This window comes from Bombina bombina, chromosome 6, assembly GCF_027579735.1.
Source record: "Bombina bombina isolate aBomBom1 chromosome 6, aBomBom1.pri, whole genome shotgun sequence".
Classification (NCBI taxonomy): domain Eukaryota; kingdom Metazoa; phylum Chordata; class Amphibia; order Anura; family Bombinatoridae; genus Bombina; species Bombina bombina.
The window spans coordinates 811,249,894-811,313,070 of NC_069504.1; the positions used below are offsets into that span (position 1 = coordinate 811,249,894).

Below are 63,177 nucleotides of genomic sequence, written 5' to 3' on the forward strand. Positions count from 1 at the left end.
TAATGCAGGTGTCGATGATGTCAGGGGTGACAGATTAGGGGTTAATAAGTGTAAGGTTAGGGGTGGTTAGACTCGGGGTTCATGTTAGGGTGTTAGGTGTAAACATAAATTTTGTTTCCCAATAGGAATCAATGGGGCTGCGTTACTGAGCTTTATGCTGCTTTATTGCAGGTGTTAGACTTTTTCTCAGCCGGCTCTCCCCATTGATGTCTATGGGGAAATCGTACACGAGAACGTACAACCAGCTCACCGCTGACTTATGCAGCGCTGGTATTGGAGTGCGGTATGGAGCACAATTTTGATCTACGCTCACTTCCTGCCTTTTAACGCCGAATTTGTAAAAACCTGTAATTCCAGCGCTGGATGAAAGTGAGCAGTGAGAATAACGTGCAAGTTAGCAATGCACCCCTTATAACGCAAAACTCGTAATCTAGCCATATGTCTCTTGTACTATGTCACAATCTCTGTTTTAACATGCATAGTCTAAAAGTGTTTCTCTCTCTGTAAGTCAGGAGCCTCAACCATCTAGAATGAGGCATTGCATTTTAGTGATGTCACAATTTTTACTGAAGTGCAATTTTTACAGCAAGGTTCTTTTATCTTCTTCACAGAGTTCTCAGCTGAGCAGGACACCGTCCTTAGGACCAGACCCTGCAAAATCGAATAGAATTAAACTGTGAAAAAATATAATGGTAAGATTTTGATTGAAAATATGAATACAGAACCAATACATACAGCCCTTTTCATGAAATATGTCATTATTATCATTAGAGCATCCAAGTTTATATGAACTGTGTGTGTATAGTTATTTTATGCATAATGTTTATCAAAGTATATGGCCTAAGCATCATATTATAATTATTTTGTAGTATTATTATAATATTGGTTGCATAGTATTTGTAGGCATTTTAAATGGAGGGGGTGGGGTAACAAGAGAGGCACCGGGTCCACCTGCATAATGCCTAATGGAAAAGATTTGACGGAGGAATTAAAAAAACTAAATTTATGCTTACCTGATAAATTATTTTCTTTCCTAGCATAAAGAGTCCACGAATCCATTCTAATTATTAGTGGGAATTCAACCCCTGGCCACCAAGAGGAGGCAAAGAACACCCCAGCAAAGCTTTAAGTATCCCTCCTACTTCCTACAATCCCCCAGTCATTCAGCCGAAGGAATATGGAAAGAGAAGAGGACACAAAGGGTATAGAGGTGCCTGAAGTTTTAGATAAAAACAAAATAATAATAAGAAGCCGTCTTGAATTTAGACAAGGAGGGCCATGTACTCTCCATGCCAGGAAAGAAAATAATTTATCAGGTAAGCATACATTTTGTTTTCTTTCCAATGGCATGGAGAGTCGACAAATCCATTCTAAATACTAGTGGGAACCAATAACCAAGCTAGAGGACATAGAATGGAAAGGGAGGACCTAACCTGAAGGTACCACCGCTTGAAGAACCTTTCTCCCAAAGGAAGCCTTAGCTGAGGCAAAAACATAATTTGTAAAATTTAGAGAATGTATGTAACGAGGACCAAGTGGCCGCCTAGCAAATTTGCTCAATAGAAGCCTCTTTTTTAAGGCCCAGAAAGAAAAAACAGCCCTAGATGAATGAGCCATAATCCTCTCAGGAGGTTGTTGACCAGCTGTCACATAAGCCAATCGAATGACACTCCTCAACCAATAAGAAACACTGAGACTCGCACCAATAAAGGTATGTGTGCCAAACCTTGTGATATATCTTGCGAGTTACCGGCTTACGTGCCTGGATCAAGGTGTGAATAACCTTATCAGAAATCCCTTGTCTAGACAAGACTAGGTGTTCAATATCCATGCAGTCAGCTTCAGAGAAGCTATATTTGGATGAAGAAAAGGACCCTGAAGTAGAAGGTTCTTCCTCGGTAGTAACTTCCCTGGTGGGGACGATGACATCTTCACCAGGTCCGCAAACTAAATTCTGCGAGGCCAAGCTGGAGCAATTTGAATCACCAAAGCCTGCTCCTGTTTGATATGGGTTATCACCCAAGGAAAGAGGGCAAACGGGGGAAATAGATAAATCAGACCAAAATCCCATGGAACCGCTAGAGGGTCCACCAGAACTGTTTGCGGATGATGGATCTCTTGATCTGGAGCCGTATCTTGGAAGATTGGTATTTAGATGAGACGCCATCAGGTCCAACTCCAGAACTCCCCACCTAAGGGTTATCACTGAGAATACCTCCTGATGAAGAGCCCACTCCCCTGGGTAAAACATCTATCTGCTCAGGTAATCTGCTTCCCAGTTATCCACACCTGAGATGTGAATGGCAGAAATTAGACAGTTGTGAGACTCCACCCACTGAAGGAAGTGAGACACCTCCTTCATCACTCCTCGTTCCTCCCAGATCGTTGACATAAGCCACTGAAGTAATGTTGTTTGATTGAAATCTAATAAACCGGACTGAACTCAGTTGAGGCCAAGCTATCAGAGCATTGAAGATTGCTCTCAATTCTAAGATATTTATAGGAAGGACTGACTCCTCCAGAGCCCAGATTCTTTGAGCCCTTAAGGGATCCCAAACTGCTCCCCAGACTGAAAGGCTGGCATCTGTGGTCACAGACTCCCAGGACGGTCTTAAGAAGCATGTTCCTTGGGACAGATGGTCCTGAGAGAGCCACCAGTTGTCTAGGACTATCCTCTAAAGAGGTCTGAGTGGTTTCTGTTCTATTGTCTGAGCATGCATAACTGTACATGTCTCAGATGAAATCGAACAAAAGGAATAATATCCATGTAAGCTACCATGAGACCTATTACTTCCATACACTGAGCCACCGAAGGATGGACAGAAGACTGAAGAGAAAGACAGGAAGAAAGAAGTTAGGATTTTCTGACTTCCGTTAGGAAAATATTCATCGAGATCGAGTCTATGATCGTCTCCAAAAAACTTACCCTGGTAGATGGTACCAAGGAACTCTTTTCCAGATTCAATTCCACCCATGGGAGCGGAGAATCAACAACAGAGAATCCATATGGGATTTTGCTAAATGAAAAGATGGTGCCTGAACCAAGATATCGTCCAGGTATGGTGCCACTGCAATTCCTCTGACCACAGCCAAAAGAACCCCTAGAACCTTCGTAAAGATTTGGGGCGCTGTGGCAAGGCAGAAAGGTAAGGCTACAAATTGGAAGTGTTTGTCTAGGAAGGCAAACCAGAAAATTGAAAATGATCCTTGTGGATAGGAACGTGAAAGTAAGCGTCCTTCAGGTCGATGGTAGTTATGAACTGACCCTCTTGAACTAAAGGGAGAATGGAACATTTTGAAGGACGGAACCCTGAGAGATTTGTTGAGGCTCTTCAGGTCTAGAATAGGTCAAAAAGGTCCCTCATTTTTGGGAACCACACACAGATTGGAATAGATTCCTGACGCAGTTTAAGAATGCCTCTCTTTTTTCCTAGTTTGCTGATAATCTTGACAGGAGAAATCTGCCTCTCAGAGGGCAAGATTTGAAACCTATCTTGTATCCTTGAGAGACCACTTCCACAGCCCAAGGATCTGGAACATCGTGAATCCAAGCCTCTTGAAAAAGAGATAGTCTGCCCCCAACTTGATCCAATCTTGGATCGGGGCGAACCCTTCATGCAGACTTGTTCTCAGAGGAAGGCTTCTTAGACTGCTTGCCCTTTTTCCAAGGCTGATTGGATCTCCAGGAGGGCTTGGTCTGTTCAGGCTTGGAAGAAGAAGAGGATTTCTGTCCTTTGAAATTGCGAAAGGAAAGAAAATTAGAAGTCTGGTGACCCTTGGGTCTATTCTTCTTATCCTGAGGCAGAAAAGCTCCTTTTCCACCAGTGGCAGTGGAAATGATCTCAGCCAGACCAGGGACAAACAAGGTCTTCCCCTTAAAAGGAAGAGATAGAAGCCTAGCATTGGAAACCATATCTGCCGACCAAGACTTTAGCCACAAGGCTCTGCGAAATAAAACGGCAAGACTAGAAGTATTTGCACTCAGACGGATGACTAACATACTGGCATCACAAATGAAGGTATTGGCCAACTTTAAAGCTTTGATCCTGTCTTGGATCTCCTCCACTGTAGTTTCCTCCAAAATTAGGTACAATAAGAAGTTGCACCAGTAAGAGACCGCACCTGTGACTTCCGCCATACTAGCAACTGGCTGCAATAGCAGTCCTTGGTGAAGAAAAATCTTTCTTAAGTACCCTTCAAGCTTCCTGTCCATAGGGTCTTTGAAGGAAGTACTATCTTCTAGAGGAATAGTAGTTCTCTAGGCTAATGTGGATATAGCTTCATCCACTTTAGGTACAGTATGCCAAAGTTCCTGCACAGAGTCTGCAATAGGAAAAAAACAAACAGGAGAAGGGGTAAAAGGAACACCCGGTTTTTCCCATTCCTGCAAAATAATGTCCGACATACGGTCAGGGACAGAAAATACTTCCACAGACCTGGGCTTGACATCAAAAACTCTGTTTAGTTTATTGACCTTAGAAGACACCGCAACTGTAGGCTCTGAATCCTCCAGAGTAGCTAAAACCTCCTTGAGTAGTAAACGGAGGTGCTCAAGCTTAAATCTAAAACTAACCTCCTCTAATTCCACGGTACCAACCACATTAGAATCAGAATCTGAGTTTTCCCCTTCAGAGGCTGCAGAAGAGTGGTCACCCTCAGATATTTGGGATAAACTGACCAAGGTAGCCACAGCATTAGAAGATATTCCTGACTTAGAGGAAATATTCTTAGATTTTCTTTTTCTCTTACCTAAAATAGGCAAGGCACTCAGGGCCACAGAAATTGCAGAAGTAAACTGCGCCTCAAAATTACCTGGAAAAATACACCCCCAGATGTAGACTGAGTGGATCTGCAGGGCACTGCTTGTGTAACAGCTAGGGACTGGGACTGAGGAGAAAGCTGAGGCATATCAATAGAAACATCCTGAGAGGCAGCAGGCTCTAAAGGGTTAAGTTTTGGAAGCATAGTAACATCTTTATTTTTAGACTATAACATATTTGCTAAGCATGTGGAGCAAAGTTGCACAGGGGGTATCACCTGGGCTTCTAGACAATACAGACATTTATCAAGATTGACAGAAAAAACTTGATGCCCTTCCATTCCTAGGGAAAAATTTTAGCAATCACCCAAGATCAGAGGAAGATTAACAAATGGCCCCAAACAGACTGAGAAGCACTATGTATATAAGCACTACTTAGGGAAAAATAACGATATACACAATCAAAAATAACCAGCACCTCTATACTCTGAGCATATGCTGGAGTAAAACTCACCACCTTCGGTACAAGCACAAATACTATGAAGGGGATCTCCTCAATAGGAAATATGGAGCAAACCGCTGCGCAGACACGCTGGAGAGGAAGAGAGAAGCGCGGTTGTCATGTGACCGCATCCGGATAACTGTGCCAGAGACTGAAGCGCGCAAAAATTACGGCCGCATAGTATGCTCTATGTATGCAAAACACATTCGCTCAAGGAATAACTGCTTTCTGTACGGATCCCCAGTAATAAAAATACCCACATAAACTTTCCTGTACTGTCACCACTGCGATTACACATTCCCCTAACAGCCTCTAAGTAAAGCCTCATGTAAGAACTCCTGACAGCCTCAGACCTCAAAAACGTTAACACAAATCAAAAGTGCTTATGTAAACTCCCTATACACAAGTGCCCTGCAGTGCTGCCCTGATAAATCACAAATATGAAGAGATTTTACATTCCATCTTTAAAATTTGTCCCATAACTCCTTTTGTGTAGAGGATTACCCCCAGTGCTTAAGCCTTCTAAACCTAAGAAGGAAGAAAGCACTTACCTTGGAGATAAATCTGTGGGGCAGCCACAGAATCCCAGGTCTGCCAGATTCAGACAACTTTTTACAGGGACCTGTAGAAAAAAGAAAAGCATATAACACACCCAGGTTTTATTTAGGGGTTAGCATAAATTGTTGGACTACCCTGCCGACCTCCAACAGCTAATAGCCACCATAGCTCTTACTAAAGAGGATTACATGGACCGAGGATTGCCCGAATCCTTGCTTGCAGGGAAACTACCCATTAAAAGATTACATTTCTTCAGACACCATCTTCACACACCTCCATAATGTACAAAGGCAAAGAATAACTGGGGGGTTGTGGGAAGTAGGAGGGATACTTAACTTAAAGCTTTGCTGGGGTATTCTTTGCTTCCTCCTGATGGTAAAGGGGTTGAATTCTCCCTAGAAATTAGAATGGATTTGTGGACTCTCCATGCCCTTGGAAAGAAATCTGATCTTGCAATGTCACAAAGATGGAAAAGTATACAGGAATATCAGTGACCAACTAAGATTCAGATGAACCACAGTTACAGCAGTAATCAGGAGATATAGAATGAGCCATATATCACTAATCAGAGTGAACATTCTCCTAAAATGATGCCACAAACAGTGCGTTGCTTGCACAATCTAGCTCGGGAAAACAGACGGGCAAGTTCTTCAGACTTAGCTCCGGGCTTATCAATGGAAATTGGAGTTTCTGTGATAGCTCAGACAGTGCGAAGGACATTGCTTAATGTCAACCTCTATGGATGGCGCCTGAGAAAAAATCCTTTGCTTGCTCTTCTGCACAAAACTGCAAGATTAAACTTTAAAAGAACATGAAATTAAGCTTAATGAATATTGGTAGCAGATTCTTTGGTCAAGTGAGACCAAGATAAATTTGTTCGGCTCAGATGGGGTCCTGCATGTTTGGTATCAACCTGGCCAGGACTACCACAATGAATATATAGATGCCCATTTATCAAGCTCCGTACGGAGCTTGAGGGCCTGTGTTTCTGGCGAGTCTTCAGACTCGCCAGAAACACAAGTTATGGAGCAGCGGTCTAAAGACCGCTGCTCCATAACCCTGTCCGCCTGCTCTGATGAGGCGGACAGGAATCGCCACAATTGACACCTCCTACCCCGACAATTGACATTTGATAATTCGTCCTCATAGTCCCAACAGTGAAGTACAGAGGCGGGGTGCATGTGATGATATGGGGCTACATGAGTGAAAAAGGTGTTGGGGAGATGACATTTATATATGGCACCATGAATGCCTGTAGATGTACCAAAATACTGGCTGACAAGATTACTCCCAGTCTCCAGAAGCTTGACAGAAGAGGAATATTCCAGCATGATAACTATCCAAAACACACTGCCAAAATCACAAGTTTCTAAAGAATAAGAAAGTGAAAACTATGTTCTGGCCAACTATGTGCTAGTTTCCATTGAAATAGTAAAAATGGAGCTGTAAGCTACCAAAGTAGCCAACAGCTAAAACATAATTTATGTAAGAACTTACCTGATAAATTCATTTCTTTCATATTAGCAAGAGTCCATGAGCTAGTGACGTATGGGATATACATTCCTACCAGGAGGGGCAAAGTTTCCCAAACCTCAAAATGCCTATAAATACACCCCTCACCACACCCACAATTCAGTTTAACGAATAGCCAAGAAGTAGGGTGATAAAAAAGTGCGAAAGCATATAAAATAAGGAATTGGAATAATTGTGCTTTATACAAAAATCATAACCACCACAAAAAAGGGTGGGCCTCATGGACTCTTGCTAATATGAAAGAAATGAATTTATCAGGTAAGTTCTTACATAAATTATGTTTTCTTTCATGTAATTAGCAAGAGTCCATGAGCTAGTGACGTATGGGATAATGATTACCCAAGATGTGGATCTTTCCACGCAAGAGTCACTAGAGAGGGAGGGATAAAATAAAGACAGCCAATTCCTGCTGAAAATAATCCACACCCAAAATAAAGTTTAATGAAAAACATAAGCAGAAGATTCAAACTGAAACCGCTGCCTGAAGTACTTTTCTACCAAAAACTGCTTCAGAAGAAGAAAATACATCAAAATGGTAGAATTTAGTAAAAGTATGCAAAGAGGACCAAGTTGCTGCTTTGCAAATCTGATCAATCAAAGCTTCATTCCTAAACGCCCAGGAAGTAGAAACTGACCTAGTAGAATGAGCTGTAATCCTTTGAGGCGGAGTTTTACCCGACTCAACATAGGTAAGATGAATTAAAGATTTCAACCAAGATGCCAAAGAAATGGCAGAAGCTTTCTGGCCTTTTCTAGAACCGGAAAAGATAACAAATAAACTAGAAGTCTTTCGGAAAGACTTAGTAGCTTCAACATAATATTTCAAAGCTCTAACAACATCCAAAGAATGTAACGATTTTTCCTTAGAATTCTTAGGATTAGGACATAATGAAGGAACCACAATTTCTCTACTAATGTTGTTGGAATTCACAACTTTAGGTAAAAATTCAAAAGAAGTTCGCAACACTGCCTTATCCTGATGAAAAATCAGAAAAGGAGACTCACAAGAAAGAGCAGATAATTCAGAAACTCTTCTGACAGAAGAGATTGCCAAAAGGAACAAAACTTTCCAAGAAAGTAATTTAATGTCCAATGAATGCATAGGTTCAAACGGAGGAGCTTGAAGAGCCCCTAGAACCAAATTCAAACTCCAAGGAGGAGAAATTGACTTAATGACAGGTTTTATACGAACCAAAGCTTGTACAAAACAATGAATATCAGGAAGATTAGCAATCTTTCTGTGAAAAAGAACAGAAAGAGCAGAGATTTGTCCTTTCAAGGAACTTGCGGACAAACCTTTATCTAAACCATCCTGAAGAAACTGTAAAATTCTTGGAATTCTAAAAGAATGCCAAGAAAAATGATGAGAAAGACACCAAGAAATATAAGTCTTCCAGACTCTATAATATATCTCTCTGGATACAGATTTACGAGCCTGTAACATAGTATTAATCACAGAGTCAGAGAAACCTCTTTGACTAAGAATCAAGCGTTCAATCTCCATACCTTTAAATTTAAGGATTTGAGATCCTGATGGAAAAAAGGACCTTGCGACAGAAGGTCTGGTCGTAGCGGAAGAGTCCACGGATGGCAAGAGGCCATCCGGACAAGATCTGCATACCAAAACCTGTGAGGCCATGCCGGAGCTACAAGCAGAACAAACGAGCATTCCTTCAGAATCTTGGAGATTACTCTTGGAAGAAGAACTAGAGGCGGAAAGATATAAGCAGGATGATACTTCCAAGGAAGTGATAATGCATCCACTGCTTCCGCCTGAGGATCCCGGGATCTGGACAGATACCTGGGAAGTTTCTTGTTTAGATGAGACGCCATCAGATCTATTTCTGGAAGCTCCCATATTTGAACAATCTGAAGAAATACCTCTGGGTGAAGAGACCATTCGCCCGGATGCAACGTTTGGCGACTGAGATAATCCGCTTCCCAATTGTCTATACCTGGGATATGAACCGCAGAGATTAGACAGGAGCTGGATTCCGCCCAAACCAGAATTCGAGATACTTCTTTCATAGCCAGAGGACTGTGAGTCCCTCCTTGATGATTGATGTATGCCACAGTTGTGACATTGTCTGTCTGAAAACAAATGAACGATTCTCTCTTCAGAAGAGGCCAAGACTGAAGAGCTCTGAAAATTGCACGGAGCTCCAAAATATTGATCGGTAATCTCACCTCCTGAGATTCCCAAACTCCTTGTGCTGTCAGAGATCCCCACACAGCTCCCAAACCTGTGAGACTTGCATCTGTTGAAATTACAGTCCAGGTCGGAAGCACAAAAGAAGCCCCCTGAATTAAACGATGGTGATCTGTCCACCACGTTAGAGAGTGTCGTACAATCGGTTTTAAAGATATTAATTGAGATATCTTTGTGTAATCCCTGCACCATTGATTCAGCATACAGAGTTGAAGAGGTCGCATGTGAAAACGAGCAAAGGGGATCGCGTCCGATGCAGCAGTCATAAGACCTAGAATTTCCATGCATAAGGCTACCGAAGGGAATGATTGTGACTGAAGGTTTCGACAAGCTGAAATCAATTTTAGACGTCTCTTGTCTGTTAAAGACAGAGTCATGGACACTGAATCTATCTGGAAACCCAGAAAAGTTACCCTTGTCTGAGGAATCAATGAACTTTTTGGTAAATTGATCCTCCAACCATGATCTTGAAGAAACAACACAAGTCGATTCGTATGAGATTCTGCTAAATGTAAAGACTGAGCAAGTACCAAGATATCGTCCAAATAAGGAAATACCACAATACCCTGTTCTCTGATTACAGACAGAAGGGCACCGAGAACTTTTGTAAAAATTCTTGGAGCTGTAGCTAGGCAGAGCCACAAACTGGTAATGCTTGTCCAGAAAAGAGAATCTCAGGAACTGATAATGATCTGGATGAATCGGAATATGCAGATAAGCGTCCTGTAAATCTATTGTGGACATATAATGCCCTTGCTGAACAAAAGGCAAGATAGTCCTTACAGTTACCATTTTGAACGTTGGAATCCTTACATAACGATTCAATATTTTTAGATCCAGAACTGGTCTGAAGGAATTCTCCTTCTTTGGTACAATGAAGAGATTTGAATAAAACCCCATCCCCTGTTCCAGAACTGGAACTGGCATAATTACTCCAGCCAACTCTAGATCTGAAACACAATTCAGAAATGCTTGAGCCTTCACTGGATTTACTGGGACACGGGAAAGAAAAAATCTCTTTGCAGGAGGTCTCATCTTGAAACCAATTCTGTACCCTTCTGAAACAATGTTCTGAATCCAAAGATTGTGAACAGAATTGATCCAAATTTCTTTGAAAAAACGTAACCTGCCCCCTACCAGCTGAGCTGGAATGAGGGCCGCACCTTCATGTGGACTTTGAAGCAGGCTTTGCCTTTCTAGAAGGCTTGGATTTATTCCAGACTGGAGATGGTTTCCAAACTGAAACTGCTCCTGAGGATGAAGGATCAGGCTTTTGTTCTTTGTTGAAACGAAAGGAACGAAAACGATTATTAGCCCTGTTTTTACCCTTAGATTTTTTATCCTGTGGTAAAAAAGTTCCTTTCCCACCAGTAACAGTTGAGATAATGGAATCCAACTGAGAACCAAATAATTTGTTACCCTGGAAAGAAATGGAAAGTAGAGTTGATTTAGAAGCCATATCAGCATTCCAAGTTTTAAGCCATAAAGCTCTTCTAGCTAAAATAGCTAGAGACATAAACCTGACATCAACTCTGATAATATCAAAAATGGCATCACAGATAAAATTATTAGCATGCTGAAGAAGAATAATAATATTATGAGAATCATGATCTGTTACTTGTTGCGCTAAAGTCTCCAACCAAAAAGTTGAAGCTGCAGCAACATCAGCCAAAGATATAGCAGGTCTAAGAAGATTACCTGAACACAGATAAGCTTTTCTTAGAAAGGATTCAATTTTCCTATCTAAAGGATCTTTAAACGAAGTACCATCTGACGTAGGAATAGTAGTACGTTTAGCAAGGGTAGAAATAGCCCCATCAACTTTAGGGATTTTGTCCCAAAATTCTAATCTGTCAGACGGCACAGGATATAATTGCTTAAAACGTTTAGAAGGAGTAAATGAATTACCCAATGTATCCCATTCTCTGGAAATTACTTCAGAAATAGCATTAGGAACAGGAAAATCTTCTGGAATAACCACAGGAGATTTAAACACCTTATCTAAACGTTTAGAATTAGTATCAAGAGGACCAGAATCCTCTATTTCTAAAGCAATTAGTACTTCTTTAAGTAAAGAACGAATAAATTCCATTTTAAATAAATATGAAGATTTATCAGCATCAATCTCTGAGACAGAATCCTCTGAACCAGAAGAGTCATCAGAATCAGAATGATGATGTTCATTTAAAAATTCATCTGTAGAGAGAGAAGTTTTAAAAGATTTTTTATGTTTACTAGAAGGAGAAATAACAGACATAGCCTTCTTGATGGATTCAGAAACAAAATCTCTTATGTTATCAGGAACATTCTGCACCTTAGATGTTGAGGGAACTGCAACAGGCAATGGTACATTACTAAAGGAAATATTATCTGCTTTAACAAGTTTGTCATGACAATTAATACAAACAACAGCCGGAGGAATAGCTACCAAAAGTTTACAGCAGATACACTTAGCTTTGGTAGTTCCAGCACTAGACAGCGATTTTCCTGAAGTATCTTCTGACTCAGATGCAACGTGAGACATCTTGCAATATGTAAGAGAAAAAACAACATATAAAGCAAAATTGATCAAACTCCTTAAATGACAGTTTCAGGAATGGGAAAAAATGCCAATAAACAAGCTTCTAGTAACCAGAAGCAAAGAAAAAATCAGACTGAAATAATGTGGAGACAAAAGCGACGCCCATATTTTTTGGCGCCAAATAATACGCCCACATTGTTTGGCGCCTAAATGCTTTTTGGCACCAAAAATGACGCCACATCCGGAACGCCGACATTTTTGGCGCAAAAGGACGTCAAAAAATGACACAACATTCCGGCGACACGTATGACGCCGGAAACAGAAAAGATTTTTTGCGCCAAAAAAGTCCGCGCCAAGAATGACGCAATAAAATGAAGCATTTTCAGCCCCCGCGAGCCTAACAGCCCACAGGGAAAAAAAAGTCAAATCTTTAAGGTAAGAAAAAATGAATTGATTCAAACGCATTATCCCAAATATGAAACTGACTGTCTGAAAATAAGGAATGTTGAACATTCTGAGTCAAGGCAAATAAATGTTTGAATACATATATTTAGAACTTTATAAATAAAGTGCCCAACCATAGCTTAGAGTGTCACAAAAAATAAGATTTACTTACCCCAGGACACTCATCTACATGTTTGTAGAAAGCCAAACCAGTACTGAAACGAAAATCAGCAGAGGTAATGGTATATAAATAAGAGTATATCGTCGATCTGAAAAGGGAGGTAAGAGATGAATCTCTACGACCGATAACAGAGAACCTATGAAATAGACCCCGTAGAAGGAGATCACTGCATTCAAATAGGCAATACTCTCCTCACATCCCTCTGACATTCACTGCACGCTGAGAGGAAAACCGGGCTCCAACTTGCTGCGGAGCGCATATCAACATAGAATCTAGCACAAACTTACTTCACCACCTCCATAGGAGGCAAAGTTTGTAAAACTGAATTGTGGGTGTGGTGAGGGGTGTATTTATAGGCATTTTGAGGTTTGGGAAACTTTGCCCCTCCTGGTAGGAATGTATATCCCATACGTCACTAGCTCATGGACTCTTGCTAATTACATGAAAGAAAAGTAGTTTAAGGCTTCATTTTAGTACCAGGTTTTCATTGAAAAATATTGCACACTGTGATCGGTCGCTCTTTTCTTGTAAGTGTATGTTAACATTGTGTTAACAATTCCATCCAAAGTCAGATTTCTCGAAAATATGTTTGTACATTAAACATACATTGAATTATTTAATAAATAAAACTAAATTAAAAAGTTTTATTTAATGAAAAAACATTTTTTATTTATATTTTTAAATGTATTGATATATGTAATATTTAGTGATGCCCTAGGCATAGGTCTAGTTAAAAATATGGAGATATGTGCTTGATTATATTTTTATATATAAATGCATATTGATAGTTAAATAGGAACATAACTCAAACTAGTCCTATACCTGGGCCAGTAATAAATATTACCAATAACAATACATTTATAAAGTGAAACACTTGTATTGTGTAAAACCTTGAATATTTCATTGGAAAAGAGGCCTCATAAAGCTTATTTTTCCTCTTTTACACCTAGTTGAGCATGCCGTAATGTTTGAGACCTTATTGACAGCTTCCAACAGTGTTTTAACTGTTTGCTGTTTCAATGGAAGTGTGATAATACAATTAGCAAGCCTATTTGCTAATAAAAGATAATACAACACTATATTCTTATATACTTGGATTACACAAATACAGAGAAAATTATTGCAATAATTTTATAAATTTACAAAACAAAACAATAAGGTCTAGATTACGAGTAAAGCGCTATTTATTCCTCCCGATTTGTGCGTTAATTGCCCTCAACCACAGCTTCTTTTTTTTTACATCTTTATGTATTTATCTCTATGTTAGAGCTCTTTTCAGTCCTTTTGACACTTGAGCCCTTATACTTTTTTATTGCAATTTAAAAAAAAAAAATGTTTCTTCTATAAGGTAAGACGAGTCCACAGATTCATCCTTTACTTGTGGGATATTATCCTCCTGCTAACAGGAAGTGGCAAAGAGCACCACAGCAGAGCTGTCTATATAGCTCCTCCCTTAGCTCCACCCCCCAGTCATTCTCTTTGCCTACTCTAAGTATTAGGAAGGGTAAAGTGAAAGAGGTGATAAAATATTAGTTTTTAAGCAAGCAAGAGTTTGTTATTTTAAATGGTACCGGTGTGTACTATTTACTCTCAGGCAGCAGATGGATGAAGACTTCTGCCTAGAGGATGATGATCTTAGCATTTGTAACTAAGGTCCAGTGCTGTTCCCACAGAGGCTGAGGAGTACAGGAAACTTCAGTGTGAGGAACGTTTTCATGCTATGCAGCAGTGAGGTATGTTCAGTCATATTTTTCTGGAGAGACTGTGTATTTCAGAAAGGCTGACAGTATCCCCATGAGGGTAAGGGTAAGCAGTAATCCTAAGAACAATAAGAAGGGCATTACTAAGCTTGCAAAAGGGGCTAATTACAAAAATGGTTGACACTGAGTTGTAAATGTTTGTGGGCAAACGTTTTATGAACTGGGAGTGCTGTTTAACATTTTGTGGGCAATAACGTTTTGGGCAACTTTATTGAGGGTACACTTGGCTTATTTTTTTGGGTCTCAGAACCCACATGGCTAGTTAAAAACCGCCCTGGTGCGGTTCTTTGAGGCTGTAGAAACATCGAGTGAGATGGGCGGGGCCTATTTTAGCGCCTCAGATGCGCAGTTATTTTCTCGCAGCAAGCAGAAAGCTCTAATTCCTGAGGGCCCTGGTGAATGTTTTGGGCCAAATCGAAGCTTTTACCCCATATTTACTATCCCTGAGGGCAGGTAGGGCCAGGGCAGGGCTGTGGCAAGGTGCTGAGGTTTTTTTCTCTCCGTATTTAGGCCTAATTTCAATCCGGTTTGCACATCAAAGGGTTAAATGTTAAAATTCCTTGTGGGGCAATCTTAACTACATATATTGTGTCTGCTTGCAAAATTTTGAAAAATTTGGTGCATTTTAAAGCTGTTTTGCAGAACGTGTATACTTTTTTTCTCTTAAAGGCACAGTACCGTTTTTTAAGATTGTTATTTTTTTCACTAAATAAAGTGTTTTCATGCTTGTTTATAGTCATTACTAGCCTGTTCAACATGTCTGACATTGAGGAAAGTCAATGTTCAATATGTTTAGAAGCCATTGTGGAACCTCCACTTAGAATGTGTCCCTCATGCACTGAAAGGTCAATAAATTGCAAAGAACATATTTTAGCTACTAAAAGTATGTCGCAGGATGATTCTCAGTCAGAAGGGAATCAGGTTATGCCATCTAATTCTTCCCAAGTGTCACAAACATTAACGCTCGCACAAGCGACGCCAAGTACTTCTAGTGCATCTAATTCTTTCATCCTGCAAGATATGGCAGCAGTTATGAATACTACCCTCCCAGAGGTTTTATCTAAGCTGCCTGGGTTGCAGGGGAAGCACAGTAGGTCTGGTGTGAGAACAAACGCTGAGCCCTCTGACGCTTTATTAGCCATATCCGATGTACCCTCACAATGCTCTGAGTTGGGGGTGAGGGATTTGCTGGCTGAGGGAGAGATTTCTGATTCAGGAAATATGTTCCCTCAGACAGACTCAGATATGACGGCTTTTAAATTTAAACTAGAACACCTCCGCTTATTGCTCAGGGAGGTTTTAGCGACTCTGGATGATTGTGACCCTATTGTAGTTCCAGAGAAATTGTGTAAAATGGACAGATTTCTAGAGGTTCCTGCCTACACTGATGTTTTTCCGGTCCCTAAGAGGATTTCGGACATTGTTACTAAGGAGTGGGATAGACCAGGTATTCCGTTCGCTCCCCCTCCTACTTTTAAGAAAATGTTTCCCATATCAGACACCATGCGGGACTCGTGGCAGACGGTCCCTAAGGTGGAGGGAGCTATTTCTACCCTGGCTAAGCGTACAACTAAACCTATTGAGGACAGTTGTGCTTTCAAAGATCCTATGGATAAAAAATTAGAGGGTCTCCTGAAGAAAATATTTGTTCATCAAGGTTTTCTTCTCCAGCCTATAGCGTGCATTGTTCCTGTAACTACTGCAGCGTCATTTTGGTTCAAGGCTCTGGAGGAAGCTCTTCAGGTTGAGACCCCATTAGATGATATTCTAGATAGAATTAGGGCTCTCAAGCTAGCTAATTCTTTCATTACAGATGCCGCGTTTCAACTGGCTAAATTAGCGGCGAAAAATTCAGGTTTTGCCATTTTAGCGCGTAGAGCGTTATGGCTTAAGTCCTGGTCTGCTGATGTGTTATCAAAAGCCAAGCTGTTAACCATCTCTTTCAAGGGTAAGACCCTATTCGGGCCTGAACTGAAAGAGATCATTTCAGACATCACTGGAGGAAAAGGCCATGCCCTTCCTCAGGATAAGACAAATAAGATGAGGACCAAACAAAATAATTTTCGCTCCTTTCGGAACTTCAAAGGTGGTCCCTCTTCCTCCAGGTCAATCCAAGTCAGTCTGGAGACCTAATCAGACTTGGAACAAGGGTAAACAGGCCAAGAAGCCTGCTGCTGCCACCAAGAGAGCATGAAGGGGTAGCCCCCGATCCGGGACAGGATCTTGTAGGGGGCAGACTTTCTCTCTTTGCTCAGGCTTGGGCAAGAGACGTTCAGGACTCCTGGGCTTTAGAAATCGTAACCCAGGGGTATCTTCTAGATTTCAAAGATTCTCCCCCAAGGGGGAGATTCCATCTTTCTCAATTGTCTGTAAACCAGACAAAAAGAGAGGCGTTCTTACGCTGTGTAGAAGACCTATATACCATGGGAGTGATCTGCCCAGTTCCGAAAACAGAACAGGGGCAAGGGTTCTACTCCAATCTGTTTGTGGTTCCCAAAAAAGAGGGAACCTTCAGACCAATTTTGGATCTCAAGATCCTAAACAAATTCATCAGAGTCCCATCCTTCAAGATGGAGACCATTCAGACTATTTTGCTGATGATTCAGGAGGGTCAATATATGACCACCATGGACTTAAAGGATGCATATCTACACATCCCTATCCACAAAGATCATCACCAGTTCCTCAGGTTCGCCTTTCTGGACAAGCATTTCCAGTTTGTGGCTCTTCCCTTCGGGTTGGCCACAGCTCCCAGAATTTTCACAAAGGTGCTAGGGTCCCTTCTGGCGGGTTCTAAGGCCGCCGGGCATAGCTGTGGTGCCCTTATCTGGACGATATCTTAATTCAGGCTTCGACTTACCAACTAGCCAAGTCTCACACGGACATCGTGTTGGCTTTTCTAAGATCTCACGGGTGGAAGGTGAACGTAAAAAAGAGTTTCACTTATCCCTCTCACAAGAGTTCCATTTCTGTGATAGATTCGGTGGACATGAAAATTTTTCTGACGGAGGTCAGTAAATTAAAGATTTTATCCATCTACCGAGCTCTTCATTCTATTCCTCGGCCGTCAGTGTATGGAGGCAATCGGCTTAATGGTAGCGACAATGGACATAGTTCCGTTTGCTCGCTTGCATCTCAGACCACTGCAACTATGCATGCTCAAACAGTGGAATGGGGATTATGCAGATTTATCTCCTCAGATAAATCTGGACCAAGAGACCAGAGACTCTCTTCTTTGGTGGTTGTCACAGGATCATCTGTCCAAGGGAATGTGTTTCCGCAGGCCAGCATGGGTCATAGTGACGACGGACGCCAGCCTATTGGGCTGGGGTGCAGTCTGGAATTCCCTGAAAGCACAGGGTTTGTGGACTCAGGAGGAGGTTCTCCTCCCGATAAATATTCTAGAACTGAGAGCGATATTCAACGCGCTTCAGGCGTGGCATCAGCTGGCGTCGGCCAGATTCATAAGATTCCAGTCGGACAATATAACGACTGTAGCATATATCAATCATCAGGGGGGAACAAAGAGTTCTCTAGCGATGATAGAGGTTACCAAAATAATTCGATGGGCAGAGACTCACTCTTGCCATCTATAAGCAATCTATATCCCAGGAGTGGAGAACTGGGAAGCGGATTTTCTAAGTCGTCAGACTTTTCATTTGGGGGAGTGGGAACTCCATCCGGAGGTGTTTGCACAATTGATTCGGTACTGGGGCACACCAGAATTGGATCTGATGGCGTCTCGTCAGAATGCCAAACTTCCTTGTTACGGGTCCAGGTCAAGGGATCCTCAGGCAGTACTGATAGATGCTCTAGCAGTACCCTGGTCGTTCAACCTGGCTTATGTGTTTCCACCATTTCCTCTCCTTCCTCGTTTGATTGCCAGAATCAAACAGGAGAGAGCTTTGGTGATTTTGATAGCACCTGCGTGGCCACGCAGGACTTGGTATGCAGACCTGGTGGACATGTCATCTCTTCCACCATGGACTCTGCCACTGAGACAGGATCTTCCGATTCAAGGTCCATTCCAGCATACAAATCTAGTTTCTCTGCGGCTGACTGCTTGGAGATTGAACGCTTGATCTTATCCAAGCGGGGTTTCTCGGAGTCGGTCATAGATACCTTGATTCAGGCTCGAAAGCCTGTCACTAGGAAAATTTATCATAAGATATGGCATAAATATCTTTATTGGTGCGAATCCAAAGGCTACTCATGGAGATCAGGATTTGTAGGATTTTGTCCTTTCTCCAAGAAGGATTGGAGAAGGGGCTATCAGCTAGTTCCTTAAAGGGACAGATATCTTCTTTATCAATTCTACTGCACAAACGTCTGGCAGATGTTCCAGACGTTCAGTCGTTCTGTCAGGCTTTAGTTAGAATCAAGCCTTTGTTTAAACCTGTTGCTCTGCCATGGAGTTTGAATTTACTTCTTTAAGTTCTTCAAGGGGTTCCGTTTGAACCTATGCATTCCATAGATATTAAGCTTCTATCTTGGAAAGTTCTGTTTTTAGTTGCTATCTTTTCGGCTCAAAGAGTTCCGTGGACTCATCTTACCATAGAAGAAATTATTTATCAGGTAAGCATAAATTTACTTTTATATTTGATGGTGTTATTATGAGTATAACTTTTAAATGAATTTTGATGTGTTTTGTGCAACTTTTTATTTGAACGTAACAGCTAACCAGAGCTCTGAGGTTGCGATATCCCAATGTTCATTAAATTCAATTGCTCTTGAGCAAATGCGTTAACTTTCAACTTGTAATACGTGCACTACTTCCAATGTTTACAAAAAGCGGCAATAAAACCCTTATCGCTCATGCACAACTGCTAGGGCGCCACTCGTAATCTAGCCCTAAATGTACAAGTGTCTTTGTGATACATTATGGAGACAGGAAAGTGTAATTATAATTTAACCTTCTCTTAAAGGGACAGTCTACACCAGAATTGTTATTGTTTAAAAAGATAGATAATCCCTTTATTACCCATTCCCTAGTATTGCATAGCCAACACTGTTATATAAATACACTTTTTACCTCTGTGATTACCTTGTATCTAAGCCTCTGCAGACTGCCCCCTTATTTCAGTTCTTTTGACAGATATCCATTTCAGCCAATAAGAGCTGGCTCACCTGAACTTCACAGTGTTATCTATATGATGCACATGAACTAACACCCTCTAGTGGTGAAAAACTGTAAAAATGCCCTGAGAGAAGAGGCGGCCTTCAAGGGGTTAGAAATTAGCATATAAACCTCCTAGGTTTAGCTTTCAACTAAGAATACCAAGAGGACAAAGCAAAACTGGTGATAAAAGTGAATTGAAAATTGTTTAAAATGACATTCTCTACCTGAATCATGAAAAATTATTTTGGACTAGACTGTCCTTTTAACCGGAAAACCTATCTGCCTGTGTTCGGTGCTAGGAAGAGGCATCCAGTACTGCACAAACAATTGCTTGTACAAGCCTGCCCCCTGCTGTTACATAAATAGATATGGGCTATTTTAACTCCACTGCTACTTCAGGATGCTGCTTTTTAACTTGCAGCTGCACTGCAAAGTCTCCCTAGTTGCATAAATAAATTAAGCCCTATATGTGATGCATTTACAAGTGTACTAGAAGAAATTACTGCAGTAAGAATTAATAAGAATGTATGTATATACTGTATGTATCTTGCTATATCTTTAAGTAAATATATGTTAAATGTTGTATTGATAAGTTCTTACTTTCTCTAGGAAAAGAAGAGAAAAATATTACCCATGCCAGTAGAGCTTAGCTCCTGTAGCAACACAGTTAACTTTCTGGATCTACCACGAGAGATGGTAAGAACTAAAGATGAAACAAATTACATTTACTGAATTAAACATCTTTTATACTTTTATTTCTTATAGCTAAAGAAGGCATTTTATATCAACTTTAATATACATATACACACACACAATTTATCATGGCTCACCGGAAACAGGAGTTTTAGGATCGCTGCTTCTTAACTCGTCCGCTACCTCTTAGGCTGCGGACATCAATCCGCACTATTGCATACAATCAGGTTGAGTGACATCCCCTGCTAGCGGCCAATTGGCTGCGAATCTGCAGGAGGCGGCATTGCACAAGTAGTCTGCATTCAGCGATGTCTAGCGGGCATGATACGCTACAGCGTATCATGTCCGCTAGACATTGATAAATTGGTTCCAAAATGGTGAAAAGTATGTGAACACCTTACTATCACATCTATATGAACTAGTTGGACAAATGAAGTTGCCCCCCTCCCCTTTGGGATATGACAGCCACAACGCTTCTGGAAAGGCTTTCTAAAGATGTTGTAGAGTGTTTGTGGGAATTAGTGCCCATTCAGCCCCAAAAAAACATTTGTGAGGTCAGGCACTCATGTTGTATGAGAATGTCTGGCTCCCAATTGTTGTTCCAATTCATCCCAAAGGTGGGGTTCAGGTCAGGGCTCTGTGGAGGCCTCTCGAGTTCTTCCTCTTCAAACTGTCTTCATAAGCTTTGCATTTTTCACAGGGGAATAGTCATGCTGGAGCAGGAAAGGGCCTTCCCCAAACTGATGCCACAAAGTTGGGAGCACCCAATTTTCTAAAATGTTTTTGTATCCTGCAACATTAAAGGGACATTAAACACTTTGATATAGTAATAAATAAATAAAAGCATATATGTAACAAAAACTCTATATATATACTAAATATACTTTCATTATTTATTTTGTCCCCTTTTCCTGTTATTCCATTCTGAAATTGCAAGCTTTTTAGTTCCTGTTAGAAATGGAAGTGCAGAACACTGTTATATTCAATACAGCCATTGGCAGCACACTCTATTGACCTATTTATAGCTGTCCCTAATTGGCCACAGCAGAGAACATAACCTAAGTTACAACATGGCAGCTCCCATTGTTTTCTAGACACTAAGGGGCCGATTTATTTAAGTGCGAGCGTACATGATCCACTGTAGCGGATCATGTCTGCTGCACATCAAAATTTCTGTGGTCTGAAGATGGTAGTGATCCCGAAACATTACAGTTAAGAGAGAATAAATACCTATTGTTATTGAAGACCTCGTGAGTGTACCTCTTTGTTTTTCAACTTGTGTATAAAACCATCAGGACTGCACCCGGGGCATTGGACTATAAGTGTCGTGAGTGCTTGACCCTACACAGCAATTACACTGTATATATATATATATATATATATATATATATATATATATATATATATATATATAAATATATATATATATATATATACAGGGAGTGCAGAATTATTAGGCAAATGAGTCTTTTGACCACATCATCCTCTTTATGCATGTTGTCTTACTCCAAGCTGTATAGGCTCGAAAGCCTACTACCATTTAAGCATATTAGGTGATGTGCATCTCTGTAATGAGAAGGGGTGTGGTCTAATGACATCAACACCCTATATCAGGTGTGCATAATTATTAGGCAACTTCCTTTCCTTTGGCAAAATGGGTCAAAAGAAGGACTTGACAGGCTCAGAAAAGTAAAAAATAGTGAGATATCTTGCAGAGGGATGCAGCACTCTTAAAATGGCAAAGCTTCTGAAGCGTGATCATCAAACAATCAAGCGTTTCATTCAAAATAGTCAACAGGGTCGCAAGAAGCGTGTGGAAAAACCAAGGCGCAAAATAACTGCCCATGAACTGAGAAAAGTCAAGCGTGCAGCTGCCAAGATGCCACTTGCCACCAGTTTGGCCATATTTCAGAGTTGCAACATCACTGGAGTGCCCAAAAGCACAAGGTGTGCAATAATCAGAGACATGGCCAAGGTAAGAAAGGCTGAAAGACGACCACCACTGAACAAGACACACAAGCTGAAACGTCAAGACTGGGCCAAGAAATATCTCAAGACTGATTTTTCTAAGGTTTTATGGACTGATGAAATGAGAGTGAGTCTTGATGGGCCAGATGGATGGGCCCGTGGCTGGATTGGTAAAGGGCAGAGAGCTCCAGTCCGACTCAGACGCCAGCAAGGTGGAGGTGGAGTACTGGTTTGGGCTGGTATCATCAAAGATGAGCTTGTGGGGTCTTTTCGGGTTGAGGATGGAGTCAAGCTCAACTCCCAGTCCTACTGCCAGTTTCTGGAAGACACCTTCTTCAAGCAGTGGTACAGGAAGAAGTCTGCATCCTTCAAGAAAAACATGATTTTCATGCAGGACAATGCTCCATCACACGCGTCCAAGTACTCCACAGCGTGGCTGGCAAGAAAGGGTATAAAAGAAGAAAATCTAATGACATGGCCTCCTTGTTCACCTGATCTGAACCCCATTGAGAACCTGTGGTCCATCATCAAATGTGAGATTTACAAGGAGGGAAAACAGTACACCTCTCTGAACAGTGTCTGGGAGGCTGTGGTTGCTGCTGCACGCAATGTTGATGGTGAACAGATCAAAACACTGACAGAATCCATGGATGGCAGGCTTTTGAGTGTCCTTGCAAAGAAAGGTGGCTATATTGGTCACTGATTTGTTTTTGTTTTGTTTTTGAATGTCAGAAATGTATATTTGTGAATGTTGAGATGTTATATTGGTTTCACTGGTAAAAATAAATAATTGAAATGGGTATATATTTGTTTTTGTTAAGTTGCCTTATAATTATGCACAGTAATAGTCACCTGCACACACAGATATCCCCCTAAAATAGCTATAACTAAAAACAAACTAAAAACTACTTCCAAAACTATTCAGCTTTGATATTAATGAGTTTTTTGGGTTCATTGAGAACATGGTTGTTGTTCAATAATAAAATTAATCCTCAAAAATACAACTTGCCTAATAATTCTGCACTCCCTGTATAATTTTAGAATCATTAAGAAAGAAAAACAGTTTAACTAAATGAGTAACTGTGAGAGAGGGAATTCCCCATGAAGCTAACCAAAATGTTAATAGGCTGCAGAATTTCTCCGACAAAGAAACATGTACACACGGGCACTACAAATGCAATTAAGTTTATTTACAATACTTTATAACATCAAAAGTTAGGCATCTGTGAAATATCACACGTAGAATTGTTACCACTGCAGTGGGTGATCAACCAAAGATTATGCAAGCTTGCCTATTTCAAAACATTACTAATAGATTACAAATCTGTGCACAGATATTATGAAAAAAGGCATAGACAGTGGGGCAAAAAAAGTATTTAGTCAGCCACCAATTGTGCAAGTTCTCCCACTTAAGAAGATGAGAGAGACCTGTAATTTTCATCATAGGTATACCTCAACTATGAGAGACAAAATGTGGAAACAAATCCAGACAATCACATTGTCTGATTTGGAAAGAATTTATTTGCAAATTATGGTGGAAAATAAGTATTTGGTCAATATCAAAAGTTAATCTCAATACTTTGTTATGTATCCTTTGTTGGCAATGACAGAGGTCAAACGTTTTCTGTAAGGCTTCACATGGTTGTCACACACTGTTGCTGGTATGTTGGCCCATTCCTGCATGAAGATCTCCTCTAGAGCAGTGATGTTTTGGGGCTGTCGCTGGGCAACATGGACTTTCAACTCCCTCCAAAGATTTTCTATGGGGTTGAGATCTTGAGATTGACTAGGCCACTCCAGGACCTTGAAATGCTTCTATTGCAGATTCAGTCTTCCCAGCCTGGTGCAGGTCTACAATTTTGTTTCTGGTGTCCTTCAACAGCTCTTTGGTCTTCACCATAGTGGAGTTTGGAGTGTGACTGTTTGAGGTTGTGGACAGGTGTCTTTTATACTGATAACAAGTTCAAACAGGTGCCATTAACACAGGTAATGAGTGGAGGACAGAGGAGCCTATTAAAGAAGAAGATACAGGTCTGTGAGAGCCAGAAATCTTGCTTGTTTGTAGGTGACCAAATATTTATTTTCCACCATAATATGCAAATAAATTCTTTCCAAATCAGACAATGTGATTGTCTGGATTTGTTTCCACATTTTGTCTCTCATAGTTGAGGTATACCTATGATGAAAATTACAGGCCTCTCTAATCTTCTTAAATGGGAGAACTTGCACAATTGGTGGCTGACTAAATATTTTTTTGCCCCACTGTACATCAAATAGGGTCAGAGATTAACCTTGTCTCCAACCGCATAATGGTGGTAGTCACTCAACTATTAACAAACGGGTGGCATAGTAGCAGAGTAGCAACAAAGCCACACTGTTCCATATTATGCGTGAAAAGCCACAAAGATTCATACAACCTCAACCAGGTAAGTTTGACGATCTTCCAAGGAGGATTGCATACGTGTAACTGCCACTAAAAGCTCATCATCCCGATGAACTAATGGAAACGAGGTAAAGACGTCCTCTAGTATCCAAAGAGCTGGCAGCTTTCAGGCAACAACACTGATGAACCTAGTCGATCTTTAAGCAGATGTACTCATCAATGGTGAGCTGCTAGGAAAACGAGGTAAAGACGTCCTCTGGTGTCTAGCATGCTAGCAACATGTTGGCAGCTTGTAACAACAGCATGAATCCTTCTTGTCGAGTTGGTACAGGTGAATCACTTATAGCACAGATGCCGAGCTTCCAATTTTAAAATTTCAGCAATAACAAGCCGATATGTCCACTTGTACCTTTTCAGGCAGTTGTGTACAGCAAGGTAATTACGGCTTTAACAACTTCTCCTCTTTTTGGTTGTCACATCTCCTTGCTCATACAGAGACCGACAGAGATTGAGTAAAGTCCGTTTACTTGTGTACTTCGGGATAGTCGGTATTACTGTGCTGTTACAAAGATGTCAGTCGATGCGCGTTTTGCCCCACAATGCTGAGCAAAAGCAGGGGCCTCGTCAGGACTGTCTATTGGTTACATTATCGCCCTCTTTATTGGATTCCTCCTTTCCTGGGTGGAACCATGTTCATTGGCCATTGTTTTTCATTTTTCATTGGCTACTTTTGCCAAGCTTCTAAACTTAGTTCACAAGTTTTTAACATAGTAACAGCGATATTTAATATACAATGTCATTTAAAACGAAAGCTGATATTTTGTATAACTTAAGTCATTATGTCTACTCATGTGTACTGTTATACAAACATTTCTAAAACATTACGATGGATGGAGAATTCAATGATATGCTATATGTATATTCCAGGTCTATATTCAGAGATGGGATAAGAGATTGTCACTGCGTAACAAAATGGAATACATAATTCAATCCCTTTGTTTCCAAACTATTATAAGCCTTCACGTTTATTTACTAGATTCTTATAAAAGGGGGAACCCATTAGTCAACCTAGATAAAAATGTATTAAACACCTATATTGAGACAACTTTCAGCAAAGTATTAGTTTTAAGCAGCTTACAGGTATTAACCCAAGAATGATGCATACGCAATCCTTTCATTTAACCCATAAGGGGACACTGTTTTAAGGCTATATGTCCATCTAGCTTCTTTTTTGAGGAGGCATTTGTTTTCATCTCCTCCTCTCCCATTGGATATCCCTCTATCAATTCCTATAAATTTTAAAGAGGTAGCGCTACTGTTATGAACCTGTCTAAAATGACAGCTACACTAGTATCTCTTTCATAGAGGATGTCGTCCCTATGTTCCTGTATTCTGTCCTTAAACATTCTTTTCATTTTTCCAACATAAAACAGAGGACAGGAACATTATAAAAGGTAGACAACCCTGACTGAATTGCAATTTGAGAAACATCTAATGTCGAATTCTTTGCCAGTATTCGCCGAGAAGGTTTTACACTTTAGCATGTAAGGGCAATACACACAATGTCCATGTGGATAATTCCCTTGAACCTGTTGGTATTTTTGCAACCAATTTGTTTAAGGTTCAGACCTAACAAATCTACTTTTAACTAACTTGTCTTTTAAGTTAGGAGATTTTTAGGCAGTCATAGGGGGATTTTTTCCTACTTTTTCTAGAATTTTTGTATCTAGGGTTAGAATGTGCCAGTTCTGAGTCAGAATTTCTCTGATATTTTTCCAATGACAATTGTACGTTGTAATAAATCTTATTTTATTCTCACATGTTTTTTTAGGATTTGAATAGAGTAAATAATCTCTGTTTAATTTTCTAACTTTGCCTAAAGTTCGTTTTATTGAATTATGGGAATATCCTCTGTCAATGAATCGTTTACACATATGTTCTGCATGGTATTCAAACTTAGTTCTTGAAGAACAGTTTCTTCTTAATCTTAGTAGCTGACGATAGGGAATACCTTTCTTTAAAGGTTCTGGGTGACAGGTAGAAGCCTCAAGGAGATTATTACTGGCTGAATCTTTACAATATATTTCTGTAGAAATACGGTTACCTTCTTTTTGGATAGAAATATCTAGAAAAGGCAATTCTTTTTCACTATGGGTGTATGTTAGAAAAATGTTGTGATTATTTTTACTCAGTACAGAAATAAACTCATGCAGACAGGTCAGGGGGCCCTCCCACAGCATAAAGATGCTTAGAGGAATATGGCTGCACCTCACTGACGAGGCCCAATGAAGGCCGAAACGATCGTCTGGTGTTGCTGTGTTTCTTGTTCAGAGAGGAATTGCCTCGTATTTTGGCACTGGACTGACCGTAATAGGTGGGATCAGACTGATATACTACAGGAAAGTTTTACTCTGTGAAAAGCATTACTGGGCTAAATGAAGCTGCACCCAGGTGGTAAATCGCCAAAGAACAGGCTAACAATGGTATTGAGTTGTTTGTTCCTGTGAGTGTGCTTCTCTCTGTGTGTATATATATATATATATATATATATATATATATATATATATATATATATATATATATATATATATATATATATATATACAAAAGTATAAGCATAGAGACAAGACCTGGTGTTGATCCCTGTAGTCCCACGCCACAAAAGCCAGCATATGCATTGTATTAAAGGAAGGTGTGTTACTTAAATCTCGTGTGCTGGCTTTTGTGGCGTGGGACTACAGGGATCAACACCAGGTCTTGTCTCTATGCTTATACTTTTGTCTACATTTATCTTGGCCGTGCATTCGAGTGGTTGCTACATTGGTGAGTGCTGATCTTTTTTTGTAAATATATATATATATATATATATATATACACACTCACCGACCACTTTATTAGGTACACATTGTTAGTACTGGGATGGACCCTCTTTTGCCTTCAGAACTGCCTTAATTCTTTGTGGCATAGATTCAACAAGGTGTTGAAAACATTCCTCAGAGATTTTGGTCCATATTGACATGATAGCATCACGCAGTTGCTGCAGATTTGTTGCCTGCACATCCATGATGTGAATATCTCGTTCCACCACATCCCAATGGTGCTCTATTGGATTGAGATCTGGTGACTGTGGAGGCCAATTGGAGTACAGTGAACTCATGTTCAAGAAACCAGTTTGAGATGGTTTGAGCTTTGTGACATGGTGCATTATCCTGTTGGAAGTAGCCATCAGAAGATGGGTACACAGTAGTCATAAAAGGATGGACATGGTCAGCAACAATACTCAGGTATTGTACTAAGGGGCCCAAAGTGTGCCAAGAAAATATCCCCCACACCATTACACCACCACCAGACTGAACCGTTGATACAAGGCAGGATGGATCCATGCTTTCATGTTGTTTACACAAATTCTGACCCTACCATCTGAATGTTGCAGCTGAAATCAAGACTCATCAGACAAGGCAACGTTTTTTCAATCTTCTATTACCCAATTTTGATGAGCCTTTATGAAATGGAGCCTCAGTTTCCTGTTCTTAGCTGACAGGAGTGGTACCCAGTGTGGTCCTCAGCTGCTGTAGCTCATCTGCTTCAAGGTTTGACATGTTGTGCGTTCAGAGATGGTCTTCAGCATACCTTTGTTGTAACGAGTGGTTATTTGAGTTACTGTTGCCTTTCTATCATCTCAAACCAGTCTGCCCATTCTCCTCTGACATCAACAAGGAATTGTCGTCCACACAACTGCTGCTCACTGGATATTTTCTCTTTTTCAGACCATTCTCTGTAGACCCTAGAGATGGTTGTGCGTGAAAATCCCAGTAAATCAGCAGTTTTTTAAATACTCAGACCAGCCCGTCTGGCACCAACAATCATGCCACGTTAAAAGTCACTTAAATCCCCTTTCTTCCCCATTCTGATGCTCGGTTTGAACTTCAGCAAGCCATCTTCACCACGTCTAGATGCCTAAATGCATTGAGTTGCTGCCATGTGATTGGCTAGCAAAGGGACAAAGTTATTTACAGTACTTGATATATATTTTGCAGTCCCCTTTTGTGAAAATAAGAGTATTTACATGATTATTACAAATATTACCTGTTATGAGATAGCAGAGGTGGTGCTACTTAGTACCATTGAGTACCCTCACAAAAAAGTCACTATATTTTACAAGTCAAGTTTCTAACTCGCCCACTGCAATTTCTTACTCATCCAGAACTAGTGGAAATTTCAAGCCTTATATATATATACATACCCTACATTCACAAACACCTTTCGGCTTGAACAAAGATATTGATTTGGCAGCCTTTTTAGTAGATAAATAGAAGGAATATAGAAGAATAGATATATATACTGATATATCCCTATAGAAACAAATATGTCTACCTACTACATTAGACATATAGAATATTCTAAGAGAAAACTACTTGGTCATCTATATGCATACTAGGATATAGATACCTGTACAATATCATTTATAAGAATTCCTAATTTTTGCAACAATTCTGTATACAAATTCACAAATCTGTAATGAAATCACTCACTAAATTCCTTATCTCCAAATATTAAGCGAGACATCCAACTAGACTGGAAACCACTCTCTCTGGGAGCCTGTCTTTTGCCTCTAAAAAGTTCCCTACAAGAATGTGGATAATTTCTTAGTACAAAATATATATATTTTTTAGTTTAAATTATTTTAACAAACAATGGAATTTTAAATACATATACTATGTTTGTTCGTTTATATAAGAAAATCGTTTTAACATGTTAAGTTGCATATCTCATAGTTTTTCTATGTTTTGAATCACCTTCAAAGCATATTTTGTTTTAATCTTTTTATGCATGTATTATGTTTTAAACAATCAAGTGGAAGTAGCAATGTGTATACTATTTAGAATGACTTGAAATACAAATGTAGTTCAAATCATTCCCTACTGGAAATTACACCAACCCTATTATTGTTTATGCATTGGAAAACACGGTACTCCTGGATTGGTTTGAGATATCATATCAACCAATCTCTCTTGCCCAGTGTTTAAGACATTAAAAATATTACAAGCATAACACGTATTCTATTTTAGCATTCACGCATACCCCTTATCATCTATCAAAGACAGTAAGCTGAATACACGCTTGCGCTATAACTAATCATAAGTTTAGGGAAATATTTTATTATTACATATCTATAATAACCTTTATTTATGTATTTTCTCTTTTAGCAGTACGTCCTTTCACTACTCATACTAACCCCTTTATATAAGCCCACTTAGGAGTAAAGATCATCAGCGATCGGGGGTGTTACGTAAACATTTGCTGAACCTCTAATTTGATTGGTTCATCAGCGCACACCCCCGCCGCTTTTGCTATACACACTGGAACGGTAGCACTACGCATGCGCAATAACGCCTCACTCGCGCTTTTAACACACTACCGTATTTCATAAACAACCAAACCAACGAAATAGATAAAGCACATATTTTAGGAACACTTCAAAGTGATAGTCTCAATTCTTTGATCTCCTCATTTAAAATATCTTGTAATTCAAGAACAAACAAATACGATCTATTAGGCCAGTGATTGGCAGACCACCTAACACACCTTTCTAATCACATGACCACAAAGAGCCAATCAGAGCTCTAGAATATCGTAATTACACAGGTAAACCCTATTTAAAGTCCCCAACCAAACACCAGCAATCACACTCTAAATTTTCCTCTGAAGAAGAAGGTAACCCATTATTTTACACCTTTGAAACGCGTAAGGAGAGATTTGAACAAAAATATTATGAACTGTATTTTATAAACTGCTTGTATGCCGTTTTCCTGCATTTCCTGCATTTCTGACTATTCACCTTGGAACTTTGTACTTGTTATAATGCATTACTATGCCTAACTGATACCTCATATTGGATTGAGGTGGAAGAATGTGAGCATTTTTTACATATGAAATAAATATATGTTTTAAACTTGTACAACAGTGTTGCACTATCCTTTCCATATTTTTGTTCCCTTATCTATGTATTCCTCATCACGGATTACTGGGAGCTGAGTGAAAAATCAAGCATACTCGGAGGAGGGAGAAAGAAATCTCTACCATACTAAGGAAGCAGGAAAGCATTGTTTCTAACAACACCAAGGAGGCAGAGAAGCAGCGTTTCCAGATTGCTGAGGGACAACTGTTTTACTGAAGACGCTTCCCACTTACCTCATAGGTTTGAGGTTACATCTAGTAAGTGGGCATTTATTCACAGCATAAGGATTAGACTGAATACTATCACTTATTCTACATAATCCACTTGGACTTTGGGACTATAAACACCTGTGAATTTTGTGTATTTTATTGATGTCATAACTAAGTTAACTACTAGTACTTTTAACTAAAAAAAAGGAAAATCATTTTTTCTTTTCAGGATATCTTATTCACCTGATTGGTACACCATTCTACTCAAATACATATCATTTGCAAATATATGTTTTGATATAACTCATTCATACGTCGCTGGTATAAATACTTGCACTAGATATACTATATAGAATAATCATTATTAAAATATTATCAATTTGACACTACACTTACTACTCTGTCACCACTATTAATAATATATTGGTTACTAATTTTATGAACAGTGCGCCTTAATACCACTCTTCCTACCAATATATATATATATATATATATATATATATATACACATATATACACAACACACAGAAAACCTGGCACTCGCAAGCAGATACTCAGTAATGTTTAAAAGCAAAACTGGGGGAAGTCAGTTACATTTGGCACCAAAGGAAAAAGCCCAGGACTAAGTCAAGGTCTCCCCCTTCCTGGGACCCTAAACCAGCACCCACAAAATGCATACTTTCAAACAAACCAACTGGGAACAGGCTTTTGTAATCTCCCCTATGTAAATACAAAACACAGGAATGGACCGCACTCACAGACTGGACTGGGTACACATCCTAAGCCACTGTTAACTCCACAGCCCTGAACACTGACAGGCAGCTGCACAGTTCCCAGCAACCCAGGCAGTTAACCCCTGAACAGCCTGGGTGACAGGCCCACAGAGAAGCATTACAAACATTATAAACACAACACACATAAAACCTGGCACTCGCCAGCATATTGGCCGCAAATCTGCAGGGGGACGGTATTGCTGGTGCAATGAGAAATGCCAACAGCGTATGCTGCCGGCATTTATCGATGTGCGGCGGACATGATTCGATATAGCGGATCATGTCTGTCCGCACATACATAAATAGACCACTGAATGCGCTCCATTCCTGTGTTTTATATATATATATATATATATATATATATATATATATATATATATATACAGTATATAGATAAAATGTGTAGTTAATTGGTGACATTTTTCCCCACTGTTTTATTCATGTCAGATTGATCATGTGATTTCCTACCTCTCCGTGCATGATGTTGCGCTCCTTGGAGAGACATGCCGTTTTATGCAGCAGTTTTGCAACAGCCCATTAGTCTGGAAAAGAATCTTCCACAGGATCAGTCCCTATAGCAGAGTTAAGGATAAAAACTGGAAGAGAGCTGCCATTCTGAACTGTAAGAGAGGAAAAATATAACTATGATACATTAGCAAACTTGAAATGTTTAAGTGGGTAAATAAACAGTATGAAGTGAAGACAAAAATATTGGCAGTTTGATATCTTTCTTTTAATTCACCCTCAGCATTTCTCTTCATCTACTGTACTATGATTTTTTTTCTCCCCTTTAATGAGTTCCCAGTGATCCATTTTACCTGATGTTGTATATTAAATTGTTTACAAATTGCTAATTTACCTTTATTTTACCTTTACATCTGAAATAGCTGCTTTTGCCTGTTGGAACTGCCACTTATACTGACAATTTAAGTACAGAAGTACTGATCATTCAAAAGCTATGTTAACAATAAGGTACAGATGAGAGCTACTATAAGGAAGAAGGACAGATATAGAGAGAGAAGACAGTGAGGTCTACTGTACCTGTTTGTTCAGCCTGTCTGACTGAGTTGTGGTTTAAATGACCAAAAACAGCTATTTCATATACAAAAATAAATTTAAAGGAATATTTAACATACATTTTAACTTTAAACTAGGATAACAAGTTATTGGAAACACCTTCCAGTAATCAGTTTTACAGTACAGTGCCCCTTTAATTTAATTTTCTTTTTATCTTGATATCCCTTCCTTTCCTGTTTTGTGCCAACAGATACCAAGGGAATGCACTTCCAGTCATTTAGAGGCCGGAAGCAAGCTGTGCAACATATTGATCCCCCTACCATAGCAAATGGGATCAAGCGTTTCCTGCCCACAAAGGAATATGGATTCATATTGGACGATGAAGACATTCTATTTCTTCAAGTCAATCCTCTGGCATTCTCCCATTATATATCAGTGTGCAGGAATGTCAAAGATGTAAGTATTGTTCTTAGGCACACAAGTTACACCAGCTGTCTCTCACAGCCAGTTCTTCTCACTCACTCACTCTAACTTCCATAGAGTTAACATTCATTTTCTTTCTTTAACATGTTGACTCTATAATCTTCCAACCCTTCTACTGGCTCTGTGCTTTAGTGAATGCTCATATCTTACTCCCTATGTTTTTCATGCAGTTTTCCATAGGACCTGGGATTGATGGAGACGATCAAAAGTGCCTTTATGTCATAACCTCATTCAATTGTCTGAAGATCTACTCTATGCCCACTTGTCAAAAAGTTTTCGAGATGATGTTTGGCCCACTAATTAAATTCAAGCAGCTAGTTGTGCTTGGGCCACCGTCAAGAAGAATATTACTGTTTGTAACAGGCAAGCTAGAATTAGTAAGGGTTAAGAGAGTGACAATGTGGGCTTAGAGAGTAATAATACTTGTTCTAGAACTTCTTAAAGGAATATGAAACCCATACATTTTCTTTTTTGATTCAGACAGAGCATACCATTTAAAAAAAGTTTCCAATTATCTTCTACTCTCAAATTTGCTTAGTTCTCATGATATTCTGTGTTGAAGAGATACCTAGGTAGGCATCTGGAGCACTACATATCAGGAAGTAGTGCTGCCATCTAGTGCTCTTGTAAATGGATAGGGAGTATGGTTTGAGTGACTCTCTGTACAAGTAAGAGCTATTTACTGTGGTAGTGATCTTCATCTCTCAACCATGACTTCCATATTATATATTGAGATGTTTGGTCAGACCCTCTGCATGGAGGGGAGGTGCACTATTATATATCTATCTACACCGTCACCTTTTTAACAACGGCCATTAAAGGGACATTAAACACTAAATCCATGCTAGACAGAATGATGCATTCAAAGAAAAGATTAGTCCATGACTAACATGTAGATGTATTTTTTAAAGTTTCATTAGTTGTTTAAAAAGTGACAAAATAAGTGTAAAGTTTTAGTGTCTATAAAACACTGGGAGCTGCCATGTTGTAACTTGTGTTACCTTCTCTGCTGTGGCCAATTAGGGACAGCTATACATAGGTCATTAGAGTGTGCAGCCAATGGTTGTGCTGGATTTAACAGTGTCCTGCACTTCCATTTCTAACAGGAACTGAAAAGCTCACAATTTCAGAATGGAATTACAGGCAAAGAGGACAAAATTAGTAATGAAAGTATATTGCAGAGTTGTTTTATTATATACAATTTATCATTTTATATTACCATCCCAAAGTGTTTAATGTCCCTTTAATAGCAATGTCCTTTGAGTTAAACATTCTGTGCATAATCCTCCCAGACACTGGAATAGCTTGTTAAAACTTTTGTTATAAGCACTAAGAGGGAAATGTGTATTTTGCATGTCTTGTATAATGTACTGCAGCTTCAGGCTTTAAAGGGACAGTGTAAGATTGTAAGGGGAAAAATGCTTTAATTATCCATAGCAGTGGCGGTTCTAGAAATTATTTTGGGTGCTAAGAAAGGTGGTGAAAAAGGTAAAAAAAAAAACAGCACACACAATGGGGCCGATTTATCAAATGTCTGTCCGACATGATCCTCTCAGTTCTGGTGAACTGCTTGTGCAATACCGTCCCCCGCAGATTCACGGCCAATCGGCTAGCAGTGGGTGTCAATCAACCCGATCGTATTCGATCGGGTAGATTGATGTCTGCAGCCTCAGAGGCGGCGGACCAATTAAGGCGCAGCGGTCTTAAGACTTGGCAGAACATGCGTTTCCCTTCACAGCTCAACTGGGTGCTATACACCTCCAAACTCACGTGTAGCACCCCCATTGTGCCAAGCGGCTCCATAGAACCACCACTGATGCATAGTAAAACAATTTTCCAGTATATTTTTATTATTTATTTTACCCCTTTTTCTTGTAGTTTAAGTTTTAAGATTGTGGATTTTACAGTCCTGAAAAGCGAAAAAGTGCCAGTACCAGTAGCAAACACTGTAATCTCCAGACTGAAGTCTGGATTGGCTCCTCGAAATAAGGAAAGAGGTGTATACATTGTGGTCATTGACAAAATCTGCAGAGAACAAGGTGTAAATTTCTTCTAATAACGCTCATGCTTTGCTTACATATTAATCTATTGGAAGAAAGCAGAAAAAGTATAATTGCGAGGTGTTTACTGTTGCTTAGTTATTTTACATGACTTAGTACGTAGATATCTGGATATTGACCCTGGACTAAACATTTCCTTGGAACTAGTAGAATTTTGGGATAATTTTCAAACCCTGAATATATATAGATTGATTGGGGCCTATTTAACAAAGGTCTGAAGGACCTGATCCGACAGTGCGGATCAGGTCCGACAGAGCTCGCTGAATGCGGGGAGCAATACGCTCTCCGTATTCAGCATTGCACCAGCAGCTCTTGTGAGCTGCTGGTGCAACGCCGCCCCCTGCAGACTCGTGGCCAATCGGCCGCCAGCAGGTGGGTGTCAATCAACTCAATCGTACTCAATCGGGTTGAATTGCTGCGATCTCTGTCTGCCTCCTCAGAGCAGATGGACAGGTTATGGAGCAGCGGTCTTTAGACTGCTGCAGCTCCATACGGAGCTTGATAGATATGCCCCATAGAGAGATAAATAGTTAGATATAGATATATACAGTGTGTCTGGTGAACTGCTTGTGCATTGCCGTCCCCTGCAGATTTGCAGCCAATCGGCTGCTAACAGGGGGTGTCAATCAACACAATCGTATCTGATCGGGTTGATTGCTGTCCGCAGCCTCAGAGGCGGCAGACTAGTTAAAGGGACAGTATACTATAAAATTATTTTTCCCTTAATGTGTTTCCAATTACTTTTTTTACCAGCTGCAGAGTACAAAATGTATGAGATTTGCTTTTTAAGGCTTATTTGTGTATATGAAATAGCTGATTGTGTTTTGAAGCCACAACCTAAAAAAAATGGGTTGAGCTTGTAGGTATAATCAGATCTCATTACTTTATCACATGGTGTACACATACCTGCTTCTTTATCTTATATCTCTCCATAAACCAATCACCAATACTTGGAGAGATCAATGGAAAATTAACATTGTATTACCTTATCTCTTCTATACCCCGCTGTGAGTGTAATTTCTTCTGATGGCTGTGTTAACACAGCTTGGCCTCAAGGCCAAAAACGTTCAGAATAGGTGGGGATACCACAGGCTAAATTAACTATTTCAGATGCCAATATAAGGGTAATGGAAATACTTGTAAACAATGTAATAGACTCCAGCAGGTAAAGTGGATCATTGGGAAAAAATTAGAGGGGAGAAATTTTTTGAGTAAACTGTCCCTTTAAGGAGCTGCAGTCTTAAAACCACTGCTTCTTAACTGCTGTTTCCGGCGAGCCTGAAGGCTTGCGCAGAAATAGGGGCATCAGGGGCCATTCGGCACTTGATAAATCGGCCCCTAGGAGTGAAGTAGAAAGTTGCATAAAATTGCATGCTCTATCTGAATCATGAAAGAAAAAAATCCCTTTGATAAAAAACAAAATTAATGACAAAAAGCACCTTTCACATAGGCTATTTTGACAAGTCACTGGAAGTTAGATATTGTAAAGAACAGCCTCAAAAGAAGTATAAGGGAAAGGGAAGAAATGTAACATATGTAAGGTTTTATTTTTTTTTTATTAATCTGAGTCTTGTTTTATATGTTTTAGAGGCGGGAAAAGTTTACAGTCTGGTGCCAGATGAGATTGAGATGAGACAACGACAACCCTACTCTGGACAGATAATATTTCAACAAGTATCACAGTGTCTGTTGAACAAAGCAGTTACCCAGATTTACACCAACCAGGACCGGGTCATTTATGTAACTGGTAAGAGTGTGAAACTGACAGAACTGAGCTGTGACTATGAAGGGTGACACATGCATTAGAAAGACATGAATCTGTTCCACTGTGGGGTCACATGGGAAAGACAAAGGTATTAGAATATTTCCTGTTCCAAATCTAAAATAGTAACACTAATCTTATCTTATCTTACTTCAGATCAAGGTATATTTTATTGTGAGGTTCAGTCATCTGCTATGGACACCAATTTATTTGCTAATTTTCATTCTTTGGAGCAAATTACGCCCTTGCCACTCATTCACAGTAAGGTAAGCTATAATATTAGCAAATCCTAAAAAGTCTTAGGGCATGATATTTAAAATCTCGCTGCTCAGGTGAGATGATCTAAGAGGTCTCGTCAATACGGCGGGGCCCTTGAATTTTTTTTTAGAAACACATATTTTATCTTGAGAAATGGTTATGTTGTTATATAGGGGTCAATTTACTAATGCGCAAGCGGACATGATACTATGTAGCGTATCATGTCTGCTGTACATCGATAAATGCCGACAGCATATGCTGTCAGCATTTATCATTGCACCAGCAGTTCTTGTGAACTGCTGGTGCAATACTGCCCCCTGCAGATTAGCGCTAGCAGGGGATGTCAATCAACCCGATCGTATCCGATCGGGTTAATTTCTGTCCGCCGCCTCAGAGCAGGTGGACAGGTTATGGAGCAGCGGTCTTTAACTTCTGTTTCCAGCGAGCCTGAAGGCTCACCGGAAACACGTGGCATCAAGCTCCGTATGGAGCTTGATAAATTGAACCCATAGTGTTCTTTATGTGAAACAAAAACTCCTACATTACAATACAAGGTCTTAAAATAATAATTTTGCGTGATTTCTCTCCATGCCAGCAAGGTTTTGAATATCAGGCCCTTAGACCTTAAATTTGTCTTCCGCCGTCACGCTAAGTGTGCTCAACCAGCTTTTTGTGCGTGTCGGACATTGCATTTATTACAAGTTGAAAGTAAAAAAGTTTTCGCTTGTGTGCTAACCCTACGTGCACAATAAGACTAAGTTGCAATATTGAGACCGAGCTAACGTATTCTTGCATAGACTTCAATGGAGCGCGAAAAGTGGTAAAAAAACACCCAAAAAGTCGCACAAACCTAATCGTATTTTCTCAAGTGCGCTAACCCCACATGAAATATTAATATTTCAAATTCCAATGTTCTTCACATAGAAGAATATGATCTATTTATTCTTAAATACATATTTCTATATATGTCTGATGAGTTTTTTTAGTAAAATATATATCTATACCTATATATATATATATATATATATATATATATATATATATATATATATATATATATATATATATATATATAATTTTACAGTGAGGGAAAAAATTATTTGATCCCCTGCTAATTTTGTATGTTTGCCCACTGACAAAGAAATTATCAGTCTATAATGAGTGAAATAAGTATTTGATCTCCTATCAATCAGCAAGATTTCTGGCTCCCAGGTATCTTTTATACAGGTAACGAGCTTAGATTAGGAGCACTCTCTTAAAAGGAGTGCTCCTAATCTCAGCTTGTTACCTGTATAAAATACACCTGTCCACAGAAGCAATCAATAAATCAGATTCCAAACTGTCCACCATGGCCAAGACCAAAGAGCTGTCCATGGATGTCAGGGACAAGATTGTAGAGCTACACAAGGCTGGAATGGGCTACAAGACCCAATCAGAAGGTGACAGTTGGTGCGATTATTCGCAAATGGAAGAAACACAAAATAACTGTCAATCTCCCTCGGTCTGGGGCTCCATGCAAGGTCTCACCTCATGGAGTTTCAATGATCATGAGAGCGGTGAGGAATCAGCCCAGAACTACACAGGAAAATGTTGTCAATGATCTCAAGGCAGCTGGGACCATAGTCACCAAGAAAACAATTGGTAACACTCTACGCCGTGAAGGACTGAAATCCTGTAGCATCTGCAAGGTCCCCTTGCTCAAGAAAGCCACATGTACAGGTCTGTCTTAAGTTTACCAATGAATATCTGAATGATTCAGAGGGGAACTGGGGACAGGACAACTTTACCACATCAAAGGGACGATGGACGGGGCCATGTACTGTCAAATCTTGGGTGAGAACCTCCTTCCCTCAGCCAGGGCATTGAAAATGGGTCGTGGATGGGTATTCCAGCATGACAATGACCCAAAACACACGGCCAAGGCAACAAAGGAGTGGCTCAAGAAGAAGCACATTAAGGTCCTGGAGTGGCCTAGCTAGTCTCCAGACCTTAATCCCATAGAAAATCTGTGGAGGGAGCTGAAGGTTCGAGTTGCCAAATGTCAGCCTCAAAACCTTAATGACTTGCAGAGGATCTGCAAAGAGGAGTGGGACAAAATCCCTCCTGAGATGTGCGCAAACCTGGTGGCCAACTACAAGAAACGTCTGACCTCTGTGATTGCCAACAAGGGTTTTGCCACCAAGTACTAAGTCAAGTTTTCCAAAGGGGTCAAATACTTATTTCACTCATTAAAATGTAAATCAATTTATAACTTTTTTAAAATGTGTTTTTCTGGATTTTGTTGTTGTTATTCTGTTCAAATAAACCCGCCATTAAAATTATAGACTGATCATTTCTTTGTCAGTGGGCAAACGTACAAAATCAGCAGGGGATCAATAAATAAATATATTTAAAATACTTAGAACATATCCCTTATGTGAAGAACATTGGGATGTGAAATATTTAAAGTAAATACACAGTTAGCGTTAAACACTTTGGGTCAGAGTACAAGTGGAGCGCAAAATTGTGCTTTTGCGAGCCCAATATTTGCACTCCACTCAGTAATACCGGAGCACACACATGTGCGCTGGTATTACAGGTTCAGCGCAATGCAAAGCCAACTTTGAGTTTGCATTGCTGGGAAGCTTTGCGCTCACAAAAGCGCGCTTCTATAGGCTCCAATGGGAGCCTCGTTCTCATGCCGTGAGACATGGCAGAGAACCTAGCACAGCGAAGGAGGTAAGTTGGGCAGCGATGGGCAGCAAATGTTAAATATATATGTATATGAACATATACATATATATGTGTGTCTATGTGTATATACACATATTAACACATAAATACTGTATATAAGCATATACATATGTATCTATAGGAATAACACAGTCCCTATAGAAAGCAATGTAAAAGGCACTTTTATGGGCAGTTTTTTTCTAACACCCCACACCCGCTCACTTTAACCCCTTGTAACTGCTTCATGCAGTTATTTTTTAATTATTTTTTTTTATTTTATTAAAGCACACTACATTGTATTTTGGGGGCAATTGGGGGACATTTTTAAAAATCAACCAGAGATCTGATCTCTGGTTAATTTTCGGAGCGCTAATTGCTACCGCAAGCTCACGGTAGCATTAACCAGCCACTTGTAATGGCTGGTTATTTATCGTGCGCCCGTTTACAGGCGCACGATAAACTAACGCTTCACGTGTAATCTAGCCCTTTATTAAATATGAATATTGCATAAAAAGGATTTTACATGTTTTCAGCTACTTAACTGTAAAGGGCTCCAATTAACGTATATATGCCTATATATGAATACATATGTATTTATATGTGTTTATATGTCTTTAAATACATATATACACATATAAATACATACGGTATATACCCACATATACACAACATAATACATATACATATTTAGACTTGTGTATGTATGTATCTCTATGTTAAAACCCTTTGCAGCATTTTGTTTTTCACCTGAGTCCTTATAACTTTTTATTGCAATTTTTCTAAAATAATTTTTATTAGATAGTGTTATTAAGTGTGTAACTGTACTTTTAAATGTTTTTTTTTTTTTTTTGTGCAACTTTTATTCGAGTGTAACAGTTAACCAGAGCTCTGAGGCCATGCATGTTAAATTAAATTGCGCTCAAGCTTTTACTTTCAACTTGTTATAAGCACTCTACTTCTGACGTGCACAAAAAGGCGTGATAACCCTGATATCGCTTGCTCACAACTGTATGCGTGCCACTCATAATCTGAACCCAAGTTGTAAAAGTTGTTTGGTATTTGTTCTGTTCTAGAGATGCAGAATAATATGTCCTGGATAAGGTCTGAAGGTGCAGAGTGTGTACTCTATAGATCAGTTTTTACTATATTATTTTTAAAGCAGTTTTCATTATTGCTTCTGATGATATTAGATTAGTTGCATTGGTAAAGTCGGTGTATCACCCTAATGTTTTGTAGAACAACAGGTTATACACCCCCATAGTTCAATTATTGAGATAAAGGGGCATATTTATCAATGTGCGAGCGGACATGATACGAAGTAGCGTATCATGTCCGCCGCACATCGATAAATGCCGACAGCATTGCTGGTGCAATGCCACCCCCTGAAGATTAGCGGCCGCTAGCAGGGAGTGTCAATCAGCCCGATCGTATTGATTTCTGTCCGCGGCCTCAGAGCAGGCGAACAAGTTATGGAGCAGCGGTCTTTAGACAAGGGGCATCAAGCTCGAAACAGAGCTTGATAAATATGCCCCATAGACTAAGGGGTTGAATTATCAAGGGCTGAATGGCCCCTGATCCACTTGTTTCCGCACAAGCCTTCAGGCTCGCCGGAAACACCAGTTAAGAAGCAGTGGTCTTAAGACCGCTGCTCCTGAACTGTATCCGCTGCCTCTGAGCGGCGTACAACACTCAGCCCGATCGGATACAATCGGGTTGATTGACACCCCCTGCTAGCGGTTGATTGGCCTCAAATCTGGAAGGGCAGCATTGCACAAGCAGTTCACCAGAACTGCTTGTGCAATGCTAAATGCTGACAGCGTATGCTGTTGGCATTCAGTGATGTCTGTCGGACATGATCCGCAGAGCGGATCATGTCGGACAGACATTTCATAAATTGCTTCTAAGAATCCTCTGAATATATTTTAGTGGTGGAAAAAGCACATTCCCTGATTTAACTCTAGAGGTGCACACTGTACATTACACATTCATTTCTAAAGGTACTGTGACCTATATGTTCCTTTTAGATCGTGAAATGTTCCATTGGGTACAATCACCTAGCGATGGTGGATGATTTCGGCAGAATTTTACTTCAAGGAAACAACAAATATGGACAACTGGGATTAGGGGACAGATTCTACAGAGAGAAACCTACCCAGGTAATTACAGAGTCCATATTAGCAATCTCTATCATACCCTGGTAATTAAACAAAGCTAACTGTTATGTATAGTGTATATGTTTATCAATACGTTTTGTATTTTTATATATTTGTATAACTTTTGTGATTTCATATCTCTGCTGAAATCATTATTTAAAGTCTGCTGATTTATTGTTAGGGACCTTCTTATCTTGCCAATCACCTTAGCACATGCGTTAATGCAGCCTTTTATACAACATACCTTTAAATGGACATGAAACCCAAAATTTGACTTTCATGGATCTGATAGAGCATGGCATTTTAAACAACTTTCTGATTTACTTCTATTATCAAATGTCCTTTGTTCTCTTGATATCTATTGTTGAAAAGCAGGACTGTAAGCTCAGAAGCATGAACGTGTCTCGAGCACTATATGGCAGCAGTTTTGAAAGAATATTATCCATTTTCAAGAGCACTAGATGGCAGCACTTATTACTGCCATGTAGTGCTCAAGATGCCTACTTATGTATCTCTTCAACAAAGAATGCCTTGGCAACAAAGCAAATTTGATAAGAAAAGTAAATTGGATTTTTTTTTTTTTAATTGTATGCTCTGTCTAATTCACAAAAGAAAAATTGTAGGTTTGATATCCCTTTAATGTCCCTCTAAAGACATACAGCACTTTGCCAACATATACACAATGCAGGCAGCAACAATGCAAACTTTACTAAGTTCTTTGTCATTTACAGGTGCCAGGCTTGAGGTGCCCAGTAGACATCTGCTGTGGTCTACACCATACGTTAATACTAATGCAAAAAACAGACAAAAAAGAACTTTATGGCTGTGGAGTTGGGTGCCGTCTCCCTGGATCCCGAAAGGGAAGTTCGACATTTATCAAGCTGAATGTTAAGGTGAGGACCTATTATTTTGTTGTATATTTACCTATCAATGTTATGTTCTGCATAGTTTTACTGTTAGTTTATTCATTATATTATTATATATATTATTATATTGTTATGTTTTGGGAGGAGTCTTTCCCTTCCTTATACCTGAGGAAGAGAATAGTCTGCCCGAAATAAAACAATCATTTAAGCTTTGAAGGGAGTGCAGATTTTAAGTTTTTCTGTATGTTTAAATAAATTGTTCCCCAACACCTCTAGTTGTTTATTTAAGCCTTGTGTTGCACCTAATCTATCTATCTATCTATCTATCTATCTATCTGTCAATACATTTTTTTTAGGGCTAGTATAAGATGCATTTCTAAGGGAATAATCATAAATTACTATTTATAGATTGGCCCACATAAATTATAAAAGTAACCCTATACAGGAACATAAGGCATTTAGGTATAGACTGGAATGGTTCAAACGCACATTACCAGTGTTAATTTTCTACGGCAAATTTCAATTTAGTCTTAGGGTCCGATTTAACAAGCTGTCAATCGGCCCCAATGCAGCTGTTTCCTTGCGAGCCTTCAGGCTCATCGGAAACAGCGGTAAAGAAGCAGCAGTTAAGAAGCAGCGGTCTTAAGACCGCTGCTCCTTAACTCGTATGCCTTCTCTGAGGCTGCGGACATCAATCCACCCAATCATATACGATTGGGTTGATTGACACCCCCTTGCTAGTGGCTGATTGGCCGCAAATCTACAGGGGGCGGCATTGCACAAGCAGTTCACCAGAACTGTTTGTGCAATGTTAAATACTGACAGCGTATGCTGTCCACATTCAGCGATGTCTGTCGGACATGATCTGCTGAGCGGATCATGTCGGACAGACACTTGATAAATCGGCCCCTTAGTCTTTTGACTAAAATGCCATTTAAGTTTTAGTCGCATTTTAGTCATCTGAATTATTTTAGTTTTAGTCGACTAAAATCTAAGGGGTTTAGCTAAGGTGTAATGCATTATTTAAGCATTTCTCTATAATTTCCAAACTCATTATATACTCCAGGAGTAAGCATCTAATAACCTTTTATTATTTATGGTATTAAGGTTTAAACATGCAATACAAACACAGATTTAGCCGTTGTGATATATAACGTCTTTATTAAACTTAAAATTAAATAAAACCAAGTTTAAAAAACAAACAGACGTGCAACTTTAAAATATAAAAAAACAAACGGTAAACTGTATTGGCTGTAACGCCATTGCAACTCAACACAACAAAACGTTTCTACAGCTAGCATAGACACAGCACAACTTAAATCCATTATACTCGTGGGTTATGCTTATTTCTATAGGAAGAATCAATTGATTGTGTATAGACTATTATTTCAACAGTTCTAATTCTCAAATGTATGCAAAAGGAAAAGTGCACAGGCTACAATACCATTACTGTGTGGAGCCAGCTCCTAAGCTTTACATTCCTGCTTTTTAAATAAAGATAGCAAGAGAACGAAGAAAAATAGACATTAGGAGTAAATTAGACAGTTGCTTAAAATTGCATGCTCTGATTCATTAAAGAAAACAATTGGAGTTAGTATCCCTTTAAGTGTTCCTGTGCAAAGGAAACTTTATTGAGACTAACTATGTCAAGAAAAAAATTGTGCCAGGACTTCACTACAAAAAATGATGTAGGACAGGCAAGGTATAAAGGATTTTAGAAGCAATTTGAGAGGCATAAGGGGTATATCGTGAGGGTTTGCGTTCATCAGGCTTCCTGCTCATATTACGAGTTGAAAGTAAACGGCGATCGTATGATCACAATCGCAATTTATGCTAGAATGATTAACGCGACTTTGGAGCTCTGGTTAACTGTTTTGCAAAGCTAAAAATTGTCCAACACACACATCAAAAATACATTACAAAGTATAGTTAAACTCATAATAATACCATCTAATAAAAATATTTTTTTTTAAATTGCACATAAAAGTTATAAGGGCTCAAATATATGAGGTATTAGATAAAAAAAAGGCAGGCAAAGGGCTTTAACATAGACATACATCAATACATATACATGTCTATAAAGAGAGATATGTATGTATCTATATATGTCTATATAGGTGTACATATGTATTTATATGTGAATATATGTATTTACAGACATATATAGACATATAAACACATATGTATACATATATAGACAATTGCAAAAGAATCCAATGCACTTCTACATATAAGTAGATGAAAACATGTAAAAACATATTTATGCAATATTCATATTTAATAAAGTTTTTAACTATGTATTTAATGTAAATATTTCACATTCCAATGTCCTACACATAGCAGAATATGTTCTAAGTATTTCTAAACAGATATTCCTATATTTATTTATATCTGTATATATACTGTACCTATATCTATACCTATATATAGTCACCATTTCTGTTGGATTGCAGAAAGCAAGCAATATTCGTTACCATTTACACTTAAAAACTTGACGTGAGACAGGATAATTAGAATAAGCAGAATGTTATTATAGTTAGTTACTTCTGGAAAGCAAAACATAAATCTTTAGAATGTAGGCAGTTTTAACAATAATTTATATATATATATATATATATATTTTAATACTTTTTGAGTGAAGGGCACTCAGGATTTTTGAAATCACAAAAGATTTTTATTTCAGGTAACAACAAATCTTCAAAGTCGACGTTTCGGCTTTCTTAGAAGCCTTCTTCAAGACAAACAACATCTGTTGAATAAAAGAAAAAACAACCAATATATACAAACATACTTATACAAACTAAAGTGAAAAATACACACCCAACACCATTTATTTATTCATTTAAAATCATGTAAAAGGATAAACTTGAGTTCTAGTCCATTGACACCAGGCAGAGCCCTAAACCACACTAAACTCAAATCAAGTATAATTCTTAGACTGTGGAGACACCATTTAAATGAAACCTAATCCGGTCAGACAGGTACTAGTCAGTTACATCCAGAGGATCGGAATCTAAATAAGCCAGACAGCGTCTAAAAATTCCATATAGCTGTCAAGAGTAAAATGCATACAACAACAAACTGAAAAAACAGTCACTATTTTAGTATATATATATATATATATATATATATATATATATATATATATATATATATATATATATATATATATATATATATATATACTGTGTATATATATATATATTATATTATATAAACTACAAATCAAGAAATAGCAAACTAAACAAAGAGAAGACTTATTAACCGTATTATGTTCTCTCTCAGGTTCCTGCTTGTACACGTTTCATTTATTCTACACGTGAACATCTGTACATGATATCTACATTTGACACCGATGAAATATCTCCATACAGACCAATCATTAAGAAGATCTCAATTTCATAAAAGAAAAAGGCTACAGACAACGTGGAAACTATTTACTTGAAATTAACTATTTATCTTGTGCTTTTTTTATACCTTTTTTAATATTAAAAATAAAATTCTTATAGAAAAACTCTAATTGAAGCAGCATATCTAAAGAGGATACAAATGAGTAAATGAAAATTAAATGACAAACGAAAGTGAAAAAAAAAAAAAAAAAAAAAAAGACTGGCTATGAGATAAGATTGTCCAAAACTCTGAGAGGAAATCAAAGAGAAGATTGGATATAAATAAAGAAAACAGCAGTTTGGAAAGAAAAGGTTGGTGGAAGGAAGTTAATAATGTAACTAACAGGTTATAGAGATAGAGGGAAAAAGATTAAAGGGACGGATAAAAGGGATATGAAACCCCCACATTTTCTTTCATGATTCACAAAGAGCATGTCATTTTATATAACTTTCCATTTTACTTATATTATCTAATTTGCTTTGTTCTCTTGTTATCCTTTGTTGAAAAGTATACCCAGGTAGGCTTAGGAGCAGCAGTGTACTACTGGGAGCTAGCTGGTGATTAATGGCTGCTCATATATGCTTCTTGTCATTGGTTTAGGTGATGTGTTCAGCTAGCTTCCAGTAGTGCAATTTCGCTCATTCAACAAAGGATACTAAAAAAATAAAGCAAATATGATAATACAAGTGAATTGAAAAGTTGTTTAAAATTGTATTCTCTGAATCATGAAAGAAAAATGTTGGTTTTTATGTCCCTTTAAAAAAGAATGCATGGGGGAGGAGATAAGAGAAAGATTTACTTCCAACTGTGAAAGAAATGAAATAAAACTAAAAACATTGGGAATAGGGTCTGTTGATGATTATGATTTAGTTTTGTGCTTTCATAGACAGAATTAATTTTGCTACCACACTCACCTATTTAGCCTTCACCTATTTTATATTCTGACGGCCTCATATATATTTCTCAATACTGGACAGTGATTAACACCTCACTTGTCATACGCAGAGCATTGATTAAGCCTTTTATAACAATCAAATAGTGCATAGTAATTATTCATTAATAATTAGTGGTTAACCCTGCAAAATATAAAGATATTGTGCTAGATTTATCATGCTCCGATAAACGCATTAAAAGTGGCTGGCTATTGCTACCGCAACCTTGCGGTAGCTATTAGCACTCCAAAAGTTAACCAGAGATCAGACCTATGGCTAATTTTTAAAACATCCCTCAATTTCCCCTAAAATAAAGTGTTTGCTTTTTGTTTTTAAAAATATTGTAGCATCTTTTTTATTAAAAAAAAATACTGCAGAAGCAGTTTTATGCAGGCCCATTTATCAAGCTCCGTATGGAGCTTGAAGGGCCGTGTTTCTGGCGAGTCTTCAGACTCGCCAGAAACACAACTTATGAAGCAGCGGTCAAAAGACCGCTGCTCCATAACCCTGTCCGCCTGCTCTGAACAGGCGGACAGGAATCGCCAGACATCAACCCGATCGAATACGATCGGGTTGATTGACAGCTCCCTGCTGGCGGCCGATTGGCCGCGAGTCAGCAGGGGGCGGCGTTGCACCAGCAGCTCTTGTGAGCTGCTGGTGCAATGTTAAATGCGGAGAGCGTATTGCTCTCCGCATTTAGCGAGGTCTTGCGGACCTGATCCGCAGTGTCGGATCAGGTCCGCAAGACCTTTGATAAATGGGCCTGATGGAGTTTAAGTGAGCGGGGGTGGGGTGTTAGAAAAAAAACGGCACTGAAAAGTGTCTTTACATAGTGGTCTATGGGGACTCTATTGAAACTGCAAATATATATGTATATGCTTATATACATATATATATATTTATGTGTTAATATGTGTATATACACACTTAAACACATAAATATACAGTATATGTTTATATTCATATACATTTACTCTTTGCTGCCCATCGCTGTGTGACTTACCCCCTTCGCTGCACTAGGTTCTCAGCCGTGTCTGACGGCATGAGAGCGAGGCTTCCATTGTGAGCGCAATGCTTCCAGGCAATGCGAAAGCGAGGTCGCATTCGCATTGCGCTTTACTTGTAATATTAAGCTAGCTTCCAGTAGTTCATTGTTGCTCATTCAACAAAGAATACCAAGATAATGAAGTAAATTTGATAATACAAGTAAATTGGAAACGCAATGCGATTGCTCGAACGCAATCACATTTTGCACTGAATTTTTTTTATGCTACTTGAAAGTTTGCGTAAAGAGTTTGGGCTAATAAAAAAGTTACACTAAACACACAAAAACAGATAATAAAGATTTTCCAACTACACTATCAACCCCTGCAATAAACTTACTCGTTGTGGTTAATCGTTTTGTTGCTTTGCTATTTAGTATTGTAGCAGAGATAGCTAATTCTTTGTTCCTTTTCTCTTGATTTTACTTCATTTTGGTAACACACTGAACACACAAACACACAGTATATATAATGTAAAAAGGGTTAAAAGAGGGGTCACAGTTTTTGTCATATGAGATCTAATTTATCTCTGGATCTTAGTGAAGAGCTTTTGGAACAAACAATTTTTAAGTTGTTTCTTTTTTTAATTTGTATTTATGTTGAAAAATCAGAAACATTCTTCATAATTTAATTGGATTCTAAAATATGAGTTTATCATATTGGGCAACTTTATAATATTACTTTTATAAATAACCTAAGAAAAATAAAATTACAAACCATAATGTAAAAAAATTCTTATTATGTGATCATTTTTAAACAAAGTAAAGTAATGCAATAATAAATCTTTATTTGTTTTAATATTTTCCAGTGATCAACTGAACCACTTTCTACTGATTCTGAAATATTTCTGCACCATCTACCTCTGAAGAGGTATCACATAGGATCAGAACTACCATTCGTGCAGCAGATAGGCCCAAGGCCCGTGGGACTCATAGCAGCCAGTCTATAAATAGGCATGTGCAGAATGTGCACAGTGAAGCATGTATATTATTGAGTTTCCTTTGGGGACCCCAAAAAAACACACCAGGGCCCTCAATTGACTAGGTCCGCTACTGGTATCACATGTTATAGCAGGACATTTTAAATGGTGCATTTTGGGAAAATTGTGGAATCATGCACACTGAAGAGTGTCCATTCTGCAATGAAGTTGCCAAAATCTTCTTAAAATTTGTGCAAAAGTTGAATTTCATTAAAAGTACTCATTACAATATTAACAATGTAAATCAGCTAAAGAAATGTATATAAAAACAAAATTGTACGTAATAATTGTATGTTTGTATGTATATGTGTGTTACTGATACAAAACATTGAAGAATTGTCATAAGTAGACATGTAATTCAATTCTTATTTCCTATCATGTATGATCTATTATTATGTACAAATGTACAAATGAGTCCTGGGATTCCTGCTGTTCACTGACTAACAGAAAAGTTCCAAAGAAAACAAAAATTGTTTTTAATTGTATTACAATGTTATGTCCATTTACTGTTTTTGTTTGAAATATAGATGTGAAGGATGATAGAGTTATCTATAATGTAGAGAGTAATAGAGTCCTAGGACTTAGCTGGACACAATCATGCACTTTATGTTTGTTAAATTTAAAACCTTTATAGATGCAAATAGTGTTTAATATGTAAAAAAACTTTTTTTTTAACATATGTTAATTAACATATGCTGTTCTTTGATATGTAGGAAAATTGTAAGTACTATGTCCCATTAATAAAGAATTATATATATATATATATACATACAGTACTGTGCAAAAGATTAGATGTGTTGTTTTAGCAATAGTATAATGACCATATATTATTATTTCTCAGTCTGTTTATTGGAACACAACCAGGATATTTGTATGCAGTATTAAAAAAAAACAGAAAAAAAACAGAAAAAACAGCTTCTATAGGCTAAAGTGGCAAGTATTTAGTGTGACGTCCCCTTGAGAAATAGCAGGAACCTGGCTCTCGTAAACCTAAATGGAAAGGAACCCTAATTAATGTCATTGATAACACCTGTATTTGTCCTACTATTTCATGTCAAACTGCTGTGAAAAAGGTCTATTACACCAGGTTTGTGCAAGACATGCTTGAGCATTACATATACATGTGGTATGAGTTTTCTTCATTGGAAGCTTGCTAATAAGACCAACTTTCAATCACATTATTCCATCCAAAATGCCAAAGATCACAGAATTTGACAGACATAAAATCTTACTTTTGCATCAGCAAGGCCGCTCTCAAAAGGGAAATCAGCAAACAAACTGTATACTCAAGATGTGGTATTTAAGCCGTTATAATGAAACTTAAAGAATCAGGAGAGGTCAAGGACAAAAAAACAGGACTGGAAGGCCAAGAAAACCTTCAAAATTTGATGAGAAGTTTCTCAGAGTTTCTTCTTTGAGAGACCGGAAGGAGTCCAGCAAGGACCTGTCTCAGCATCTAACAGCTTCATTGGGATGCCAAGTTGACCCTTCTACAGTCCGAAGAAGCTTGATCAGGAATGGTCTTTGTGGATGGGTAGCAGCCAAGAAACCACTTTTTTAGTAGGGGAACAGGGTGAAAAGACTAAGATACGCTAAAGCTCACAAAGATTGGAATAAAGATCAGTGAAAAAGAGTATTATGGAGTGATGAATCCAAGTTTGAAATTATTGCGTCCAATCTTTGACAATATTAGAGAAGAGTTGGAGAGATTGAAGAATGAGTGCTTGTGGCCTTCAGTGAAGCATGGTGGAGGGTCTGTCCTGGTTTGGGGCTGCATTTCTCCCAGTGGTGTTTGGCGATATTGTGCGAATTGATGGGATCATGAATGCTGAAAAGTACAGACACATTTTTATTCATCCTTCCATTCCTTCTGGAAAGCGGCTGGTTGGGAATGGTTTTATTTTTCAGCATGATAACGATCACAAGCATACTGCTAATGTAGTGAAATCATATTTGAGAGAAAAACAGCTGAAAAAACGCTTATAGTCATGAACTGGCCTCCACAGAGTCCAGACCTGAATATTATAGAGGCAGTAGGGGATCACCTGGACAGAGAAATAAATAAAAGACAACCTAAATCTATAGAAGAACTCTGGGAAGTGCTGAAAGAAGCCTTGTATAATATACCAGAAGGTTACTTTAGAAAACTTCAGGACAGTCTCCCTAAAAGAGTTCAAGATGTGCTAAGTGCCAGTCACACTAAATACTGACTTTTGCCTAAAAAAGCCATTTTGTTCTGAAAATTGTGGGGGTTTATATTTTGTGTACATATTTCCTGTATTTTCTGTTTGTATCTTAGAAAAGAGACCGACAGATAAATATGAATGGTCATTAAAACTGTGCTGAAACAACAAATCTAATGGTTGCCTAAGACTTTTGCACAGTACTGTATATTTATTTATTTTTTAATACAAGAATTTGAAGAAGAAAAAACATGCATACCATGCATTTATTTTAGTTACATGGTCACCTAGGGGCTCATTTATCAAATGTCTGTCCGACATGATCCGATCAGCGGATCATGTCCGACAGACATCGCTGAATGCGGACAGCATTACTCTCTCCGCATTCAGCATTGCACCAGCAGTTCTTGTGAACTACTGGTGCAATGCCGCCCCCTGCAGATTCGCGAGGGGTGTCAATCAACCCGATCGTATTTGATCGGGTTGATTTCTGGCGATCGCTGTCTGCCGCCTCAGAGCAGGCGGACAGGTTATGGAGCGCTCCATAACTTGTGTTTCCGGCAAGACTGAAGGCTCGCCAGAAACACGGGGCTTCAAGTTCCATACGGAGCTTGATAAATAGACCCCCTAGTCTCAGAAAATAGACAACCCATAACATTGTGGGGTTTATATAGTATGGAATCAGAATCACTATTCTGACATGCATTGTGGATATAGACAGCAGACTATAATGGGCCTACTGAAGATTTTATAGAAGAATGAGAAATGTAGTCTTTATAGATAGTTGTGTTCAATTGTTAAATAAATAATTGAATTATGTGGTTACTATTTTATCTTCCATTAAGGTATTGGATCCCACAGATTCACATGTTCTTAAAGGGCCACTGTAAGTAAATATTTTCTATGCCTGTTACTAACTAACTACCCCAAATACTCTTTTTATCAATAGCATTTCATTAACATATCTCTACCGTATATCAGAAATCTTGTCTGCAAATGTAATTGTTTTCCAAACCCACTCCATGGGTATCCTTTGCTCTGTACCAATCCGTTTACAATACCTAGCTTTCAAAATGGCGCTTTAAACACAAAGTTATTGGTTTAAGTATTTTGAACATGCAGTGCTGAAAATAGTGGGCAGGATAACGTGACATCATCGGCGAATAAAAGATATGACTTTTAGAACGTTATGAAACTTTGTTTTGGAGAAAATATAGGTCAGTAGGTTTTAATTAATGTTTATTAACTTTAATATGTTAGTTGTTTAGCTTAAAAATTATAACAGAAAGTAATCCTTTAACGCTTTGAGGTCTCCCTTGATTTTGATAAATTAGGTTTCATACTCTCCTTGGGGTGTCTTCTGTATTTTTTATTCTTATTCTACAGTCAGGTCCCGGTTTGCAGACCATTGAATTCTACTACTGAATTGTACATATTTGCTGTACATTGTTCATCAGGGTCTTTGTATGGCGCAGTGTTGGAAACAATGTATAAAATTGCAAATAGTGCTGACATTTAGTTCTTCTGACACATGCACATTTCTGAGGCCTACCACCTAGGTTTTTCAACAATGGATGCCAAGTGAACAAAAGTAAATTTTGATACTATAATAAATTGAAAAGTTTTTAAAAATTGCACACTATTTTTAAATCATTAAAATGTTACTTTAAACTATGTCACACATTTTCCAGGATCTTACTGTTTGACATACATGCTTCATGTTCCTTTTTGTATTAAGACCATCTCAGCTTTAAAATCTTAGTTGTTTATGGTCATAAAAATAAATACATCATTTAGATTCCATATCACATTCTGTTCCATTTTGGGTTTCAATTTTTTTTTTCTCATGTGTAACACACAGACACAGTTAAATATATTTGCATACAAAGAGAGAAGCGCTCTACCAGGAACGAACAACAGCTCAGTGGCTTATTCTATGGCGATTTACCACCCGGAAGCAGCCTCTTTTAGACCAGTGTGCTTTTCACAGAAGAAAACTTTCCTGAAGTATATCAGTCTGATCCTGCCAAGTAAGGTCAGTCCAGCCCCGAAATACCAGGCAATTCTCCTCTGAACAAGGAACATGACAACCCCAGACGATCGTTTCGGCCTCCTATGGGCCTCGTCAGTGAGGTGCAGCCACATTCCTCTAAGCACACTGGGCAAGGAGTCCACGTCTGGTTTCCCCCATCACCCATAGGGAGACTTCCCCAGGGTCATAATAATTTGCATACAAAGAGAGAAGCGCTCTACCAGGAACGAACAACAGCTCAGTGGCTTATTCTATGGCGATTTACCACCCGGAAGCAGCCTCTTTTAGACCAGTGTGCTTTTCACAGAAGAAAACTTTCCTGAAGTATATCAGTCTGATCCTGCCAAGTAAGGTCAGTCCAGCCCCGAAATACCAGGCAATTCTCCTCTGAACAAGGAACATGACAACCCCAGACGATCGTTTCGGCCTCCTATGGGCCTCGTCAGTGAGGTGCAGCCACATTTCTCTAAGCACACTGGGCAAGGAGTCCACGTCTGGTTTCCCCCATCACCCATAGGGAGACTTCCCCAGGGTCATAATAATTTGCATACAAAGAGAGAAGCGCTCTACCAGGAACGAACAACAGCTCAGTGGCTTATTCTATGGCGATTTACCACCCGGAAGCAGCCTCTTTTAGACCAGTGTGCTTTTCACAGAAGAAAACTTTCCTGAAGTATATCAGTCTGATCCTGCCAAGTAAGGTCAGTCCAGCCCCGAAATACCAGGCAATTCTCCTCTGAACAAGGAACATGACAACCCCAGACGATCGTTTCGGCCTCCTATGGGCCTCGTCAGTGAGGTGCAGCCACATTCCTCTAAGCACACTGGGCAAGGAGTCCACGTCTGGTTTCCCCCATCACCCATAGGGAGACTTCCCCAGGGTCATAATAATTTGCATACAAAGAGAGAAGCGCTCTACCAGGAACGAACAACAGCTCAGTGGCTTATTCTATGGCGATTTACCACCCGGAAGCAGCCTCTTTTAGACCAGTGTGCTTTTCACAGAAGAAAACTTTCCTGAAGTATATCAGTCTGATCCTGCCAAGTAAGGTCAGTCCAGCCCCGAAATACCAGGCAATTCTCCTCTGAACAAGGAACATGACAACCCCAGACGATCATTTCGGCCTCCTATGGGCCTCGTCAGTGAGGTGCAGCCACATTCCTCTAAGCACACTGGGCAAGGAGTCCACGTCTGGTTTCCCCCATCACCCATAGGGAGACTTCCCCAGGGTCATAATAATTTGCATACAAAGAGAGAAGCGCTCTACCAGGAACGAACAACAGCTCAGTGGCTTATTCTATGGCGATTTACCACCCGGAAGCAGCCTCTTTTAGACCAGTGTGCTTTTCACAGAAGAAAACTTTCCTGAAGTATATCAGTCTGATCCTGCCAAGTAAGGTCAGTCCAGCACCGAAATACCAGGCAATTCTCCTCTGAACAAGGAACATGACAACCCCAGACGATCGTTTCGGCCTCCTATGGGCCTCGTCAGTGAGGTGCAGCCACATTCCTCTAAGCACACTGGGCAAGGAGTCCACGTCTGGTTTCCCCCATCACCCATAGGGAGACTTCCCCAGGGTCATAATAATTTGCATACAAAGAGAGAAGCGCTCTACCAGGAACGAACAACAGCTCAGTGGCTTATTCTATGGCGATTTACCACCCGAAACGTACGTCTGGGGTTTTGCTGTTTCTCTCGTTCAGAGAAGAATTGCCTGGTATTTCGGGGCTGGACTGTACTGTGAAGTCAGGATCAGACTGATATGCTTCAGGAAAGTTTTTCTCTGTGAAAGGCACATGTTGAGCAAAAAGAGGCTGCTTCTTGGGTGGTAACTAGCCATAGAACAAGCTATTATGCTATTGTTCGTTTCCAGGTTGAGCGCTTCTCTCTTTTTATTTATGCAAATTATGACATTTTGGGAAGTCTCCCTAAGTGTGATGCGGGAATCCAGACGTGGACCCGTTGCTCAGTGTGCCTAGAGGGATATGGCTGCACCTCACTGACGAGGCCCACAATAGGCCGAAACGTACGTCTGGGGTTTTGCTGTTTCTCTCGTTCAGAGAAGAATTGCCTGGTATTTCGGGGCTGGACTGTACTGTGAAGTCAGGATCAGACTGATATGCTTCAGGAAAGTTTTTCTCTGTGAAAGGCACATGTTGAGCAAAAAGAGGCTGCTTCTTGGGTGGTAACTAGCCATAGAACAAGCTATTATGCTATTGTTCGTTTCCAGGTTGAGCGCTTCTCTCTTTTTATTTATGCAAATTATGACATTTTGGGAAGTCTCCCTAAGTGTGATGCGGGAATCCAGACGTGGACCCGTTGCTCAGTGTGCCTAGAGGGATATGGCTGCACCTCACTGACGAGGCCCACAATAGGCCGAAACGTACGTCTGGGGTTTTGCTGTTTCTCTCGTTCAGAGAAGAATTGCCTGGTATTTCGGGGCTGGACTGTACTGTGAAGTCAGGATCAGACTGATATGCTTCAGGAAAGTTTTTCTCTGTGAAAGGCACATGTTGAGCAAAAAGAGGCTGCTTCTTGGGTGGTAACTAGCCATAGAACAAGCTATTATGCTATTGTTCGTTTCCAGGTTGAGCGCTTCTCTCTTTTTATTTATGCAAATTATGACATTTTGGGAAGTCTCCCTAAGTGTGATGCGGGAATCCAGACGTGGACCCGTTGCTCAGTGTGCCTAGAGGGATATGGCTGCACCTCACTGACGAGGCCCACAATAGGCCGAAACGTACGTCTGGGGTTTTGCTGTTTCTCTCGTTCAGAGAAGAATTGCCTGGTATTTCGGGGCTGGACTGTACTGTGAAGTCAGGATCAGACTGATATGCTTCAGGAAAGTTTTTCTCTGTGAAAGGCACATGTTGAGCAAAAAGAGGCTGCTTCTTGGGTGGTAACTAGCCATAGAACAAGCTATTATGCTATTGTTCGTTTCCAGGTTGAGCGCTTCTCTCTTTTTATTTATGCAAATTATGACATTTTGGGAAGTCTCCCTAAGTGTGATGCGGGAATCCAGACGTGGACCCGTTGCTCAGTGTGCCTAGAGGGATATGGCTGCACCTCACTGACGAGGCCCACAATAGGCCGAAACGTACGTCTGGGGTTTTGCTGTTTCTCTCGTTCAGAGAAGAATTGCCTGGTATTTCGGGGCTGGACTGTACTGTGAAGTCAGGATCAGACTGATATGCTTCAGGAAAGTTTTTCTCTGTGAAAGGCACATGTTGAGCAAAAAGAGGCTGCTTCTTGGGTGGTAACTAGCCATAGAACAAGCTATTATGCTATTGTTCGTTTCCAGGTTGAGCGCTTCTCTCTTTTTATTTATGCAAATTATGACATTTTGGGAAGTCTCCCTAAGTGTGATGCGGGAATCCAGACGTGGACCCGTTGCTCAGTGTGCCTAGAGGGATATGGCTGCACCTCACTGACGAGGCCCACAATAGGCCGAAACGTACGTCTGGGGTTTTGCTGTTTCTCTCGTTCAGAGAAGAATTGCCTGGTATTTCGGGGCTGGACTGTACTGTGAAGTCAGGATCAGACTGATATGCTTCAGGAAAGTTTTTCTCTGTGAAAGGCACATGTTGAGCAAAAAGAGGCTGCTTCTTGGGTGGTAACTAGCCATAGAACAAGCTATTATGCTATTGTTCGTTTCCAGGTTGAGCGCTTCTCTCTTTTTATTTATGCAAATTATGACATTTTGGGAAGTCTCCCTAAGTGTGATGCGGGAATCCAGACGTGGACCCGTTGCTCAGTGTGCCTAGAGGGATATGGCTGCACCTCACTGACGAGGCCCACAATAGCCCGAAACGTACGTCTGGGGTTTTGCTGTTTCTCTCGTTCAGAGAAGAATTGCCTGGTATTTCGGGGCTGGACTGTACTGTGAAGTCAGGATCAGACTGATATGCTTCAGGAAAGTTTTTCTCTGTGAAAGGCACATGTTGAGCAAAAAGAGGCTGCTTCTTGGGTGGTAACTAGCCATAGAACAAGCTATTATGCTATTGTTCGTTTCCAGGTTGAGCGCTTCTCTCTTTTTATTTATGCAAATTATGACATTTTGGGAAGTCTCCCTAAGTGTGATGCGGGAATCCAGACGTGGACCCGTTGCTCAGTGTGCCTAGAGGGATATGGCTGCACCTCACTGACGAGGCCCACAATAGGCCGAAACGTACGTCTGGGGTTTTGCTGTTTCTCTCGTTCAGAGAAGAATTGCCTGGTATTTCGGGGCTGGACTGTACTGTGAAGTCAGGATCAGACTGATATGCTTCAGGAAAGTTTTTCTCTGTGAAAGGCACATGTTGAGCAAAAAGAGGCTGCTTCTTGGGTGGTAACTAGCCATAGAACAAGCTATTATGCTATTGTTCGTTTCCAGGTTGAGCGCTTCTCTCTTTTTATTTATGCAAATTATGACATTTTGGGAAGTCTCCCTAAGTGTGATGCGGGAATCCAGACGTGGACCCGTTGCTCAGTGTGCCTAGAGGGATATGGCTGCACCTCACTGACGAGGCCCACAATAGGCTGAAACGTACGTCTGGGGTTTTGCTGTTTCTCTCGTTCAGAGAAGAATTGCCTGGTATTTCGGGGCTGGACTGTACTGTGAAGTCAGGATCAGACTGATATGCTTCAGGAAAGTTTTTCTCTGTGAAAGGCACATGTTGAGCAAAAAGAGGCTGCTTCTTGGGTGGTAACTAGCCATAGAACAAGCTATTATGCTATTGTTCGTTTCCAGGTTGAGCGCTTCTCTCTTTTTATTTATGCAAATTATGACATTTTGGGAAGTCTCCCTAAGTGTGATGCGGGAATCCAGACGTGGACCCGTTGCTCAGTGTGCCTAGAGGGATATGGCTGCACCTCACTGACGAGGCCCACAATAGGCCGAAACGTACGTCTGGGGTTTTGCTGTTTCTCTCGTTCAGAGAAGAATTGTCTGGTATTTCGGGGCTGGACTGTACTGTGAAGTCAGGATCATACTGATATGCTTCAGGAAAGTTTTTCTCTGTGAAAGGCACATGTTGAGCAAAAAGAGGCTGCTTCTTGGGTGGTAACTAGCCATAGAACAAGCTATTATGCTATTGTTCGTTTCCAGGTTGAGCGCTTCTCTCTTTTTATTTATGCAAATTATGACATTTTGGGAAGTCTCCCTAAGTGTGATGCGGGAATCCAGACGTGGACCCGTTGCTCAGTGTGCCTAGAGGGATATGGCTGCACCTCACTGACGAGGCCCACAATAGGCCGAAACGTACGTCTGGGGTTTTGCTGTTTCTCTCGTTCAGAGAAGAATTGCCTGGTATTTCGGGGCTGGACTGTACTGTGAAGTCAGGATCAGACTGATATGCTTCAGGAAAGTTTTTCTCTGTGAAAGGCACATGTTGAGCAAAAAGAGGCTGCTTCTTGGGTGGTAACTAGCCATAGAACAAGCTATTATGCTATTGTTCGTTTCCAGGTTGAGCGCTTCTCTCTTTTTATTTATGCAAATTATGACATTTTGGGAAGTCTCCCTAAGTGTGATGCGGGAATCCAGACGTGGACCCGTTGCTCAGTGTGCCTAGAGGGATATGGCTGCACCTCACTGACGAGGCCCACAATAGGCCGAAACGTACGTCTGGGGTTTTGCTGTTTCTCTCGTTCAGAGAAGAACTGCCTGGTATTTCGGGGCTGGACTGTACTGTGAAGTCAGGATCAGACTGATATGCTTCAGGAAAGTTTTTCTCTGTGAAAGGCACATGTTGAGCAAAAAGAGGCTGCTTCTTGGGTGGTAACTAGCCATAGAACAAGCTATTATACTATTGTTCGTTTCCAGGTTGAGCGCTTCTCTCTTTTTATTTATGCAAATTATGACATTTTGGGAAGTCTCCCTAAGTGTGATGCGGGAATCCAGACGTGGACCCGTTGCTCAGTGTGCCGAGAGGGATATGGCTGCACCTCACTGACGAGGCCCACAATAGCCCGAAACGTACGTCTGGGGTTTTGCTGTTTCTCTCGTTCAGAGAAGAATTGCCTGGTATTTTGGGGCTGGACTGTACTGTGAAGTCAGGATCAGACTGATATGCTTCAGGAAAGTTTTTCTCTGTGAAAGGCACATGTTGAGCAAAAAGAGGCTGCTTCTTGGGTGGTAACTAGCCATAGAACAAGCTATTATGCTATTGTTCGTTTCCAGGTTGAGCTCTTCTCTCTTTTTATTTATGACAGTTAAATATATATTTAAAGGGACATTAAGCCCAAAAATTTTCTGTCATGATTCAGATGGAGAATACCATTTTAAACAACTTTCTAATTTACTTTTATTATCTAATTTGCTTCATTCTCTTGATATTCTTTCCTGAAAAGCATATCTAGATAGGCTCAGTAGCTTCTGATTGGTGGCTGCACATAGATGCCTCATGTGATTGGCTTACCCATGTGCATTGCTATTTCTTTAACAAAAGATATCTAAAGAATGAAGCAAATTAGATAATAGAAGTAAATTGGAATGTTGTTTAAAATTGTATTTTCTATCTGAATCATGAAAGAAATGTTTTGGGTTTAATGTCCCTTTAAGAATTAAGGTGGATTTATATTAATAACATATATGCCTATTTATATGTATACATGTGTATTTGAACTGTATTTTACATTGAACATATATATTAATGTATTTTTTTTACCTATGTCAATGATGATAACTGTTTTCTTCCTTTTATAAGCCCATTAAAAATTATTTTTATGTTCTTTTCATAAGCTGGTAATAAATTTCTTGAAAACGTAAAGAACGCATTCTATAATTGTTTTATGCTTGTCTTATCAATTATTTAATTGATCAATTCTTCCATATTGTCTAAATGTGGAAATGTATATAATGCTATTGTCCCTGTTGTTCAAGAGAAATCTGCTTGGTCTGACAACCTTTTACAATACACATTGGCATCGGCACAAAAACAAATGAATAGATGTATGCATATGAAACAAATGGTTAAGTTGTTAATTTAAAATAATTTTAATTTTCTGTTTTTTTTTACTTTGCTTTTATAAATACATTAAAGAACATATATTCCTGGACAGTTGATTCTATGGGGCCAAATTCTCAAGCTCCGAATAGAGCTTGATGCCCCTGTTTCCGCGCGAGCCTTCAGGCTCGACAGAAACAGCAGTTATGAAGCAGCGGTCTTAAGACTTTGCTCTGAGGCTGCGGACATCAATCCGCCCGTTCCTATATGATTGGGCTGATTGACACCACCTGCCGGGGACGGCATTGCACAAGCAGTTCATAAGAACTGCTTGTGCAATGATATATGCCGACAGCCTATGCTGTCGGCATTCATCGATAGCTGATGGACATGATCCGCTGAGCGGATCATGTCGGACAGACAGATGATAAATCGGCCCCTATATATATATATATATATATATATATATATATATATATATATATATATAAATATATATACCGTCCACTGTACTGTGTCACCCTCCTTAGGACATCCGCCTGGGTGCAGAAATAGAATAAATACTCCTTGCAAAACAAATGCACTCGCAGGACTTTTTAAAGGTGAAGAAAAAAACTTTCTTTAATGTAACGTTTTCAGGGATTTCCTCCCCTTCATCAGCATAACAAAAGGTGTCAAACATTCAAACTTATATACATATGTGTATAATAACAAAATACCAAATACCTGTGTTCACTCAGTGGAAATTGCGGCAACATTTTTACTGAAACACATAGTTTGCGTTCCATTCTGTGTAAAACCGGAAGTATTAACCTATAGTACTTCCGGTATCGTTAAATCATATGTTTTCTCAAAATAATATGTGGTCAAAAAAAAGGAATCTCCGTTCCTACACGATATTTTTATATATAAACGTAGTGTTAATATCTAATTATGAACTTGTGCTCATATCAACTGTGTCACTGTCTAATGTTTCGTGAGCAAGTGCTTATACACTGCCTAATTTCTATTACGATCGTGTTAACTATTCAGTTATTGAGTACAATGTATTTACAAGTGGACTTACATGTGCCCATATTTCATCGTCATCCATAAATGTGTGTGCTTGAAACTTCGGGCTGTGTTGGCCTACCGGGCCCGGCTTGTATGATTGTTGTCATGGTTGGCTTGGTAACCGCTACATACCGGAACTACTTTGTGGAAGGATCTACTTGCATATCTATGCAGACTACTAGGAATAGCAAGACCCTGTGTGTGAATCGTATTTGCAAATGTAGTTCCATATATGAAACAGTGTATCAAAATCCAGGTTACATCAACCAAGGTGGCTGGTATAGTACAGACCCAATGTATTAGCTCACACTCAATTTAAGATCATATAAAAACAAATCGTGTATATATCTCATATTGACACCAAATTGCAGACCAATTTGCTGTCAAATAACATACTTGCTTCATTATCTACTATCAGTTTATCACATTAAGCTTAACAGTTATAACATCTTTGACATGTACTAAGACTACTCATTTGATGTTTTGCTATACATTTTTCTAGCTTTTCAACATGTTGGGAAAAGTTGTCTGAGCTTTCTATGCTTTTAAAGCTTTTTAAGGTTTTTTTTAAATTTTTGGAAATTTATAGCGTATTAAGCTGGCACATTGATTTACATAGAGTCCTTATATTTAAGTGCACTGTCCTTCAATAGCCTTCCTTTTAGAGCTTGTGTGGTCACGTCCTGCTGTTCCGCTTCATATGATGCGATGTGAATATGTTGCTTTAAGCCATATGCTACTTTTGCTGTATGGTATGCACTGGCCCTTCAGCTTGCCATATTTGGTTCTTCCTGTAGGGTATTGCAATTGTGTCCCTATGGGGGAAACTGCTGTTGCAGTTAAGTAGCTCAGTAATTAGATGCAGGAGAATATTTATGTGAGGTAACTGGCCTTAGTGGGCATCTTCTTCATCAAGTGGTGGGGGTCACCTCCGTGTCCCCCTCCTACTTGGTATTTAGGTATGTGCTAGAGCGTCTACCCCCTTCAGGGTCTGACTGTCAGCATCTTCCAAATAAAAAGACTACACCACTGGCTGTACCTAGTATTGTGTCTCCAATCTAAATGAGCGCTTTATAATCCGGCGGTGAATTAAGGCCCCCTGGGGCGACTGTGCCCAATCTGTACATCCATTCTGCTTCACGCCTAAGTAAAGCTTTGTTTCGGTCTCCAGTTCTATCCAGGGGATGGATGTGATCAATAAGGATGTATCTGATGGTTGATACTTGATGGAACATCTGTGCCCAATGTCTGGCTACGGGTTGCTCCGATTCTCCTTCACTTAGTGCCAGTCGTATGGCCCGTCTGTGATTGGCCATTCTGTCACGGAGTGTGCCAATCATCTTTCCTACGTAAAACTGGGAGCACGGGCAAAAAAGCAGATAAACCACAAAAGTGGTGTTGCAGGAGATAGAGTGTTTAATGGTGTACACTTTTTTAGTGTGAGGGTGGTGAAAGGTTTTTGTGGCTATTAGGCCATTGCACGTAGTGCACCCCAGACATCTGTAAGAGCCTTTAATGTTGACATGGGTAGTCACTGTATAACTTTTCTTAGGGTCTGTACAGACCAAAATGTCACGAAGGTTAGTGCCTCTTCGGTACGCTATCGTAGGCGTTAGGTTTTGTGCAAATTTCAGTCTTGGGTCTGATTGTACAAGTGGCCAGTGTTTCCTCAGTATCTTACCAGCTCCAGTGGTATTTGGGGCAAATATAAAACAGTCAGGTAGATGCACTCTCACAAACCAAGTAATCCTTCCACGA

The 63,177-nt window shown here is 39.5% G+C and overlaps 1 protein-coding gene across 1 annotated transcript; it reads left to right on the forward strand.

The window, feature by feature from the left end:
• Positions 1-6,406: 6,406 nt before the first annotated feature.
• On the forward strand, positions 6,407-46,287 carry FBXO24 (F-box protein 24). The gene is made up of 10 exons (XM_053719457.1): positions 6,407-6,607; positions 20,196-20,282; positions 32,019-32,193; positions 32,839-33,044; positions 33,242-33,434; positions 36,720-36,878; positions 37,050-37,159; positions 41,888-42,019; positions 42,748-42,909; positions 46,168-46,287. The coding sequence occupies exons 1-10, from the start codon at positions 6,407-6,409 to the stop codon at positions 46,285-46,287; spliced, it is 1,545 nt and encodes a 514-aa protein (XP_053575432.1).
• Positions 46,288-63,177: the final 16,890 nt, after the last annotated feature.

Bases quoted from the DNA above. Each gene is read 5' to 3' on its own strand.
- FBXO24 (XM_053719457.1), top strand. From the start codon at position 6,407: ATGATGCCACAAACAGTGCGTTGCTTGCACAATCTAGCTCGGGAAAAC. The intron at 32,194-32,838 runs GTAAGAGAGGAA...TTGTGCCAACAG, and splicing joins GAGAGCTGCCATTCTGAACT to ATACCAAGGGAATGCACTTC. The intron at 37,160-41,887 runs GTAAGCTATAAT...TGTTCCTTTTAG, and splicing joins TGCCACTCATTCACAGTAAG to ATCGTGAAATGTTCCATTGG.